The 72,089-nt window shown below is 42.4% G+C and overlaps 1 protein-coding gene and 1 pseudogene across 3 annotated transcripts in view; both read left to right on the top strand.

Moving 5' to 3' along the window:
* LOC110506121 (nucleotide-binding oligomerization domain-containing protein 2-like) overlaps positions 1–5,746 on the top strand; it is a 10,625-nt pseudogene extending 4,879 nt beyond the window's left edge. The window contains exons 4-9 of the transcript XR_016492143.1: positions 3,696–4,454; positions 4,579–4,671; positions 4,801–4,879; positions 5,157–5,237; positions 5,396–5,479; positions 5,674–5,746. The product of XR_016492143.1 is annotated as a nucleotide-binding oligomerization domain-containing protein 2-like (transcript). The remainder of the gene's footprint in view (positions 1–3,695; positions 4,455–4,578; positions 4,672–4,800; positions 4,880–5,156; positions 5,238–5,395; positions 5,480–5,673) is intronic.
* A 5,144-nt stretch (positions 5,747–10,890) lies between these two features.
* Positions 10,891–42,657, top strand: LOC110506735 (ubiquitin carboxyl-terminal hydrolase CYLD). 2 transcript variants are annotated; one of them, XM_021586568.3, is made up of 19 exons: positions 10,891–11,440; positions 14,533–14,909; positions 21,173–21,342; positions 24,034–24,277; positions 25,235–25,543; positions 26,895–27,000; positions 31,104–31,205; positions 32,006–32,122; positions 33,486–33,895; positions 34,161–34,326; positions 34,490–34,631; positions 34,847–34,969; positions 35,138–35,229; positions 35,328–35,394; positions 35,562–35,694; positions 39,221–39,329; positions 39,488–39,606; positions 40,340–40,556; positions 40,837–42,657. In XM_021586568.3, exons 2-19 carry the CDS (start codon positions 14,832–14,834, stop codon positions 41,019–41,021), a joined length of 2,889 nt encoding a protein of 962 aa, XP_021442243.2. In that variant the 5' UTR covers positions 10,891–11,440; positions 14,533–14,831; the 3' UTR covers positions 41,022–42,657. The 2 variants fall into 2 exon arrangements, with proteins under 2 accessions (XP_021442243.2, XP_021442244.2); XM_021586569.3 differs by lacking the exon at positions 32,006–32,122 and having other exon boundaries at positions 11,036–11,440.
* The last annotated feature ends 29,432 nt before the right edge of the window (positions 42,658–72,089 follow it).

Raw genomic sequence — 72,089 nt, forward strand, 5'->3', positions numbered from 1 at the left:
TTAGGTTCCTGAAACAATGATATTATGAAGCAGGCTCAAAGGCAACCAAATTACTAGCATGGAGACTCAGGGAACAACAAGCACAGAATACCATTTTCAAAATAAAAGACCCAAAAACAAAAAAGATCACATCCAAATTCTTAACACAGATTATAAACTATATGCATCAATAATAGCCAAAAGAATGGAGAACAGAATCCCAGAATTGATTGACAGAGATCAAACTGGTTTCATACAAAATAGGCAGACACAGGACAATATAAGGAGAACACTACATGTCACGGACCACATTACTCAGAATAAGATAAGTGCAACATTAATCAGCCTAGATGCAGAAAAAACATTTGATTCAGTGGGATGGGATTACCTATTCCAAGTTATGGAAAGATTTGGTTTCAACAAAGAAGTGATACAGTGCATAAAAACACTATATTCATGTCTGACCGCTAGAATAAAGATAAATGGACATTTGACACGAACGATAAAATTTGAGCGAGGGGCAAGACAAGGCTGTAATCTTTCACCCGCGCTCTTCTCCTTGTACCTCGAACCATTAGCACAGGCAATAAGACAGGACCCAACCTCAGAAGGAATAACAATAAGAGGCAGTGAACATAAGATATGCATGTCTGCTGATGACATTCTTTTATTCCTTGAAGACCCAGGCTCAAGTGTACCTAGATTGATGGATGTTTTACAAACATTTGGAACATATTCAGGGTATGTGCTTAACGTACACAAGCCCTAGTATATAATTATACCCCACAGGAAGAGCTGAAGAGTAGGTATAACTTCACCTGGACCTCCTCATCCATTAAATATCTGGGAGTAAATTTACCAAAAGATACACCCAAACTTTATTGCATGAATTACGATCACATTAACAAGAAAATATATGATGACCTAGACAAGTGGAATTCACTTCCCTTAGATCTTAGTAGTAGAATTGAAACAATCAAAATGAACATCCTGCCAAGGTTACTGTATATGTTCCAGTCACTGCCCATAGAAATCCTGCCTAAACAGTTTAGGGAATAGGATAAACGGATATCAAGGTTTATCTGGAACAGTAAGAGACCAAGAACTAGATATACAACATTACAGTTACCAAAAAACTGTGGGGGTATGGCCTTACCAAACCTAAAAGATGATTATGTGTCAGCCCAATTGAGACCTCAGGGTGTGTTGGTGCAATTCAGAATACGAATCCAAATGGAAAGATTGAGACTACTTTGACAGAGATACCCATACAGTCAGTTTTGGGAAATAAGGACATGGTAAAATAAATATACAATAGACAAAATCAGTGGATTAATATCTTTCTGAAGACATGGTTTAGGGTAGTTAAGGAAAATAATTTAGACAGAGAGATCAAACTGCTGAGTTGGCCCGCATACGACCCCAGCTTCATCCCTGCAACTCAGGACAGCAGGTTTAAACAATGGACGTAGAAAGGCATCATATCATTCAGTACAATTCTAAGGAATGGGAACCTAGATAACTTCCAGGACCTAAGTAAAAAACATGGCTTGGATAAACAAGGGAGATAAAAGTGACTGACCCTCGAGCACCTCCAAAATTAATCCAAGTATTCACTAACGCATACAACTTGGGGAGTAACAAAAAAACTATTTCAAATCTCTACTTGGGTATTCAACCCTCAAAGAAACATTCCACAAACTATATTTAAAAGAAATGGGAGGAGGAATTTAACATTGAAATAACTGATGAAACATGGTTGAACATATTAGAGACTCGAGGTTGACCGATTAATCGGATTGGCCGATTAATTAGGGCCGATTTCAGGTTTTCATAACAATCGGAAATCGGTATTTTTGGGCGCCGATTTGCCGATTTCTTTTTTTTATGTATACTTTTATTTAACTAGGCAAGTCAGTTTAAGAACACATTATTATTTTCAATGATGGCCTAGGAACGGTGGGTTAACTGCCTCTTTCAGATTTACAGATTTTCACCTTGTCAGCTCGGGGGATCCAATCTTGCAACCTTACCTTACTAGTCCAACGCAATAACGACCTGCCTCTCTCTCATTGCACTCCACAAGGAGACTGCCTGTTACGTGAATACAGTAAGCCAAGGTAAATTGCTAGCTAGCATTAAACTTATCTTATAAAAAACAATCAATCATAATCAGTAGTTAACTACACATGGTTGATGATATTACTAGATATTATCTAGTGTGTCCTGCGTTGCATATAATCTGACTGAGCATACAAGCATATAAGTATCTAAGTATCTGACTGAGCGGTGGTAGGCAGAAGCAGGTGCATAAACATTCATTCAAACAGCACTTTCGTGTGTTTTGCCAGCAGCTCTTCGTTGTGCGTCAAGCATTGCGCTGTTTATGACTTCAAGCCTATCAACTCCCGAGGTGAGGCTGGTGTAACCGAAGTGAAATGGCTAGCTAGTTAGCGCGCGCTAATAGCGTTTCAAACGTCACTCGCTCTGAGCATTGGGGTGGTTGTTTCCCTTGCTCTGCATGGGTAACGCTGCTTCGATGGTGGCTGTTGTTGTGGTGTTGCTGGTTCGAGCCCAGGGAGGAGCGAGGAGAAGGGCGGAAGCTATACTGTTACACTGGCAATACTAAAGTGCCTATAAGAACATCCAATAGTCAAAGGTTAATGAAATACAAATGGTATAGAGGGAAATAGTCCTATAATTCCTATAATAACTACAACCTAAAACTTCTTACCTGGGAATATTGATGACTCATGTTAAAAGGAACCACCAGCTTTCATATGTTCTCATGTTCTGAGCAAGGAACTGAAACGTTAGCTTTCTTACATAGCACATATTGCACTTTTACTTTCTTCTCCAACACTTTGTTTTTGCATTATTTAAACCAAATTTAACATGTTTTATTATTTACTTGAGGCTAAATTGATTTTATTGATGTATTATATTAAGTTAAAATAAGTGTTCATTCAGTATTGTTGTAATTGTCATTATTACAAATACATAAATACAAATCGGTATCGGTATCGGCATTGAAAAATAATAATCAGTCGACCTCTATTAGAGACTCAACAAAGCTCCACCAACTCAAGGTCACGGAGAGAATTCTGTTGGAAGAATGTTATACGTTTCTTCATAACACCTAAACTGAAATCAAAACAGACTGGCTCACTACACTCTTGTTGGAGAGAATGCGGTCTATTGAGGGCAGACCACTCTCATATCTTTTGGACGTGCCCCGCAATCGAAAGTTACTGGGGAGAAATAAGATCTAACATTGGAAAAATGATGGGATTTGACATAGAACAAACATTAATTTGTTAATGTTAATTCACCCATTAATTTCACATGGGTAAAATACCTGATAACTTACACAATAGAGAAACGTACCTCTTGAAGGTCCTACTGGCAGCCAGTAAAAAGGCTATCACTAGGAAATGGTTACAAAAAGACCCTCCCACAGTGACACAATGCATAGACATTGTAGAAGAAATACACCACATGGAGCGTATGACCTTTAAGAACTCAACAGGAGAGAGGTCAAGAATACTAGGAGAAATGGGTTTCGTACTTGGAAAAGGTCTAATTCAAAGATGTCAATGTAACTAATATGATGATATGATGATGAATGTATGAAGTGCACTGTAACTGACAGATCTTTTTTTGTTGTTTTTTTATTTGACTTTATTTGTACTTTCTTTGTGTTCCTACAATAAAAACAAAGTATAACAAAAAAAAAGAAGTGTGGGGTGACCGAGGAAGATATCTGCATGGGGTTCCTCGTCCGTAGTAAAGACCTCTCCTCCTCCAGTAACTGCAACCAATTCAAATTCCTGCACATTACCATGCAGTGCTTCTTTGCTGCTCTTTACATTGTCCTGAACAATAACTCGGACCGCTCCACCATCCCTAAGCTCTTTCAGCCCCAGGACAGGCAGCAACAGCCTGGCTTTCACAGAGCGTGTCTGGGGCACTGCTTGACCCAACAAGAAGGGGCCTTGAAGGAGGCCAATACGGCAGCAGAGACCCCAAACCTCCAAATAACAGCTACTTTTGTGTCTGGGCTCTTGTCTCAGCGCCACCATAGCCTCCTGCTCCTCTCCTGCCCTGGGCCCACTCTGGACAGGAAGTCCAAGCAGGTGGTGCCTGTCCAAAGGCATACAGAAGCACTTTAAATCCATCCCTCGGCCCGTGGAGGGGGAGAAGAAGAGCATGCACGCCATGCCGGGCTTCGTGTGGCTCATCAAGTGCATCCATGAGATGCAGGACAGCAGGATCGCCAGAGACACTATGGCTAAGCTAGAGGTGGAACACCTGAAGCTGACCTATTGTAACATAGGCCCTGGGGAGTGTACTGCACTGGCCTACGTGCTCCAGCACCTTAGAAGCCCTGTGGGGCTTCAGCTAGACTACAACTATGTAGGAGACGTTGGGGTGGAGCAGCTGCTGCCTTGCCTGCATGTCTGCCACTCTGTATAGTAAGTGTATTTATCATGGCAATCACTATGGGATTATTTTAGCATTACCTTGTGCCAGTAACATAATACACAGGACACTAAACTAAGGCCTAATAATACGATTTGTTTTATTTCACTCCCTCAGCCTGAGACACAATAACATATCAGATGAGGGAATCTGCAAATTGATTGAAAAAGGCATCCAGTGTGAGCGCTTTCAGAAGATTGCATGAGTATGGCCAAATCTATTTTCCACTGTCAGGAGACCTATAGCTAGGCCATGGTGGCTGTAAATGTTCTAAGTCAAATATGCAGATGTAAAAACTGATGAATAACCTTTATTGATCTTGATTAATATCTCTGAAAGGCTATTCAACAACAAGCTAACGGATGCCTGCACAGAGTGCTTCGCTCCTGAAGATAAAGCAGAATTTTCTCTCTCTAAAGTGAGGATATTTTTCAACTCTCAACATATAAGATACTGTACAATGTTACCTCACATAGCAATAGCTAATACAGATATATTATTACAGCATCGTGATAGGCATAAAAACAACTTTGTCATTCTCAGAGAGATAGGGTAGTCTGCTTCCTATCCCAAGAACTGTAGTGACCGATTGAACCTCAGTCTCTCCCCCAGTAATATGTCCAGACATCCCTGTTATCATTAAAGTACTTCAACATAGGAATAAATCTTACTATCAGATGTATGTTTCATGGCAGCCTGGTAGACAATGGTGTTGGCAGTGCAGGAGCATGTGCTCTTGCCCCACTCATCAAGAACAATACGCTAGAGGAGCTGTGGTGAGTATATTGATAGCACATCCTGAATAGTGAAAAAGACTTTGCAGCCACCCACATTACGTTTAGCCTCAACTGACATTTTGATAGTTGTGGTTGTGCAATAGATTTGTGGTTGTACTAAACACATCTTTCACCCTGCTCTCTCATGCCCTCCACAGGTTAACCAAAAACTGCATCACAAGAACAGGTGTGGAGTGTCTAATACTGGCTCTTGAAAGCAACACTAGTGTGAAGGCAGTGTGGTATGTTAACATAATACTTTGATCATGTCATTTACAAAGTGTCATGTCCTATACATACAGTATAGTATGCTGTAGTCTCCTATGCCTCGCCATACCTCTCAATACATGTGAAGATTGGATCTCAAATCACTTAAGAAGGTCTCTAATCCAAAGACAGTAAATTAGAGTTACGTGAATAATTGTTTTCTTTCTAGGTTGAGAGGTAATGAGCTCAGCCGAGAAGAGGTGGAGGAGATGACACAGCGGGAACCCAGGCTTACATTCTGATGATGCCAAGTAATTTATGTAACTTCTTCAGTAGCATTTCCCTTAAAATGTTATTTATAGGTTATTATATGTTTTTACGTACATTATGGATAATGTTGGATGTGATGTTCTCTATGATGTAAACAGTGTGGGCAAGCTTGTTTGATCCATTCACAATAAGTAGCAACTTCTGACCTGCTCTGCTACTACAGGCAGCTTGTTTTATCCATTCACAATAAGTAGCAACTTCTGACCTGTTCTGCTACTACAGGCAGCTTGTTTTATCTATTCACAATAAGTAGCAACTTCTGACCTGTTCTGCTACTACAGGCAGCTTGTTTTATCCATTCACAATAAGTAGCAACTTCTGACCTGCTCTGCTACTACAGGCAGATTGTTTCATCCATTCACAATAAGTAGCAACTTCTGACCTGCTCTGCTACTACAGGCAGCTTGTTTGATCCATTCACAATAAGTAGCAACTTCTGACCTGCTCTGCTACTACAGGCAGCTTGTTTTATCCATTCACAATAAGTTGCAACTTCTGACCTGCTCTGCTACTACAGGCAGCTTGTTTGATCTATTCACAATAAGTAGCAACTTCTGACCTGCTCTGCTACTACAGGCAGCTTGTTTTATCCATTCACAATAAGTAGCAACTTCTGACCTGCTCTGCTACTACATTCAGCTTGTTTTATACATTCACAATAAGTAGCAACTTCTGACCTGCTCTGCTACTACAGGCAGCTTGTTTTATACGTTCACAATAAGTAGCAACATCTGACCTGCTCTGCTACTACAGGCAGCTTGTTTGATCCATTCACAATAAGTAGCAACTTCTGACCTGCTCTGCTACTACAGGCAGCTTGTTTGATCCATTCACAATAAATAGCAACTTCTGACCTGCTCTGCTGCTACAGGCAGCTTGTTTTATACATTCACAATAAGTAGCAACTTCTGACCTACTCTGCTACTACAGGCAGCTTGTTTCATCCAATCACAATAAGAAGCAACTTCTGACCTGCTCTGCTACTACAGGCGGCTTGTTTCATCCATTCACAATAAGTAGCAACTTCTGACCTGCTCTGCTACTACAGGCGGCTTGTTTCATCCATTCACAATAAGTAGCAACGTCTTACCTGCTCTGCTACTACAGGCAGCTTGTTTTATACATTCACAATAAGTAGCAACTTCTGACCTGCTCTGCTACTACAGGCAGATTGTTTCATCCATTCACAATAAGTAGCAACTTCTGACCTGCTCTGCTACTACAGGCAGATTGTTTCATCCATTCACAATAAGTAGCAACGTCTTACCTGCTCTGCTTCTACAGGCGGCTTGTTTTATCCATTTACAATAAGTAGCAACTTCTGACCTGCTCTGCTACTACAGGCAGCTTGTTTTATCCATTCACAATAAGTAGCAACTTCTGACCTGCTCTGCTACTACAGGCAGCTTGTTTTATACGTTCACAATAAGTAGCAACATCTGACCTGCTCTGCTACTACAGGCAGCTTGTTTGATCCATTCACAATAAGTAGCAACTTCTGACCTGCTCTGCTACTACAGGCAGCTTGTTTGATCCATTCACAATAAGTAGCAACTTCTGACCTGCTCTGCTACTACAGGCAGCTTGTTTGATCCATTCACAATAAATAGCAACTTCTGACCTGCTCTGCTGCTACAGGCAGCTTGTTTTATACATTCACAATAAGTAGCAACTTCTGACCTACTCTGCTACTACAGGCAGCTTGTTTCATCCAATCACAATAAGAAGCAACTTCTGACCTGCTCTGCTACTACAGGCGGCTTGTTTCATCCATTCACAATAAGTAGCAACTTCTGACCTGCTCTGCTACTAGAGGCGGAATGTTTCATCCATTCACAATAAGTAGCAACGTCTTACCTGCTCTGCTACTACAGGCAGCTTGTTTTATACATTCACAATAAGTAGCAACTTCTGACCTGCTCTGCTACTACAGGCAGCTTGTTTCATCCATTTACAATAAGTAGCAACTTCTGACCTGCTCTGCTACTACAGGCAGATTGTTTCATCCATTCACAATAAGTAGCAACGTCTTACCTGCTCTGCTACTACAGGCGGCTTGTTTGATCCATTCACAATATGTAGCAACTTCTGACCTGCTCTGCTTCTACAGGCGGCTTGTTTTATCCATTCACAATAAGTTGCAACTTCTGACCTGCTCTGCTACTACAGGCAGCTTGTTTTATCCATTCACAATAAGTAGCAACCTCTGACCTGCTCTGCTACTACAGGCAGCTTGTTTTATCCATTCACAATAAGTAGCAACTTCTGACCTGCTCTGCTGCTACAGGCAGCTTGTTTTATCCATTCACAATAAGTAGCAACCTCTGACCTGCTCTGCTACTACAGGCAGCTTGTTTGGTAGCATTATTTTCATATTAGTCATTGTGATAAGTGACACCATGCTGTATGCTAAGGAACTGGTCTGACACTTGTTTTATTTAAGCACCATTGTGTGTGACCCTATTTTTTCTGGCTAATTATCAAATAACAGTCAGGTTTTTGAACTGGTACATCAGCATTCTTATGTACCCTACCCTATTGTACACTGACTGGAAGTGCCAGTATGTTTGATAACATGGGTTGATTCAGTGGTAACATGACTCTTATTTTATCAGGGAATCACTAACAGTGATTACATTAGTCCTATTCACATGCTGCTTTTATCAATATTTGCACATCCTTCTGCATTCATAACAAGTCATTTGCATGTCAACACACACACATGCCTGGTTTGAATGACATTAATCTGTGTACACTGTACAAGTCACAGTATAGTGGATCCCAGACCTGTCAACAGCACTGTTAATGTGGGAGGCAATCAATTATGAATATAAACCCTGGACTGCTGATGGTTTGTATTGGCCATTGTATTGGCTTTGAAGCCACTGGTCGGCCATATTGGCACTCCCCAGTAGGAGCAGTCCTCCATAGGAATATGGAATTCTACAGTATTTCAATTAAACCTTTCAAGGATAAAATTGCATATATTTAAGTATTTTGTTGTTGTAGTGGTGACAGTATTATTAGTAATCTCTAGGGTGATACTTTAACAAAAATGTTTTTATATTTGTATTTATTTTTGTGTTTAGCTCACAATATAATTTAAACCTATGTATGAAGGTGATTGTAATAGAATAAATTTGGCAAAAATGGATGTAGATCCCAATTGCGGGGGAGTACCAAGATTAGGTCAAGATTTATTTTATTATTATTTTTTTGCTTGCAGATAAACCAGTATACATACAAGAAGTATACAAACAGACAATGCTAACATATGCTAGGGGGTACAACAAATTACAGATTATACAAAGACTTTAAAAGATGCACACATGTTGATTGTTTTAACAGCTTTTTTATTAGAATTATGTAGAATGGTCTTAATGTACTGCTCGAATTCCTTATAGAAAACATGGAAGAGTGTTTTTTTATTAGTGAATTTACATTTATAAATATGACATTTTGCCATTAGCACAATTAGATTTATGAGATAAAATTGTTTTTCATTATCCTTATTATAGTTAAGGAAACTGAGCAGCATATTCTCCCATAAAAAACAACATCATCAAGAATATTAACAGTTATAAAACTATGAATAACTTTCCATCATTTCTTTACATGTAGACAATGCCAAAATAAATGCAAAACTGTTTCTGGATGCTCAACACAAAAAGTATAGTTCATGTTAATAATGTATTTTTTGAGTTTCTTCAGGTAATGATTCGAAGGGTAATACTTATGGATTATTCTGAAAGAGACCTCTTTGACCTTGTTAACAAGCAGGTATTTGTGTGGTAATAACCAGACTTTTTTCCAACAGATATTATTGACAAATGTATTCCAGTAAATTGTGACAAGGAAGGGATACAATATCCCTTTGAAATAAAGCACGTAGAGATCTGTTGTTCTGAGGGAGTAAGCAGAAACAAATGTTTCCTATTGGAGAGTCAACTGGATTAAGTGAGGGTAGGTCAAGAAGGTGAGGTCTGGTTACACCTCTAAACAACATGATAGTTCCAGAAGGAATAGCATCAAAGACTATGGCGAACTCTAGGTGTAACAGGGATATTGTAACAAGATAAAAATTGAGTAACAATCCTGCATCAAAAAGTTGGCTCACCAGCAGGATATGATTATTAAACCAGTTCTAAAAGAATGAAGACTTGTTTCTATACAAAATATCCTTATTGTTCCAAATGGAATACCTATGAGGGGAAGAAATGTCCTTATTGTTCCAAATGGAATACCTATGAGGGGAAGAAATGTGTTAATATAATAACAACCACGCTAAGAATACTTGTCTATGAAAAGCAGATCATTTTGTAGGAATCTTATCAATGTTCTACTTACAAGGTAACTTAAAATTCAGGCCACCAAAACGGGAAAAGTTATAATGAGGGATGAAATTTCAAATTGAAATTGGATTCTTTAAGAAATGTTTAGCACAATGTATCTTAAAAAGTATTATTCAAAGTAGGAAAATCACCATATTCTTATGTGTTCATAACGACAGATTTCCTAATATAATGTGTATGATTTTTACAGCGGAAGTTGAAAAGCATATGGTCAACAGCTTTAACTATTTTGTTGTCAACATGTAGCGGCTGGGCTGCATAAGTAAGTCTGGAGATGCATTCAGCTTTAGAAAGCAATACTCGACCTATCAGGGATAAATCCCTCTGCAATCAATGGTTCAATTTATTTGAGTTTTTTTTCAATAATAGGTATGAAATTTAATAAACATCTTTCCTGTTGATGCTTATATATAGTACTCCCAAGGTATGTTACTTTTTCCTTGACTGGAATATTGCGTATAGAGGGTATCACTTTAAGATCAGGCCAAGATGGAGGCACAGTGGCTTCAACACAGCGCCCCCTATCAGTAATCTAGTGTGCAGGGTCTGCCAGGGTTATCACTAGTTACCACAGCCACAACGTCAAATGGGCAATTTCGTAAAAATTCACGAAAACAAAAATGTGCCTTTTGGTTTTCATTTTAGGTTAGGCATAAGGTTAGTAGTGTGGTTAAGATTATGGCTAGGTTAATATTAACTTTTTAAGAATAAACATTGTAGAAATATGTGGGCTTTAAGACTTTGTGGCTGTGGTAACTAGGGAAGACCGTCAGCCAGAGAGACGAGTAGCACGGTTTTGAAAATGCTAGTAGAGAACCCCTTATTCGCAGATTCCTCAATACCCGTCAACCAAACTCGTGGGAAAACCCCGGGGGGTGGGACTTAATGACTAACCTGAAGCACAGCCAATTGGCACTTGTCATGGATGCAGATTGGCCAATGGGTTTTTTAAATTGACATAATATCAGGCGACAAACATTTCGGTGTCTATTGGTTCTGTAAATAATATTTATTCCTCTCGCTATAAGGCCTGATTTCGTTTGTCTGTCAGTATTTAATAGTATAGTCAAAGAGTCGTTCAGAAAAATAGTTATCTACATTAAATGCCGTAGATAACAGGCTCTGTGTTGCATGGGGGCAGCTAGCTAGCCATACTAGCTATTTTGGCTAGCTAATTTCGAGGCTGTCATATCAGTTCTCAGCTGGTTTGCTATCAACAAACTAGCCAGTTAATCACAACCTCAGCTACGAAAGGACAGCATTGGAATGAGCAGGTGACATGACACTCCAGCATCGAACTGACGTTTGAATAAGGTAAGAAAACGAGCTAGCTAACGACATTATGTCATAATGATAGCAATATTTCGTCTTTGCTACCCTCGTCATACGTCAGATTATGATATGGATGCACCTGATCAAATATCGCATGGTTTGCTATACTGGCTAGCTAGCCCTACAGCAAAACATGTCCTAGTATATGTGCAGTTTTACACTAATTGACATGTTCCATGGGTGTTTTCTCAATCAGTGTCCTTCCTCAGCCATGATTTAGCAAGGCCTGGCAGTGACACATTCTTCCTTCTTCTCTCACGCGTCATCATCACTCGCTGCTGCTGACTGGCTTTATTCAGTGATGTCACTGATGGAACTGGCAAGACAACTGCAATAATGATACAATTACTCTGCTGTTAATAATATTTTATTTAATCTTTTGGGGCTTTTGAATGTTGTGATTGGAAATGGAAACATGATGGTATGGTGTGTTTAGATAATCAGTGTTGCATCCCAGTAATTTTATATTCAGGATATCAGCACCATCAGTACGTGGCTACATTGTACATCACACATTCACACTGTTAATTTAAAAGGCAAAGCAAACGGGACTAGTGGGCTACTTTCAGAAGTAGTTGTCATGTCAGATAATGCCCAAGTAAGCAGTGCTTCTTACTTGGGCATTATCTGACGTGCAGTAGGGTTGGTATAATTTGTGGAACGTTCCAACAGGAATCTCTTCCAATAACGTTGTTAAGTACAAGGTTGTCAACAAACAACGCATACAAAGTAGCATGATCAATTCACGTAGCTAGCTAACTGGCTGCCGAATAGACATCAACTCACGACGTAGCTGATTCTTAATGTTTGTCCATAAGCTACCAGAGTGAGGAAAGACTTTTTCGGAATAAATGTGGTGAGTGAAAAACTTAATGAAATAGCCCACTCCCTACCCGGTATCTTATTCTGCCGCTATACAACTTTATATGCGTTTGTTGGCAACCTTGATATTTACGAAGTTTTTGGAACAGATTCCAGTTCGAACGTTCCAGAAATTATACCCACCCCATGCAGTAGTGCATGTTGTTGACCAAGGGTCATTCAATTATGTGTATTTTGAAAGGGCAATAGGCCTTTTGCCCTCACTCCTTCCTTATGGTAGACTGCTAGAATAACATCACAACATAGTAAATGTCTGTCATGTTCTTTTGCTCACCCCATGCTCCCTCCTTAAGCTCAAATAGGGACATGGTCAACATTGCATGATAAACAACAAGTCCTCTGTGAAATTTGAACTGTGAAAATTGATGTTAAGCACAGATGCACAGCCTAAGAGGAGTTGCAATGCAAACCAAGGCTACCACAGCGGCACCCTGTCATTGATTTAAGAAAAACAATGTTTTATTTAACCTTTATTTAACTAGGCAAGTCAGTGAAGAACTAATTCTTATTTACAATGACAGTCTACCCCAGCCAAACTCTAACCTGGACGACACTGGGCCAATTGTGCGCAGCCCTATGGGACTCCCAATCATGGCTGGTTGTGATACAGCCTGCAATCGAACCAGGGTCTGTAGTGAAGCCTCTAGCACTGAGATGCAGTGCCTTAGACCGCTGCACCGCTCGAGAGCCTCAAGTTGCTTGATTGATGCACAGACATGAGGTGTGAATAGCCTAGATGTGAGAGTGGCCAGAGAACCATAAAGAGGAGTCATGTCAGAGGTGCTTGGATCCCCCCCTTCATATTGGGTTGGTCAAACAGGTTGACCCTGTATTACAGTGGCGGTGACTCTATTGTTTGTCAGGAAGAGGCGTTTGACTGCTTTAGTCTGTGAATTCCCCCTCACAGCTCCCTTAACACACAGCTAGGGGAAATCCAAAATGGGTTTTGAGTAATATGTTTATAACAGTGTGTGACTAACGCTTGGCTTAGAATCCATTTGTGTTAATATTGACAGTAGGACCAAGGCCTGAGCGGCATCACCCATTTCTCATCTTAAGAGGAGAGTATCAACAGGTTTTGAGCATATTGTCTGCATGCTTCAAAATTGCCTTCAGGGTACAGCCATTTGAATTCAATCAGTTTTTGGACAGCATCCCTGTCAACTTTCTATGCATGTTTGCCCATGGAAGAAGTGTTAAGAAAGTTACTTTTTGTACCTGAATGCCAAAACATTCAGGAGATTAAAGTGCTCAAAGTTGACCCATTTCGCATACCCCACCACACCATGAGACATCCGTGTCTTCATCACTGGAAAAGATAAGTGGTTCAGCTTGATATCATTTAAAAGCTTGTCAAACTATTTTATTATTTCTTGAAAAGAAGCATAATATAATTGCCATTTTCTTTTTCCAGAAACTATTAAATAGTTTGACAACCCTGTTTGTAAGCTTTTTAAATTATAACAATCCCAAACTCTTTATCTTTTTCAGTGATGAAGACATTGATGTTTCATGGTATGGTGGGGTATGCAAAATAAGTCAACTTTGAGCACCTTTATCTCCTGAATGTTTTGGCATTCAGCTACAAAGTCACTTCCTGAGCACTTCTACAATGGGCAAATATGTATGGAAGGTTTTGTTCAAATCAAAAGGGATCTGTCAAAAAGTGAAATAGGTTTGTCAGGAATCAGAATACAGGTAGTATGTTTTTATGTTTTTTTGTTTTTTTTGGCCTATTTGGTTGCAAGATACCGGTAGTACACTAGGTTAGGCCTAATCATGTTTGTGCTCAACTGGTTTTCACCGTCAGTTTTATGAGGTAGAGTAGCAGCCTGTAGCTAATGGTGCAATCAGGCTTCACTCAGATACTAGCCCTACATTCTAATGAGACTACATCCTGTTTGTTTAGATACCAATTTTAATCTTTGAATGCCATTTATTCAGAGCTTATCCCAGATTTGTATTGCCTAAATGTTTTGTTGTTTTCCCGAAAAGGCCAATTTCTAGCAAATCTTTAAAAAACAACTCCATGCTTATTTGGGTTAGCCTAGCCATAGGCCAATTTTTTGGGGGTGAGAAATTGCTCTGGGATTTATGATAAGTCAGTGATTTAATAGAATTAACCTGGAGGCATTCCATGACCTTTTAACAACATAGTCATAATAACACCATGCCTTTCTATTCGTACACAGGTCCTACGACGTACATTGGGGCATGCAGGCAGACAGTTGAGCCCGTTAAGAGGGCACCCCAGGCCAGCAGGAGCCTGTGAGCGACCATAACATCCTCTCTGTCTACTCTCTAACCAGACAACCTTCCCTTCAGGTGGTAGGCCTAGTTTCTCTCTCACCCTTGCTATGCCCTTGTCACTGCTTTGGGGATAGAGGAACGTCCATAAAGGGAAGAGAGAGGGGCTTCTTTTTGGGTTAGTTAGACAGGCGGACCCTGTATTTCCCACTGCTATGCCCCAGCTGCCCCAGCCCCTTCAGCCATGAGCTCTGCCCTGTGGAGCCAGGAGAAGTCCAGTGGGGGCTTCAGGGAGGACTGGCGCTTCTACATGGTGGTCAAGGTAAATATACATATGTTTAAAGAGCCACTGAACATTTCGACTGTCACGTGTGTTTTTCTGTTGCTCATTAGAAAAAAACAGATTTCAGTCTTGTAATGTGGTTGCTCCACTAAAAGTTTTGAGATTATCCTTCGTTACTTAGAGTTAATTTGTGTTTAAGTACGGTATCCTGCATCACAACTTCATTGCTCCAGACCAGCGCAAGGGGGAGTTAGAGCACTGATTGTTTTGGGTCCTACTGTGTCTCTAACTGACAATGAATGGGCGACATAAACCTAAATAGAAACTGATAATTGTGCACGACTTCAGTATTACTTACTAAAACTTTTATTACACAAAGGTTTTCATAATTTTATTTTATTAGGATTATTTTTCTCTTACTGTAGTAGTATAGCCCACTCCTGACCGGGCACATTGCACAGCGTCTGAGTGGCGCAACGGTCTAAGGCAGTGCAAGCTGTGTTGCTACAGGTGCTGGTTCAATACCTGTGCTGGCCTCGACTGGGAGACCCATGAGATGACTGTAGGTTTTTGGTTTCTCTCACTCTAATAACATAAACAAATTATTCTAAATAACAAACTGTCTTTATTTAGAAATTAGTAACAATGTCTCATCCCATGTTCAACAATGGCCTTTTTCGTGCTCATTTCACGTTATTTGAAAACAAAATCATCTCCAAAATATTATTTTTTAAAACAAAGCGATTTTATTATTAATTTAGAATGATATATAAAAAAAAACTTGGATATTCTCACCAATACAGTGAGGGAAAAAAGTATTTGATCCCCTGCTGATTTTGTACGTTTGCCCACTGACAAAGAAATGATCCATCTAATTTTAATGGTAGGTTTATTTGAACAGTGAGAGACAGAGGGAAATAAGTATTTGACCACCCTCTCAATCAGAAAGATTTCTGACTCCCAGGTGTCTTTTATACAGGTAACGAGCTGAGATTAGGAGCACATTCTTGAAGGCAGTGCTCCTAATCTCAGTTTGTTACCTGTATAAAAGACACCTGTCCACAGAAGCAATCAATCAATCATATTCCAAACTCTCCACTATGGCCAAGACCAAATAGCTCTCCAAGGATGTCAGGGACAAGATTGTAGACCGACACAAGGCTGGAATGGGCTACAAGACCATCGCCAAGCAGCTTGGTGAGAAGGTGACAACAGTTGGTGCGATTATTCGCAAATGGAAGAAACACAAAAGAACTGTCAATCTCCCTCGGCCTGGGGCTCCATGCAAGATCTCACCTCGTGGAGTTGCAATGATCATGAGAACGGTGAGGAATCAGCCCAGAACTACACGGGAGGATCTTGTCAATGATCTCAAGGCAGCTGGGCTCATAGTTACCAAGAAAACAATTGGTAACACACTACGCCGTGAAGGACTGAAATCCTGCAGCGCCCGCAAGATCCCCCTGCTAAAGAAAGCACAATAAGTGGGGCAAAAAAGTATTTAGTCAGCCACCAATTGTGCAAGTTCTCCCACTTAAAAAGATGAGGCCTGTAATTTTCATCATAGGTACACTTCAACTATGACAGACAGACAGGAGAAAAAAAATCCAGAAAATCACATTGTAGGATTTTTAAAATTAATTTATTTGCAAATTATGGTGGAAAATAAGTATTTGGTCAATAACAAAAGTTTCTCAATACTTATATTATTATAATATAAGTATAAATGATATACCCTTTGTTGGCAATGACAGAGGTCAAACGTTTTCTGTAAGTCTTCACAATGTTTTCACACACTGTTGCTGGTATTTTGGCCCATTCCTCCATGCAGATCTCTAGAGCAGTGATATTTTGGGGCTGTTGCTGGGCAACACGGACTTTCAACTCCCTCCACAGATTTTCTATTGGGTTGAGATCTGGAGACTGGCTAGGCCACTCCAGGACCTTGAAATGCTTCTTACTCCTTCAACAGTTGAGTTTTTACCAAAAAGTTATATTTTGGTTTCATCTGACCATATGACATTCTCCCAATCTTCTTCTGGATCATCCAAATGCTACCTAGCAAACTTCAGACTGGCCTGGACATGTACTGGCTTAAGCAGGGGGACACGTCTGGCACTGCAGGATTTGAGTCCCTGGTGGCGTAGTGTGTTACTGATGGTAGGCTTTTTTACTTTGGTCCCAGCTCTCTGCAAGTCACTCACTAGGTCCCCCCGTGTGGTTCTGGGATTTTTGCTCACCGTTCTTGTGATCATTTTGACCCCACGGGGTGAGATCTTGTGTGGAACCCCAGATCGAGGGAGATTATCAGTGGTCTTGTATGTCTTCCATTTCCTAATAATTGCTCCCACAGTTGATTTCTTCAAACCAAGCTGCTTACCTATTGCAGATTCAGTCTTCCCAGCCTGGTGCAGGTGTACAATTTTGTTTCTGGTGTCCTTTGACAGCTCTTTGGTCTTGGCCATAGTGGAGTTTGGAGTGTGACTGTTTGAGGTTGTGGACAGGTGTCTTTTATACTGATAACAAGTTCAAACAGGTGCCATTAATACAGGTAACGAGTGGAAGACAGAGGAGCCTCTTAAAGAAGAAGTTACAGGTCTGTGAGAGCCAGAAATCTTGCTTGTTTGTAGGTTACCAAATACTTATTTCCCACCATAATTTGCAAATAAGCTCTTTGGCATCAACTCAACTCGCCATGTTTGGAGGAGGAAGAATGCTGCCTATGACCTCAAGAACGATGTTCCCACCGTCAAACATGGAGGTGGAAACATTATGCTTTGGGGGTGTTTTTCTGCTAAGGGGACAGGACAACTTCTCCGCATCAAAGGGACGATGGACGGGGCCATGTACCGTCAAATCTTGGGTGAGAACCTCCTTCCCTCAGCCAGGGCATTGAAAATGGGTCGTGGATGGGTATTCCAGCATGACAATGACCCAAAACACATGGCCAAGGCAACAAAGGAGTGGCTCAAGAAGAAGCACATTAAGGTCCTGGAGTGGCCTAGCCAGTCTCCAGACCTTAATCCCATAGAAAATCTGTGGAGGGAGCTGAAGGTTCGAGTTGCCAAACGTCTGCCTCAACCTTAATGACTTGGAGAAGATCTGCAAAGAGTAGTGGGACAAAATCCCTCCTGAGATGTGTGCAAACCTGATGGCCAACTATAAGAAACGTCTGACCTCTATGATTACCAACAAGGGTTGTGGCACCAAGTACTAAGTCATGTTTTGCAGAGGGGTCAAATACTTATTTCCCTCATTAAAATGCAAATCAATTTATAACGTATTTGACATGTGTTTTTCTGGATTTGTTTTGTTATTCTGTCTCTCACTGTTCAAATAAACCTACCATTAAAATTATAGACTGATAATTTCTTTGTCAGTGGGCAAACGTACAAAATCAGCAGGTGATCAAATACTTTTTTCCCTCACTGTATATTATTAACCCTGTTATTAGCAGGACAATACAGTTAAAGTCGGAAGTTTACACACACAGTCACACTCCAAACTCCACTATGGCCAAGAGTCATTAAAACTAATTTTTCAACCACTCCACAAATTTCTTGTTAACACACTATAGTTTTGGCAAGTCCGTTAGGACATCTACTTTGTGCATGACACAAGTCATTTTTGCAACAATTGTTTACAGACAGATTTTTTCACTTATATCTTACTGTATCACAATTCCAGTGGGTCAGAAGTTTACATACACTAAGTTGACTGCCTGTAAAATGCTTGGAAAATTCCAGAAAATTATGTCTTGGCTTTAGAAGCTTCTGATAGGCGGATTTACATCATTTGAGTCAATTGGAGGTGTACCTGTGGATATATTTCAAGGCCTACCTACAAACTCAGTGCCTCTTTGCTTGGCATCATGGGAAAATCAAAATAAATCAGCCAAGACCTCAGAAAAAAAGTTGTAGACCTCCACAAGTCTGGTTCATCCCTGGGAGCAAATTGCGCCTGAATGTACCACATTCATCTGTACAAACAATAGTACGCAAGTATAAACACCATGGAACCACGCAGCCATCATACCGCTCAGGAAGGAGACGCATTCTGTCTCCTAGAGATGAATGTACTTTGGTGCGAAAAGTGCAAATCATTCCCAGAACAACAGCAAAGGACCTTGTGAAGATGATGGAGGAAATGGGTACAAAAGTATATATATCCATAGTAAAACGAGTCCTATATCGACATAACCTGAAAAGCTGCTCAGCAAGAAAGAAGCCACTGCTCCAAAACCACCATAAAAAAGCCAGACTAGGGTTGCAACTGCACATGGGGACAAATATCGTACTTTTTGGAGAAATGTCCTCTGGTCTGGTGAAACAAAAATAGAACTGTTTGGCCATAATGACCATTGTTATGTTTTGAGGAAAAAGGGGGAGGCTTGCATGTCGAAGAATATCATCCCAACCATGAAGCACGGGGTTGGCAGCATCATGTTGTGGGGGTGCTTTGCTGCAGGAGGGACTGTTGAACTTCACAAAATATATGACATCATGAGGAAGGAAAATTGTGTGGATATATTGAAGCAACATCTCAAGACATCAATCAGGAAGTTAAAGCTTGGTTGCAAATGGCCCCAGAGTGGTGCACAATGGGATTGCCTTGCAGTTCTCCATCTGTATCCACTCCCCAAGCATACTTCCAAAGTTGTGGCAAAATGGCTTAAGGACAACAAAGTCAAGGTATTGGAGTGGCCATCACAAAGCCCTGACCTCACATTTGTGGTACATTTGTGGGCAGAACTGAAAAAAGCGTCTGCGAGCAAGGAGGCCTACAAACCTGACTCAGTTACACCAGCTCTGTGAGGAGAAAGGGGCCAAAATTCACCCAACTTATTGTGGGAAGCTTGTGGAAGGCTACCCAAAATGTTTGACCCAAGTGAAACAATTTAAAGGCAAAGCTACCAAATACTAATTAAGTGTATGTAAACTTCTGACCCACTGGGAATGAGAGAAATCATTCGCTCTATTACTGTTCTGACATTTCACATTCTTAAAATAAGAGTGGTGATCCTAACTGACCTAAAACAGGGAATTTTTACTAGGATTAAATGTCGGGAATTGTGAAAACTGTGTCTAAATGTACTTGGCTAAGGTGTATGTAAACTTCTGACTTCAACTGTATATACTGGTCATGGCCCCAGAGTGGTGCACAGTGGGATTGCCTTGCAGTTCTCCATCTGTTTCCACTGAAAGCACGTGCGGTTCAAGGCACGAGGGCAGGAGGCATGGGTTTGGGCTGCAGAGCCTCGCACAGAAGAAAGACCTAGTCCATGGGGGAGGGAGGAGGAGGAAGGGTGGTGGTCCCCCTCCCCGCCACACTGGGTAGCACAGAACAACACTTTAAGGGGCATTGCACTAATAATGTCGCTGACTAGGGAAACGTTCCCGTTGTTCTTAGTGCCAGTCTGCGCGTTCTAACTAAAACAATGTAACTAATAATGGCATCTTTATGCTTTTGTTAATAAAATAATGATAAAAATACTCTTTCAAAATGCCGACGTTTGTTTATTTAGTTATGGATCCATAACAAATTACTATGGGAATAAATATCACTGAATTACAGAAATATTGGAACAAAGTTGTCTAAAGTTAAACAAACTGTTGCTTACTGGAAAATACTCTTTCAAACACACGGTCACGTTGTACAGCGCCATTATGGCTATTAGCAGGTAGCTTATTTAAACAGTCTCACTGTCTATGCTATGGGATAGAGAGTAATCACCGCAGCTCTTCACCCCATGTTAGTGGACTAATGGACATCATCAAATCAAAACCCTGTCTTCATTTACCCATTGACGCACAGATGTTCCAAACTCTGTTTTAAACTGACTTTATGAGCAAAATTATCCTATTTACACTTTGTAGTCTGACACTAGAATAACTTTTTCTGGCTCATATGATGCCACATAGGCCATTTTTAAAAGGGATTCGTTGCTTTTTTAAAGCAGTTGCTCTTTAAGAAATTCCTGACTTTTGCTAGGGATTATTCAAGATTTTGTTAATGTTTGTTTGTTTATGTATCAAGGCCTGTGTATCGAAAAGGGTTTATTTTTTGATTTTTCATATTTTGTTGTTTCTGCTATTGTGTGTTTGAGAATCAACTCAGGAAGATAAGTCCTGATGTACTGATGGGTATCTTTTGATTATGTTTTGAATTGGCTCTTTATTCCCTATATAATGCACTACATCAGCCCAATGGGACCTGGTCAAAACCAGTGTGCTAAATAGGGAATAGGGTGTCATTTATAACACAGCCTGAGTCCCTTAATAAGTCAACACAATTCTACTAAGGAGTGTACAGTGGAGAAGCCCCCCCAGAAGACCCTGAGGATCCCCCGGGGCAGCCTGGGACAGGCCTGCCAGGAGAGGAACAGCCTGGGGCGCACGCTGCCCCCCAGCAAGGGCAAGAGGAGCATACGCATCCTGGACCAGACCAACGTGGTGCTGAGCCTGGATGAGCGGTTGGTCTAATTAATGGATAGTGACACTATCATGCTATATTGCAAATTTGAAAAAGACAAGACAAAGTTCGAAAAACAACAATACTCACATTTGACACAGTCGTGACCAAAAGTTTTGAGAATGACACAAATATTAATTTTTACAAAGCCTGCTGCCTCAGTTTGTATGATGGCAATTTGCATATACTCCAGAATGTTATGAAGAGTGATCAGATGAATTGCAATTAATTGCAAAGTCCCTCTTGGCCATGCAAATGAACTGAATCCCCCAAAAACATTTCCACTGCATTTCAGCCCTGCCACAAAAGGACCAGCTGACGTCATGTCAGTGATTCTCTCGTTAACACAGGTGTGAGTATTGACGAGGACAAGGCTGGAGATCACTCTGTCATGCTGAGTGAATTCGAATAACAGACTGGAAGCTTCAAAAGGAGGGTGGTGCTTGGAATCATTGTTCTTCCATGGTTACCTACAGGAAACACATGCAGTCATCATTGCTTTGGACAAAAAGGGCTTCACAGACAAGGATATTGCTGCCAGTAAGATTGCACCTAAATCAACCATTTATCGGATCATCAAGAACTTCAAGGAGAGCGGTTCAATTGTTGTGAAGAAGGCTTAAGGGCGCCCAAGAAAGTCCAGCAAGCGCCAGGACTGTCTCCTAAAGTTGATTCAGCTGCGGGATTGGGGCACCACCAGTACAGAGCTTGCTCAGGAATGGCAGCAGGCAGGTGTGAGTGCATCTGCATGCACAGTGAGGCGCAGACTTTTGGGGGATGGCCTGGAGTCAAGAAGGGCAGCGAAGAAGCCTCTTCTCTCCAGGAAAAACATCAGGAACAGACTGATATTCTGCAAAAGGTACAGGATTTGGACTGCTGAGGACTGGGGTAAAGTCATTTTCTCTGAATCCCCTTTCCGATTGTTTAGGGCATCCTGAAAAAACTTGTCAGACGAAGACAAGGTGACTGCTACCATTAGTCCTGTGTCATGCCAACAGTAAAGCATCCTGAGACCATTCATGTGTGGGGTTGTTTCTCAGCCAAGGGAGTGGGCTCACTCACAATTTTGCCTAAGAACACAGCCATGACTAAAGAATGGTACCAACACATCCTCCAAGAGCAACTTCTCCCAACCATCCAGGAACAGTTTGGTGACGAACAACGCCTTTTCCAGCATGATGGAGCACCTTGCCATAAGGCAAAAGTGGTAACTAAGTGGCTCAGGGAACCAAACATTGATATTTTGGGTCCATGGCCAGGAAACTCCCCAGACCTTAATCCCATTGAGAACGTGTGGTCAATCCTCAAGAGGCGGGTGGACAAACAAAAACCTACAAATTCTGACAAACTCCAACCATTGATTATGCAAGAATGGGCTGCCATCAGTTAGGATGTGGCCCAGAAGTTAATTTACAGCATGCCAGGGTGGATTGCAGAGGTCTTGAAAAAGAAGGGTCAAATGCACTGCAAATATTGACTCTTTGCATCAACTTCATGTAGTTGTCAATAAAAGCCTTTGACACTTATGAAATGCTTGTAATTATACTTCAGTATTCCATAGTAACATCTGACAAATATCTAAAGACACTGAAGAAGCAAAGTTTGTGGAAATTAATATTTGTGTCATTCTCAAAACTTTTGGCCACGACTGTACACTACATGTCTAAAAGTATGTGGACACCTGCTCATCAAACATCTCATTCTAAAATCATGGGCATTAATATGGAGTTGTACCCCCCTTTTGCTTCTATAAAAGCCTCCAATCTTTTGGGAAGAATTTCCACTTGATGTTGGAACATTGCTGGGGGGACTTGCTTCCATTCAGGCACAAAAGCATTAGTGAGGTCGGGCACTGATGTTGGCCAATTAGGCCTGGCTCGCAGTCGGCGTTCCAAATCATCCTAAAGGTGTTTGATGGCGTTGAGGTCAGGACTCTGTACAGGCCGGTCAAGATCTTCCACTCAGAGCTTGACAATCCATTTCTGTAAGGACCTCGCTTTGTGAACTGGGACATTGTCATGTTGAAACACAAAAGGGCCTTCCCCAAACTGTTGCCACAAAGTTGGAAGCACAGAATCATCTAAAATGTAATTGTATGCTGTCCGTTAAGATTTCCCTTCACTGGGACAAAGAGGCCTAGCCCGAACCATGAAAAACAGCCCCTGACCGTTATTCCTCGTTATTCCTTGCTTCCAGAGGCAGTTTGGAACTTGGTAGTGAGTGTTGCAACTGAGAACAGACAATTGTTACGCCCTTCAGTACTCGTGGTCCCATTCTGTGAGCTTGTGGCCTACCACTTCGCAGCTGAGCTGTTGTTGCTCCTAGACATTTCCACTTCACAATAACAGCACTTACAGTTGATTGGGGCAGGGCAGAAATTTGACTAATTGATATGTTGGAAAGGTGGCATCCTTTGACGGTGCCACATCGAAAGTCACTGAGCACTTCAGTAAGGCCATTCTACTGCCAATGTTTGTCTATGAGAAGTATATGGCTCTGTGCTTGATTTTATACACCTGTCAGCAACCGGTTTAGCTGAAATAGCGGCATCCACTAATTTGAAGGGGTGTCCACATACTCTTGTACCTATAGTGTATGACATTGACATGTTTTTGAAACTTTCATATTTTTTGGTGTTTTCCTCTGGAATTCAAATCTTTTTGTTGTGTGTTTTGATTTGCAACCAAATCAGGGACGTCCTGGAGCTGGATGAGAAGCTAGCTGAGCTGCTGTTCCCCATCACCAACTGTGAGGAGCGCTATGCCCTGCTGTGCAACAAGCCCAGGCTGGAGCGGGCCAGAGACATCGACTGTGGCTCCAAGGTGCGCGTGCAGCTGCGTTCGGGGGATGAACCTTTGCCCGGGGTAGTCCGATTTAAAGGATCTCTCCTCCCAGACAGGGCTCTCTCCGGGGTCTGGTTTGGAGTGGAGCTGCTGGTGAGAAATCTCATCTTTACTGTTTTTTTTTAAATGCGCTTTGTAAGCAATTGACCCTCAGTTACGTATATAGAATAACTTTATTTGTCCCAGAGGGAACTTCAGTTATGTGTGATATCGTCTGTAATTTGTTTTTTGTGAAATGTTCCCTGAGGATTTCATAACAGTTAAGCTAGTAAATGGACTCTCTCTCATGCCGTAGCCTATGTTCTGTAAAGATGCAGTAAAATAGCGGGCTACAAAGGCTTGTTTATTGGAGCACAATGTTGTGTGAGTGGGTGAAGGAGCCGGACGAGAGGCTGACCCTTGCTCACTATAAAGGGTTTAGCACATTATTGGGTTTCAGATCAGCGTCTTGATTGAATGCCAGACTTGTATCACGATTGAGAATACTTAGCACACATTTACAGACAACAATGTTTACTTCTTATCTTAATCATACAAACATAAATTGAACGATGCCAATATTGAAAAGCCCTACATGGCACTCAAGAAGAAGTGCAGTGTATAGGATCATGTAACTACACCCTCTAACTGTCCATTATCCCTGTGTAAGAGCAAAGATTATTCAGTTCGGCGCCTGCCGGCTACTTTCTGCAATGAAACATTTTGAGTATGCTGTTATACCCTCCGCACTATCGATCTGAAACCCTCATCATCCCAGATGTATGATGTTCACTTCCCTGTTCCCTCCCCTGCAGAATGCTGAATAGGCAGGTTACTGTAGCTGAGCTCACCTCACTGTAATGACAGCTCATGCCTCTTGTATCAGCTCAGCCCAGTGCTAGGCTTTTCCGGTGATGGTTAGGGAAGAGGTTATGGGTCAGGGAAATTATTTGGCATTACTGTGTGAAGGATTAGGGGAAGGGTTAGTGTGTCTGAGTAAGCCACATGCGACTGGCACTCACAGGTTATCCCACGTTTAACATACTGTATGTAACCTATGCCTCTACCTAGGAGGAGGGCAGAGGCCAGGGCTTCACAGAGGGCTCCTACCAAGGCCGACAGCTGTTCCGCTGTGAGGATGAGTGCGGGGTGTTCGTGGCCCTGGACAAGCTGGAGCTGTGGGATGACGAGGAAGAGGAGCTGGGAGAGCTAGAGGTGGATCACGTCACCCTGGTGGAGGAGGAGATCGATTTCCATCAGCTGGAGATCAACTCCAGGGTCCTGGTCCAGACCAGAGAGGGGCCGGAGAGAGGAACCATCATCTTCTGTGACCTGCTGCCTGGGAACGAGAGCCTGGGGTACTATGTGGGAGTAGACATGGTAAGGCTTGAGACGCTGGTCCCATATTGGGGCCGTACTGATTGGGGCCTCTTCAACCTGCTCCTGTCTGCTGTAGAATGGCAGACTGGCAATGTAAATACTGTCAGAGTGGAGGTTACCTTCTCCTCTGCTGTTAACACTAGGTAAAGGGAAAATGTCCTCCCTACATATTTAATAATGCTGTATTTATAGAACATGGCTAACAATTTGTAAATGACATCTCAAGTTAAGTAAAAGGCTAGTTCAAGTAGCCCCTGTAATGTTGTTTGTATGATTTGATTGTCTATCCAAAAAGCAAATATAAATCATAATGTTTATTTAGCCAGCTGCTGGTGTCGATGTTGCCAATGTAATCAGATGGCATAGCAGTTAAGGAAAGGGAACATGCATAATGACAGAGGCATTTGACTGCCGGTTGTTAGTAGTAGCAGCAGCAGTGAGCCCACTCAGTCTACTCTGGCCTGGGACACACACAAAGGGCAGTAGTCATGCGGGGAGCTGGGGAGTGAGGTAAAGTTGCAGCATGCGTCCCCAATGGCACCCTATTCCCTATGTAGTGAACTACTTTTGACTAGAGCCCAATGGGCCCAAATGTAGTGCACTAAATAGGCAATAGGGTGCCATTGGGGACGCAGCTACAGCACTGGGCTGTATGACCAGTAGCATGGCACATGGCCAGCGGGTTGGCCGGGCAGCCGAGGAAAGGAGAGGAGAGTCCACTGCTCCGTTCACTCTGCTCCAGCCTCGCCCAGCATACAGGGAACATTAACAACACTCTGACACGCCATATACAAAACAGCTTAGTGTTAGGCTATATTTGTATAACGTTTTGTTTATTTGGATCTATTTTGCCAACAATGGGGCCAACCTTCCAATAGTACATAGATTAGTGTGGTGGAGTGGAGCAACCAGTACTGGAGAACTTTGACCCTGCTTCCTGGGGATTGGAATAAGCACCGCTTTGTTTTGAGACGCGGGGAGGTACATTTGAGAAACGTAGAGAGGGAAGGTTAAGAGGGGAGTTCAAGTGCAGACAGAAGACCATTACTGGGTAGAGGAGGTAGTTGACTGGAGAGAGAAGAGCAGACAGAATACCATTACTGGGTAGAGGAGGTAGTTGACTGGAGAGAGAAGAGCAGACAGAAGACCATTACTGGGTAGATGAGGTAGTTGACTGGAGAGAGAAGAGCAGACAGAAGACCATTACTGGGTAGAGGAGGTAGTTGACTGGAGAGAGAAGCGCTGTCATAGTGATGACAGGACTGCTGCTGAGACTGGGACTGTAAGTACAGGTTTTAGGAGATGAGGAACGCCCGCAGCAGTAATCGGTTGCTGTCTCCGGCTCTTCCAGGACAATCCTATTGGGGACTGGGATGGTGTTATCGATGGGAAGCTGCTGTGTAATTTCGCCAGTCTGGAACACACCCGTCTAGTCCCCATCTGTGACGTAATGCCAGGTGAGTCTAGTGGTCCGGTAGTCTCTCCCTTTTTCCCTCACATCAAATGTATATAGTTATTTCAACTTATTACAATTTCATCAAGTGCAAATCTATATATTTTTTTTAAATATTCTCTCCCTTATTTGGATCCTATAAATGATAACTGAAGAAGCTTCAGGTATTGCCTATTAGCCATATAGTCAGTCAGGCAGTTATGAGTGTAGTATTTGTGGCGGGTGTGAGTGAACACTGGAGTGTTGTGTGTTAGTGTTTTACTGGCAGCGGTAACAGCAGCAGCAACAGAGGCTCTTTTGTTTGATGGTTCTGCTTGTTTTTGAAAGTCAAGTGAGATGCTGCTCCTCTCAGCCTCTTGTTCTAGCCATTGGTTTTATTGATTTGTTTGTATGTGTTGTCTGACTCTGAACCCCAACAATGTTTCAGATGCTTTGACGTTCTTGGTCTTCTTGGACATACTTGAAGCGTGTGTGTGTGTTGTGGGGGGAAGGGGGCGTATATTTTGTTAATGCATTTTCTCTTTGAAAAGCTTTTTGCTCTCTGAAACCTAAGACTCATTATGTTCACTTGTACTTAAAGTCTATGGTATTGAGTGAAAGTATGCTTTTCACTTTGCATCAGTCTTTGTGATTAACTGAGTAAATATCGGTATTTTGCACAATTATAAAGCCCTTCCCACTGCTTTACCAGGCTCCACAGCCACCAATCATTATTAGGCCTATACTTTGTAATGGTGTTATGATGGGGGATATATATATACATACATACACACACACACACACACACACACACACACACACACACACACAGTGGGGCAAAAAAGTATTTAGTCAGCCACCAATTGTGCAAGTTCTCCCACTTAAAAAGATGAGAGGTCTGTAATTTTCATCATAGGTACACTTCAACTATGACAGACAAAATGAGAAAAAAATAATTATTTTGTCACCTACAAACAAGCAAGATTTCTGTCTCTCACAGACCTGTAACTTCTTCTTTAAGAGGCTCCTCTGTCATCCACTCGTTATCTGTATTAATGGCACCTGTTTGAACTTGTTATCAGTATAAAAGACACATGTCCACAACCTCAAACAGTCACACTCCAAACTCCACTATGGCCAAGACCAAAGAGCTGTCAAAGGACACCAGAAACAAAATTGTACACCTGCACCAGGCTGGGAAGACTGAATCTGCAATAGGTAAGCAGCTTGGTTTGAAGAAATCAACTGTGGGAGCAATTATTAGGAAATGGAAGACATACAAGACCACTGATAATCTCCCTCGATCTGGGACCCCACGCAAGATCTCACCCCGTGGGGTCAAAATGATCACAAGAACGGTGAGCAAAAATCCCAGAACCACACGGGGGGACCTAGGGAATGACCTGCAGAGAGCTGGGACCAAAGTAACAAAGCCTACCACCAGTAACACACTACGCCGCCAGGGACTCAAATCCTGCAGTGCCAGACGTGTCCCCCTGCTTAAGCCAGTACATGTCCAGGCCCGTCTGAAGTTTGCTAGAGAGCTTTTGGATGATCCAGAAGAAGATTGGGAGAATGAGAACTTCTTGGTAAAAACTCAACTCGTCGTGTTTGGAGGACAAAGAATGCTGAGTTGCATCCAAAGAACACCATACCTACTGTGAAGCATGGGGGTGGAAACATCATTCTTTGGGGCTGTTTTTCTGCAAAGGGACCAGGACGACTGAACCGTGTAAAGGAAAGAATGAATGAGGCCATGTATCGTGAGATTTTGAGTGAAAACCTTCCATCAGCAAGGGCATTGAAGATGAAACGTGGCTGGGTCTTTCAGCATGACAATGATCCCAAACACACCGCCCGGGCTGACGAAGGAGTGGCTTCGTAAGAAGCATTTCAAGGTCCTGGAGTGGCCTAGCCAGTCTCCAGATCTCAACCCCATAGAGAATCTTTGGAGGGAGTTGAAAGTCCGTGTTGCCCAGCAACAGCCCCAAAATATCACTGCTCTAGAGATCTGCATGGAGGAATGGGCCAAAATACCAGCAACAGTGTGTGAAAACCTTGTGAAGACTTACAGAAAACGTTTGACCTCTGTCATTGCCAACAAAGGGTATATAACAAAGTATTGAGAAACTTTTGTTATTGACCAAATAGTTATTTTCCACCATAATTTGCAAATAAATTCATTAAAAGTCCTACAATGTGATTATCAGAATTTTTTTTCTAATTTTGTCTGTCATAGTTGAAGTGTACCTATGATGAAAATTACAGGCCTCTCATCTTTTTAAGTGAGAGAACTTGCACAATTGGTGGCTGACTAAATACTTATTTTGCCCCACTGTGTATGTGTGTATATATATATATATATATATATATATATATATGAAAAAAAAAAAAAATTGATCCCCTGCTGATTTTGTACGTTTGCCCACTGACAAAGATATGCTCAATCTATAATTTTAATGGTAGGTTTATTTGAATAGTGAGAGACAGAATAGCAACAAAAACATCTAGAAAAACGCATGTCAAAAATGTTATAAATTGATTTGCATTTTAATGAGGGAAATAAGTATTTTACCCCTCTGCAAAACATGACTTAGTACTTGGTGGCACAACCCTTGTTGGCAATCAGAGGTCAGACGTTTCTTGTAGTTGGCCACCAGGTTTGCACATATCTCAGGAGGGATTTTGTCCCACTCCTCTTTGCAGATCTTCTCTAAATCATTAATGTTTCGAGGCTGATGTTTGGCAACTCGAACCTTCAGCTCCCTCCACAGATTTCCTATGGGATTAAGGTCTGGAGACTGGCTAGGCCACTCCAGGACCTTAATGTGCTTCTTCTTGAGCCACTCCTTTGTTGCCTTGGCCGTGTGTTTTGGGTCATTGTCATGCTGGAATACCCATCCACGACCCATTTTCAATGCCCTGGCTGAGGGAAGGAGGTTCTCGAGGTTCTCACCCAAGATTTGACGGTACATGGCCCCGTCCATCGTCCCTTTGATGCGGAGAAGTTGTCCTGTCCCCTTAGCAGAAAAACACCCCCAAAGCATAATGTTTCCACCTCCATATTTGACGGTGGGGACAGTGTTCTTGGGGTCATAGGCAGCATTCCTCCTCCTCCAAACGCGAGTTGAGTTGATGCCAAAGAGCTTCATTTTGGTCTCATCTGACTACAACACTTTCGCCCAGTTGTCCTCTGAATCATTCAGTTGTTCATTGGCAAACTTCATACGGGCATGTGCTTTCTTGAGCAGGGGGACCTTGCAGGCGCTGCAGGATTTCAGTCCTTCACGGCGTAGTGTTACTAATTGTTTTCTAGGTGACTATGATCCCAGCTGCATTGAGATCATTGACAAGATCCTCCCGTGTAGTTCTGGGCTGATTCCTCATGATCATTGCAACTCCACGAGGTGAGACCTTGCATGGAGCCCCAGGCCGAGGGAGATTGACAGTTCTTTTGTGTTTCTTCCATTTGCGAATAATCGCACCAACTGTTGTCACCTTCTCACCAAGCTGCTTGGCGATGGTCTTGTAGCCCATTCCAGCCTTGTGTCGGTCTTCAATCTTGTCCCTGACATCCTTGGAGAGCTATTTGGTCTTGGCCATAGTGGAGAGTTTGAAATCTGATTGATTCATTGCTTCTGTGGACAGGTGTCTTTTATACAGGTAACAAATTGAGATTATGAGCAATCCCTTTTAAGAGTGTGCTCCTAATCTCAGCTCGTTACCTGTATAAAAGACACCTGGGAGCCAGAAATCTTTCTGATTGAGAGGGGGTCAAATACTTATTTCCCTCATTAAAATGCAAATCAATTTATAACATATTTCATGTTTTTTTCTGGATTTTCGTTTGTTGTTATAGACTGATAATTTCTTTGTCAGTGGGCAAACGTACAAAATCAGCAGGGGATCAAATACTTTTTTCCCCTCACTGTGTCTGTATATATAGTTATTTATTTATTTATTTATTTATTTATATATTTATATATATATATATATATATATATATCATCTCTCTCTGCCAGTACCTGCAACAAGACACACGGCTGTGCACTGTAGGGTTTTCGCACGGGGGGATGGGTATATCAGTGTTGTTCCACACTGTTGTTATACTGAACTGTTTGTTTGCAGAGTACTCCATGCAGGACCAGAGGTTGCAGAAGCACAGTTTTACCCCCAGAGGCAGCAGCAGTGACAAGTCATCCTCTGGCCAAAGCAAACCAAAGAGCAAAGGTACTGCTGCTGGCTTCAAGTGCATGTACTAGCTAACACTTTAACATGGTGTTAGTGTGCTGATGTGATATTGGTTGAGGTTTCTGTCATTGGAATGTTGTGAGGGAAATCATATCTGGAATGTTGAGGGAAATCATATCTGGAATGTTGTGAGGGAAATCATATCTGGAATGTTGTGAGGGAAATCATATCTGGAATGTTGTGAGTGAAATCATATCTGGAATGTTGTGAGGGAAATCATATCTGGAATGTTGTGAGGGAAATCATATCTGGAATGTTGTGAGGGAAATCATATCTGGAATGTTGTGAGGGAAATCATATCTGGAATGTTGTGAGGGAAATCATATCTGGAATGGTGAGGGAAATCATATCAATCAGACATGATGACTCAATTTTGGAAAATTGAAGTTTTGCCATATTCCATTTGCGTGAATGGTCCATTTGGATTCCAGAGCTGATGTGAATGGTGTGGAGTGGTGAGAGTTACTGAACCATCGTTCCTTGCATGGCTACTGACCTGCTCAGTGTGCTGACGATCTGCCTCCCGTTCCCCCTCTCTATCCCTTTCTCTCTCCTTCCTCTCCCCACCTATCCTGCTGTCATTAAAGAATGCCTCATAATAATGGCTGCATTGGAGCAAATGGAATGGAATGGTATGAAAAACATGGTTTTCTTGGGTTTGATACCATTCCATTTACTCCATTCCAGCTGTTATTATGAGCCGTTCTCCCCCCAGCAGCCTCCACTGCAGCAAACACATACCTGCTTTCTGTTTCTCTGTTGACTTGTGTTATCTCCAGGCTTAGGTCTTCAGTGTGGGAGTAGAAGCAAGTCAGAGTTGTATTATACTTTAAATGGCAGCTCTGTTGACCACCCAGTCCAGGCCAAATCCAAAAGCACATGGTACATTGATGAAGGTAAAGCCCCAGCAAGATACAGTAGTGAGACTCCCATCTGTCTTGATAGCAGATACTGTTAATGCATGGTTGTTCTACAGTATTCATTTACCAATCAGTGAACAAATAAAGAATGCGTTTGATCTTTAACTTGATTAAAAAAGCTTGCTATCAAGACTAGGGCTGATACCAGTATCTAGATATTTTTTCCATGGCAAAAATAAAAACCGGTGGCAGATCAAACTCTTTTGGTCCTTTTTAAAATACCTGCTGTATGTAAAATAGTGTGTTCTATAGCTTGGAAAATAAATACATGTGACTGGATGACAACATAATGAGTATTGTTTTTCTAAAGAAGTTAAATCTGCTTTGTGTTTTGTTTCCTTGCCACGAGTATCGTGATACTGGTATTGTCCCGGCCCTGATCAACACCCTTCACTGATAGTCCTCTATCTACTCATTCCCATTAACTGTGCGGTCCAACTGCATGGTGTAATTGTTGTGGCATGGTCTTTATCAAATCATAAAAAGGCTTTTAATAATGTCTTGCATTTTTTTCTCCCTCAGAATAATTTAAATTAGGTAAAGTACTGTACTTTATTCTTGATAGTTTCCTGTAAGCCTTCAGTACTTGGTTTAAGTGAGGTCATGTGGATATGTTTCATTGGCGATAGTGTGGGGTAGTTTAGGTAGGTAGTTTACATGGGGTCAAAGATCATGTTCCTTACAGCATGGTGGTGATGAATGGATAATTACACAAGTGAAACCAAGGGATTGAAAATGATTGAGTCATGTAAAGCCTGTGTGTAAAGTTATGGAGCTATCAGTGGACTCTAGGGTGAGGAAGACCCAGTGGAGATGACAGTCACAGCTGTTCTGTTTCATCACCTCTGTTTTGTTTTTCATCACTGCCTTCTTACCCATATGTTCAGGTCCATCATATTCATATTTGATGGTGTATTGTATTTTCCATTGGTGACGTGATGATCTTATGACTCACCCATCTCTTCTGGATTATTATGTGGCTGTCTCCATGTGGGGGCATTTAGATTTTCTCAACACACTCTCACAGTGACACAAATATTAACGTGTTTCAACTCCCATGGGAGGTAAATAAAGTCCTTGTCACACAAGGTACATTTTGTGGTTGTGTTTACAGTGAATGTAAAAATGTGTATCCACTTTATAATGAAAGTGTTTATAAGCCAACGTTACATTTGGTTTGCTAATGCTGATATGAAGCTGTGACCCCACCTGCACACTCCCTATTCACAACGTTGGCTAAAAAGTCTAATAAATATCTGATGAGTCCACAATGCTAGATGCTCTCTGTCAGTGTAATGTCTGCTGCAGTGAAAATTGATTATGTTGTTTTCCTCTGCAGTCGGGGAGGACCCTGCCAAGTCCCTCACAGACACGCCCCCTGACTTCAATGAAGCCACACCTCCTACCAGGGCCCCGCCCTCTGCTTCCTTGTCCAATGACAACAAGTTCCATTCCCTGCCCTTCAGCCTGAGCCGTAAGACGGGGCCCAATGGCAGCATGAGCCATGGACCCCTCTCCCTCTCCGTGCAGTCAGTGATGGGAGAGCAGATGCAGATGCCAGAGCCCCCGTCCCCTACCCCTCCCTCTCCGCAGCCCCCCTCACCTCCCAGCTCTCGCGGGGGTGGGGGTGTGCCTGGTCTGGAGGTGGGGTCCCTGGTGGAGGTGAAGGAGAACCCGCCCCTGTGTGGGGTCATCCGCTGGGTGGGGCTGCCCCCGGGACTACCAGAGCCACTGGCTGGCCTGGAGCTGGTGAGAGATCATTACACTGACTGGAAGGATTGTCACTTTGTCGCCTCTGAGACCTGGCTGTTTTGTCTTATGTTTTTCCCAATAACATTGTCACAACAAGTGAACTAAGAATTTAAGGAAAACTTCAGAGAAACCAACATTTGGTAAATTGAATGGTAGAATCATCCAAATCCAGTATCATTACTAGCTATATGTTTGGTGTAATAGCATACAGGTAACTGCACTCATAACATCATGATGGCCTTGTCTGGTTCTGCTCTCACAGGAGGAAGAGTGTGTTGGCTGTACAGACGGCACCTTTCAAGGTACCCGCTACTTCAGCTGCGCGCCCAAGAAGGCCCTGTTTGTGAAGCTGAAATGCTGCCGGCCCGACTCCCGTTTCCCCTCCCTACACCACTCCTCCAACCCCATAGAGAGATGCAACTCTATCGGTGAGTCACTGGTGTCACCTGTCAGTCCTGCGCTGAATTACAAATGGACCCCTAGGTACTCCCTAGGATTGGACGGGTAAAGGCTATACAGGGACATTTCCACCCAGCTAAGCAGTCCTGCCCAGGATTGTCAACTTAAACTTCACTGTTTGTGTCTGTCCAGCTTTCGGGGGTTATCTGAGTGAGGTGGTGCATGAGAACACTCCTCCACGCACTGAGAATGACGGTCTAGACATCATGGTGGGCAAGAAGAAAGGTATCCAGGGACACTACAACTCCTGCTACCTGGACTCCACACTCTTCTGGTGAGAACATAGAAGAGAGAGATCTGAGTTTTCACTTCTTCCTTGCGTGTATTATTATAGTTCTTAACCTCCTCTTTCCTATGTCACTGTAGTTAAAGGCCCAGTGTAGGCAAAAATGTGAAACATGAGAGCTTTTTAGTCTCTCAACAGGGAAAATAAATGTATATTTTTGGCATCATGTTCTTTTTCCTCATTCCCTGCTTTCCCCTCTTTAGCCTGTTTTCCTTTAGCTCAGTCCTGGACACAGTTCTGCTGAGGCCGAGGTCCAAGACTGACGTAGAGTATTACCGAGAGACACAGGAGCTGCTACGCACAGAGATAGTCAACCCCCTGCGCATGTAAGTAGGAAACTGCTCTTTGTGTTTTGTTCAGACACATTCATTCAGTGTAATGTCATGTGGCAAACCAATGCTTAACATGTCATTTATAAGCACTTCAATTTGTTTTCTAGACCCAGCCAATTATCATAACTGAGATTTGTCTTGTCTATTTGATTTGTCTTGTAGACATGGCTATGTGTGTGCCACTAAAGTGATGAAGCTCAGAAGGATACTGGAGAAGGTAGAAGCTGCCTCAGGGTTCACGTCTGAAGAAAAAGGTGTCTAATGCCTTTATCAAAATATTAAAGTGTTGGGGTTTTGTTATACATATCATGAACTTGTTCGAAGTGTTATAAACGCAATGTTCACCTCACAGATCCTGAGGAGTTCCTCAATATTCTGTTCCATCACATATTGAGGGTGGACCCCTTACTCAAGCTGAGGTCAGTCTACATTAAACATACTCCTCAACATATCCTCTTGATATTGCTTTTCTAAACTCTTTCTGCTAATAGTATATACATTTGAGAATATTTAGACATACATCTAATCTGAGCTCAAATGAGTATGATTTCTAATGTATTACACATGATATCCTGTTTGTATCTAGGTCGGCAGGTCAGAAGGTTCAGGACTGCTACTTCTACCAGATCTTCATGGATAAGAAGGACAAAGTGGGCGTGCCAACCAGCCAGCAGCTCATAGAGTGGTCCTTCATCAACAGTGACCTCAAGTTTGCTGAGGTGACCTGTCTGTATGTCTTTCTGGCCGGCTGACTGTCTGTCAGTGGTTGTGTTGCTCAGGGGTGAATCATTTGCTGATTGCAATCAAGAAGCAATTCACTCTAGGAGCATGAAGGGAGAGTCAACTTGACTATCAATTCTAATGATTAGCTGAGTTAATCAATGAAAGGCTGAGCTACTATGGGAAATTGGCAGGATTAGTAGCTTGTAGAAAACACACAGTTCTCTTTTGTGGAATTTAAGTTGGATGTTGTTTGCTCTGCTGTCACCAGTCAAGTGCTTTATATTCAGGATTTGTTTGTTATGTAACGGCTGTTCCTCAGTAAGGTAAGATGGTGCTGACAGATATGGCAGCTCTGCTCCTAGCTCCAAAGCACCTTTGCAGTATTTTGTTTTTTTTTGTCTGTTATTTATTATGTTATTAGCCCAGAATTTTGGGGGGGTGTTTTTACATACAGCCATAATAACTTTTGGATATCGGAACGGTGGTAACTCGCCAGCATTATGGCCAGGAATAGGACTTTCCCGAATTGGATCTTTTGTTCAAATCAAATCAAATTTTATTTGTCACATACACATGGTTAGCAGATGTTAATGCGAGTGTAGCGAAATGCTTGTGCTTCTAGTTCCGACAATGCAGTAATAACAAGTAATCTAACTAACAATTCCAAAACTACTGTCTTGTACACAGTGTAAGGGGATAAAGAATATGAACATAAGGATATATGAATGAGTGATGGTACAGAGCAGCATAGGCAAGATACAGTAGATGGTATCGAGTACAGTATGTACAAATGAGATGAGTATGTAAACAAAGTGGCATAGTTTAAAGTGGCTAGTGATACATGTATTACATAAGGATACAGTCGATGATATAGAGTACAGTATATACGTATGCATATGAGATGAATAATGTAGAGTAAGTAACATTATATAAGGTAGCATTGTTTAAAGTGGCTAGTGATATATTTACATCATTTCCCATCAATTCCCATTATTAAAGTGGCTGGAGTTGAGTCAGTGTCAGTGTGTTGGCAGCAGCCACTCAGTGTTAGTGGTGGCTGTTTGACAGTCTGATGGCCTTGAGATAGAAACTGTTTTTCAGTCTCTCGGTCCCAGCTTTGATGCACCTGTACTGACCTCGCCTTCTGGATGATAGCGGGGTGAACAGGCAGTGGCTCGGGTGGTTGATGTCCTTGATGATCTTTATGGCCTTCCTGTGACATCGGGTTCGTACCCCCCAGGGCAATTTAACTGATTCCAGAGCCTGTTCCAAATCACCGCCGGCGGAGAAGAGGACTTCTAGTCCGACTCAGGAGGCGTGCACACCATCCACCGCTTATATTACTCGCTAATGTTCAGTCTCTGGATAATAAAGTAGATGAGCTCAGGGCAAAAATGAAAGCGCGAACCACCGCATTTAACCAGGGTAAAGTGACTTGGAATATGGCCGAATACAAACAGTGTAGTTATTCCCTCCATAAGGCAATCAAACAGGCAAAATGTCAGTACAGAGACAGTGGAGTCGCAATTCAACGGCTCAGACACAAGATGTGTGTTGCAGGGTCTACAGACAATAACAGACTACACTGTCTTGCTTCCGGACAAGCTAAACACCTTCTTCGCCTGCTTTGAGGATAACACAGTGCCACCGATGTGGCCCGCTACCAAGGACTGTGGGCTCTTGTTCTTTGTGGCCGACATGAATAAGACATTTAAGGGTGTTAACCCTCGCAAGGCTGCCCAGACGGCATCCCAAGCCGCGTCCTCAGAGCATGCGCAGACCAGTTTGCTGGAGTGTTTACGGACATTCAATCTCTACCTATCCCAGTCTGCTGTCCCCACATGCTTGAAGATGTCCACCATTGTTCCTGTACCCAAGAAAGCAAAGGTAACTGAACTAAATGCCTGTCATCATGAAGTGCTTCGAGAGGCTAGTTAAGGATCATATCACCTCTACCCTACCTGTCACCCTGGACCCACTTCAATTTGCTTACCGCTCCAATAGATCCACAGAAAATGCAATCGCCATCACACTGCACACTGCCCTATCCCATCGAGACAAGCGGAATACCTACGTTAGAATGCTGTTCATTGACTATAGCTCAGCATTCAAAACCATAGTACCATCCAAGCTCATCATCTCGCTCGGGGCCCTGGGTCTGAACCCCACCCTGTGCAAATGGGTCCTGGACTTCCTGACGCACTGCCCCAGGTGGTGAAGGTAGGAAACAACACCTTCACTTCGCTGATCCTCAACACAGAGGCCCCAAAGGGTGCATGCTAAGCCCCTTCCTTTACTCCCTGTTCACCCACTCTTCCAACTCAATCATCAAGTTTTCAGACGACACAACAGTAGGCCTGATTACCAACAATGACGAGACGGCTTACAGGGAGGAGGTGAGGGCCCTGAGAGAGTGGTGCCAGGAAAATAGCCTCACCTCAAAAAAAAAGAGCTGATCGTGGACTTCAGGAAACAGCAGAGGGCGCACGCTCCTATCCACATCGTCGGGACCGCAGTGGAGAAGGTGGAAAGCTTCAAGTTCCTCGGCGTACACATCACCGACGATCTGAAATGGTCCTCCCACAGACAGTGTTAAGAAGGCACAATAGCTCCTCTTCAACCTCAGGAGGCTGAAGAAATTTGGCTTGGCCCCTAAAACCCTCACAAAATCATTGCCTGGTACTGCAACTGCACCGCCCTCAACCGCAAGGCTCTCCAAAGGGTGGTGCGGTCTGCCCAACTCCTCACCGGGGGCAAACTACCTGCCCTCCAAGACACCTACAGCACCCGATATCACAGGAAGACCAAAAATATCATCAAGGACATCAACCACCTGTTCACACGGCTATCATCCGGAAGGTGAGGTCAGTACAGGTGCATCAATGCTGGGACCGAGAGACTGAAAAACAACTTCTATCTCAAGGCCATCAGTCTTACACCTGGTTACTCAACCCTGCACCTTAGAGGCTCCTAAGAGGCACAGTGGTCTAAGGCATCTCAGTGCTAGAAGTTTCCCTTTGATCCTGGTTTGATTCCAGGCTGTATCACAACCGGCCGTGATTCGGAGTCCCATAGGGCGGCGCACAATTGGCCCAGTGCCGTTAGGGTTTGACCGGGGTAGGCCGTCGTTGTAAATAAGAATTTCTTCTTAACTGACTTGCCTAGTTAAATAAATACAAATGAAAGAGGCTGCTGCCCTATATACTGTACATAGACTTGGAATCACTGGCCACTTCAATAATGGAACACTAGTCAATTTAATAATGTTTACATACTGCTTTACTCATCTCATATGTAAATACTGTATTCTATTCTACTGTATTTTAGTCAATGCCAATCCGACATTGCTCAATCTGATATTTCTTAATTCCATTCTTTTACTTTTAGATTGTTGTGAATTGTTAGATACTACCGCACTGTTGGAGCGCACAAGCATTTTGAGACACCCGCAATAATATCTGCTAAATATATGTGACCAATAAAATTTGATTTGGTGACTTCATGCGTCTTATCTCTGTTCAGGCTCCTTCCTGCCTTATCATCCAGATGCCTCGCTTTGGGAAGGACTTCAAGATGTTCAACAAGATCTTCCCCTCACTGGAGTTAGACATCACAGACTTACTTGAAGACAGTGCGTAAAACATTATTTTATTTGAATATGGTTGTAGTTGGATTATCATTATTGAATGTGATAACTGTTTTCCATATCTGAAATCTACTGTTCTCCATCGACATATGGTTGTGTGTGGGTGTGTATAGTCAACCCTCAACCCTGTGCTTCTCTCTCAGCTCCCAGGGAGTGTCGAATCTGCGGGGGTCTGGCTCTGTATGAATGCAGGGAGTGCTACGAGGACGGTGACATCACTGCCGGGAAGATAAAACAGTTCTGTGAAAAGTGCAATACACAGGTAACAGACAGAGGGTGCCATTTCACCAACATAGAAACTAAGGGGATCTCATCAGGGACTTGCAGTAGTTGTAAAGCAGTGTAGTTCCAGTACAATCCACTTGGGGGAGACAAGTCCTAAGGAATGACTGAGTTTCATGTAAGGAATGACTGAGTTAATAAGTTGTATTATATACTGGGTGGTTTGAGCCCTGATTGGCTGACAGCCGTGGTATATCAGACCGTATACCACGAGTATGACAAAACATTTATTTTTGATGCTCTAATTACCTTGGTAATCAGATTATAATAGCAATAAGGCACCTCGTGGTTTGTGATATATGACCAAAATACCATGGGCTGTATCTAGCCACTCCGTGTTGCGTCGTGCATAAGAACAGCCATTAGCCGTGGTATATAGGCCATATACAACACCCTCTCGTGCCTTATTGCTTAAATAACTTATAGATGAAGACAAAATATTTACCTTGAACTTTGAGGCACATTTTGTGAATATTTTTGCCAAACTCTCAGTGAATATATGTGTAATAGATTTTTTTTTAAACGAATGAATTGTGAAACTTGTCATTCTCCAGTTTATTCTTTACTCTGTAGTTGCCATCGATCTGTGAGAACTATTATTAGACCGATTTTATAACTAGTGCTTAGAAATACTGACAAAATCCCCAAGAAATAGGTAAATACTTATTTCCAACCATTATGTGTATGTGTCATACGTGTATGTGTTCCCTCAGGTTCACCTCCACCCGAGGAGGAAGGCCCATCGCCACGGCAAGTTGTCCGTCCCCAAGGAACTGCAGGAGGCTGTGTGGCGGCAGGGTAGCTACCCTCGCCAGCGGATGGAGCTGTTCGCCGTGCTCTGCATAGAGACCAGTCACTACGTGGCGTTCGTCAAGTACGGCCACCAAGACTCTGCATGGCTCTTCTTCGACAGTATGGCCGACCGCGACGGTATGGAGAGAGAAAGTTATTGGATAGTTTGTTGTTGTTGTGGGGGAAGCAATATTTTGAATCATTTACAAAGTTATTATGAACTGTCAAAGCAACTCTTATTCTGAAATTGGCCGTTTGTCTCACTGTTCATAATTATGAATAGATATTCAGCTCCATAGTAAATATTTTGGATTAATTCACACACAGAAATTATATTACATAGAAATATAACTAGAACACTTGCCATTGCTTTAATACCACAGATCTGAGTGCTCTGTCTGTGTTTGTTGTTCCACAGGAGGGCAGAATGGCTTCAACATCCCCCAGGTATCTCCATGTCCGGAGGTGGGGGCCTATCTGAAGATGACCCCTGAGGAGCTGCACGCCCTGGACCCCAAGAGCATCCAGGGCCAGGCCCGCCGCCTGCTGTGTGACGCCTACATGTGCATGTACCAGAGCCCCACCATGAGCCTGTACAAGTAGAGCCCCTGGGGCAGGAGACTCCCAGACAGACGGGAGAGCTACAGTCCAGGGCTCTCTCCCTCTGTCCCCACCACCTCCTCAATGCCTGCCCCTGTCTCCTCCGTCTACTCTGCCCAAAGTGAAGAGAATATAAAAGAGAAAAGGAAAAAGCTTATTTGCACTGTGTATTTGTTGAAGTGTTGTTCTTCTTGTTTTCCCTCTGTGGTGAACAACAAAACAAGCTGATCTTGACGTCAGTAGCTTCCCTGTGCCTCGTAGCTGAGTGGTGGGGGACGGCGGTCAATGGAGACACGAGAAGCCCGCTGAATATTGTTCTCTTCCTGTGGAGAGGAAGAGGAGAGAGAGAGGGGGACGGCATGCTCGCCTCGGCTGACCAAACATGCGAAACAAAAACAAGCCATGTTAACGGAAGGACAGAGGCCACCTCATTTACCTAAAGCAGGGGGAGTCCTGCTTTTCTTAATCAGTGTAAGAGATGGGAGCGCTCCATAATTCAACTCATAGTGGAAATAATGCCATGTTCAAAACCCTCAACCAACTATGTATACGGTTTAAACAGCTTGTCTTAAGACCTCCTTAGTACCATGATCCATTATGTCAGATGTGTACCATCACCAACAGTATATTTGTGTCAACCGAATATAGCATTAGGCTCAACCAGAATACTTTGGGTGGCATATTTCCCTATTATACCTTGTAGATTTCATGAAAGTGTGTGTGTTCCAAATGGATATATGGTAAAGGCGGCTGTATGACAGTTCTCCATGCAGTCAGAGGACAGGTCAGGTACTCTAAAGCCTGGCAGGTGTTTTTGAATTAACAGTTTGTGGAAAAATTCAACTGAAATTTTACATTTAGATTTTTCTGTTTTGTAAGTCTCAAGGTGTTATGTGTCAGAAAACAAAATGATTTCATGTCTAAACTTTTAACTGCACTCAAGACATAGCAAACCCCTGCTTGGCATTTGTCATTCTCAATACTTATCTATCTGATGAGACAAACAGTATATGCCTTTTGTGTCTTTTTCATACATTTGTGACAGTCAACTCCCCAACCGTGGCTCAAAATCAAGTAACTTTAAAATACAGTATATTCCTAATTATATTTTAATCTGAATATATTTACATTCTCGTATTTACATTTTTTGAAGAAAATAAAAAAAAATATATTAAATATAAGCTAACTGGAACTCCTCCTCCCATCTCTCACCAGATATTGAAGTGAGTTCTTGTGATTCATGCCGTCCCATTAATACTACTGAATGTTACCACCAGTGGCATGCTGGGTAGTGTAGTTTAATGTCATGATGTAGGCCTGATTGGGAGGTTCAATGCTGGTTTCCAGATGATTACAACCTCCACAAAGCCCCATTGTGATTGTTTTCCCAGGGACCCTCAAAGGGGACATTATTACTGTGTGTTCTTGTTTCTGCACTGCTGAAGTTTAATGCTCGTCACAGACAGACAGGAGGACTTTCTTTACTCCACGGGAGCCTGTGAGTCTCTGATATGGATATCTATGAATATTGACTTGTGCATCTATCTGTAAAGTATAAAACGTATATAACGGATGGAAATTAATGTCAGTGCTGTTCTCGTAAATGTTAACTAAATTAAAACCACTGTTTTGAAAGGTATGAAAAGTGTTTATTTGTGTGTTGGAGATGTTTCCCATGTGCCTGGCAGTTTGCTTTGTTTTGTGCATCTTAGTGTGAGTGCATTGGGGTACGCTTGTCGTGTAGCTTAATGACGACTCTGGTGTGTGTCCGTGTCCTCACCTGTCACAGAGGTGCAGGTCTCATTAGCATGGTGTCTCTCTGCAGGGGCTCAGCACAGCGGGGATTCTGCTCTGGTCGATGCGTTTGTCAGAGAGACGGGGTGCAGATGGGACTAACCTCCCCGTGGGCAGAGACACAGCAGCTGGACACTGGTCCGACAGGGAGCTCGAGGCCCAGACAGCACATTAACACAAGGTTCTATTTTCTTCTCTTTATCACCTCAAACTACAGTTTACTGGAAAAGGCAGAAATACTTTACATGTTTTAAACATATCTCTGATCAATAATTGTTAAAATGGGGAAAATAAAATGCTTTTTGAGTTAGTCATAACTCACGGGGCACAGACATCAATTCAATGTTTATTCCACGTGGTCAAATGGTATTTTATTGAAAGGGTGTGGAAACAACGTTGATTCAACCAGTGTGTGCCCAGCGGGTGCATGGCTACATTTCTAGCTTAGTGAGTGACTTGCAGTGCCTGTCTGTGAGGGCTGCAGCATTTCAAGCTCTTGAGAAAAGTCTCTCATTGGTGTTTGAGCAGTTGACAATGTGTGAGCAAGTGGGTTTATGCCTTTAGGATTATTACAATATGGGCCCCAGTCTAGGCCTCTTCAAAACCACAGTCAATCATCTGCTGTCCAGGAAATAAATACAAATTGGGTGCAATATTCTTAACAATAAAGAATGACAGATCAGTTTTAAGATGGCAGTTTGTTTGACCAATTGTGTGACTGGCTTTTTATTGTTATTATCCCCGTGGCCTGTATGTTGGGATTAAGTTCCATATACCCTATGACCCAATTCCCCAGACACTTAGCAACAAAGAGAAATCCGCCTGTATTATACATGCATTTCCCCCACAGGAACCCTCTTACACACCTTACACCCATTTAGTTTTTAGTCAAACTTGAAACCAGCTTAGCAAGCTGACTTCAGAAGTGCCAGATAAGTATTTGTCAACACAACAGCTGGCGCCACAATGCCCTCTTGTATCTTAATGCCACAGCATATGCCAGCCGCTCGTAGCGTGTGATAATTTAGCCGGGACTGGTACTTCAGGAGCAGATGGGCTCAAGTATTGTTATTCTCACTCCAGCTCAGAGGCCCTGGGGGAGAATGCTAAATAAAATCAAAGCAGATGGACCTTGCTGGGCTGTTTATGATAAACAGCCAATGGCCCTCCAACACCGCTGGGTTAGGGCTGCTGGGAAAGGGGCAGGGTCTACCACCTATAGTCTCCACTGGACAGGAGCAAATATTACACTGGTGGATTGGGCCTCTGGAAAGACCTTGAACTTACTTAGCCTGGAAAACACACAGAATATGGCTTTTACTACTGTCCTGTTTTAGTGAAGTGAAACAAAGCGATATTCATTGCGTATCCCAGGCTATATTCTTCTTCAACCCCTGTCTACTTATGGTATGGTCACACACAACAGAAGCCCAGACAGACACTCTCAGGATCACTTTCTCACTTTTATTTTTGGTGTTGTGTTTGAAGCATTTTTTTTATGGCTGAATTTCCTGTTCTTTCTCACTCATAATAGTCAGTTCCGAGTTAAAATATAGGACTATTTTTTTTAAATATTTTTTTTTATACTTTCCAAAGACTGCCTGATGTTGTTCTTGGTATTTTCACATCTACTCCATGCACGGGACCTTGAAAAAGACATGGGCGGTATGGTTTTTATTGTAAACAGCCTCCCATCACATCAGGTAGTGATTCTGCTGCCTGTCTACTATACATAGGAATGCAGAATGGTTGGTTCACACTCAGCATTGCACTTGAAATCCAGTCTCATTCCCATGGGAAAGACGGCCAGTAAACAAAGAAATCCTATCAGAGCCTGGAGAGAGAAGGTAAATGTAAAAGCCCATTCAGACAACAGGAAAACAGTGATTTCCGACACTAAAGATGAAAAGGGAGCTGAGAGAGAACAATTTCAAGCCAATCAGTCCTAACTCAATATACCACTTAGGTGCTGTTTTAACTCTATTGTGATAAGGGGTTTTATTTAGTGGCTTTAAAGGTCACAGTCTGATGAAGTCAAAGCAGTGCAATCAAACTAATGTTTAGAACTGAAACTATTAACTCTGCAGTTCTTCAATCACTTTGAGACATTTTAAATATGTGTTGTAAGGTAGTTTCCATTCATTCGCAATCCTGTTCAAATGGGCAGCTGCAGAAGCAGTTATTTTTCATACTTAAATTAAATGACATGTTTTTGTCACAGAGAAACTACTCCAACTCTAATCTGATTCAAATACTATTCCCTGCCAAAATGAGTTTGTAATCATACCTCAACGTTTTGATGTAGGAATGACGCATGCCTCTTGTAACGGAAAACATTGTTCTATTGGATGCAACATGAGGGTCAAGTTCTACACCTCCCTTCTGCTCTCCACAGATTAACTCGCTTACGTATGTATCTCTTCACATACCTGTGTTGCTTACACAACATCTCCCCCCTCTGAAATGATGTTCAGTAGGAGGATGCTAGTGACGGATGAAGAATTAATTGCCTCTAAAGCGACCGTTGCCAGATGTTGTTCCTCCTAACAGCCAGGTGTGGGCAAATTGCATATGCAGGATGTGCGTAAAATATTTAAAGTCGTATCTTTCGCTTAAGGTGTGAAGTGTTTTTATTGCCCATCACTGCTCTGAGTGTGTGTGTGTGTGTGTACGGGGGGGGGGGGCCTGGCTGGGCCCCCCACTGGGGTCTGTGTGGCGCTAGGCCGGTGGCCCCCACTGGGGGTCTGTATGGGGCCTGCAATGATAAGAGGGCTGGGAGTGACGGCAAGACGTGGCAGCAATGGCAGTGGGATGGGACTGGTGGTGTCTGTGTGTGTGCGTGCGTGTAGGCCCACACACCTGTGTACTGCCTATTCCCCTCCTGCTGCTACCTTTAACACTGCATTGTTTACAGGTGCTAACTGGATTGGCACGCAAGCTGTTTTCCAGATTAAATATGAGTGAGTGTTTCAAGTTTTAATGTCACATGCACAAGTACAGTGAAAGGCCCAACAATGCAGTAATCAATAACAATGTAATAATAAAAATAACAAGGTAGAACAAAAACACACAAGATATGAAATAAGAAGAACACGGTTCCAGTAGCATATTTACAATGTGAAGGGATACTGGATCATTAGGGGTAGATATGTATATGGGTAAGTTGACTAGGCATCAGGATATAGAGTCAGTGTAAAAGTATGCATATGATGGGAGTGAGTGTTTTGTGTGTTGGGAGTATCAGTGTGCATAGAGTGTAGGGCCCTGTGAGTGCACAGAGACGGAGCAAAAAATAAGAATAAAATACAAAGGTCAGCTCCGATAGTCCTTATAGCCACACCATTATGTGTGTATGTTTTAGCCCTCAGCCACCCACTTTCTCAGTCTTGTCTTACTGTTCCTGGAAGAAGTTTGCACCAATACCATCTGTCCGCTGTATGGGGTATAATGCATGTTGGATAGGAGAAACTCAGAGTTTCTATACCATTTCTAATATAGCACAGTTGCCCTGAACAGTGCCGCCTCATGTCAAATTCACTTTCCATTCCAAATAACATTGGTCATGATCAATCATTATAAACTGGGTGGTTCGAGCGCCGAATGCTGATTGGCTGAAAGCCGTGGTATATCAGACCGTATACCATGGGTATGAAAAAAAACATTTACTGCTCTAATTATGTTGGTAACCAGTTTATAATAGCAATTTGGCATCTCGGGGGTTTGTGATATATGGCCAGTATACCACGGCTAAGGGCTGTGTCCTAGCACTCAGTATTGCGTTGTGCATAACAACAGGTCTTAGCCGTGGTATACTGGCCAAATCCCACACCTGCTTGGGCCTTATTGCTTAAATATACTGAGGGTCATGCAAAGGTTAATAATTAAAAACCAAGCAATGATCAAATTGCCTGTCTGGATGTTTACCAATAACAGTCTCCGAGAACCCAGGAGAACTCAGCCCTGCTCTCAGAGAGGTGTAAAGAAGAGAAATCAGTGTGATCATTTCAGAAAAGAGAAAAGCCCTTTTTTCAGTATTAAGATCAGTGTCCCCTCCGCGGAACGGTGGAGCTAACATGCGCTAATGTGATTAGCATGATGTTGTAAGTAACAAGAACATTTCCCAGGACATAGACATGTCTTAAATGGGCAGAAAGCTTAAATTCTTGTTAATCTAACTGCACTGTCCAATTTACAGTAGATATTACAGTGAAAGAATACCATGCTATTGTTGGAGGAGAGTGCACAGTTATGTACTTGAAAATGTATCAATACACCAATTAGGCACATTTGGGCAGACTTGAACATTTTGAACAGTAATGCAATAGTTCATTGAATCAGTCTAAAACTTTGCACATATACTGCTGTCATCTCTTGGCCAAAATAAAAATTGTGCCTAGACTCCTAAATCATATAATGGCATTTTTCTTGCATTTCAAAGATGATGGGACAAAAAAATAGAAAACACATGTTTTTTCTTTGTATTATCTTTTGCCAGATCTGATGTGTTATATTCTCCTACATGAATTTCACATTTCCACAAACTTCAAAGTGTTTCCTATGCATATCCTTGCTTCAGGTCCTGAGCTGCAGGCAATTAGATGTGGGTATGTCATTTTAGGTGAACAATAAAAAAAATAACAACAAAGGAGAATTATGGGGAGAATTTACGTTGCAGGTTAGGGGAACAAACTACAAAGGTTAGGAGAACTAAAAAAAACAAAAGTTAGGGGAATTGGCTTAAGGGCAGTGGCAACATTAGGCCTGGGGTTCTGGGCTTCAACCCCAGATGTTTATGGTCTAGCCCTGAACCTTTTGATGGTAAAAAAAATGTTATTTTATAATTTTTTTACATTTCAGTTTGAGTTGCCAAAACCACACATCATGCTAGCGCTAGAGTTCAGCATCCTTAATCTATTGAGTGTCAGTCAGTTATTTAACAGTATATTCAGTGAATGGGCAAGCTAAGGAGAGTTGATATAAGTAAAAAAGTGAGGGAAAGTGTTTATTTCCAGCGAGTGTATTCAATGGGTTTTGTTTCTGTAGCTAGATTCTACAACTTGATTGGAGTCCTCCTGTGGTAAATTCAATTGATTGGACATTTATTTGAAAAGGCACACACCTGTCTAGGTAAGGTCCCACAGTTGAAAGTGCTTGTCAGTGGAAAACCCAAGCCATGAGGTCAAAGAAATTGTTCGTAGAACTCCAAGACAGGATTGTTTCGAGGCACAGATCTGGGGAGGGTACCAAAAAATGTATGCAGCATTGAAGGTCCCCAAGAACACAGTGGCCTCCGTCATTATTCAATGTAAGAAGTTTGGAACCACCAAGACTCTTCCTAAAGCTGTTCGCCTCGCCAAACTGAGCAATTGGGGGAATAGGGACATGGTCAGGGAGGTAACTAAGAACCCGATGGTCACTCTGACAGAGCTCTAGAGTTCTAGGTGAAATTTCCAGAAGGACAACTATCTCTGCAGCACTCCACCAACAGGCCTTTATGGTAGAGTGGCCAGTCCTCAGTAAAAGGTGCATGACAGCCCGCTTGGAATCGGCCAAAAGGCACCTAAAGACTCTCAGACCATGAGAAACAAGATTCTCTGCTCTAATGAAACCAAGATTGAACTTTTTGGCCTGAATGCCTGGAGGAAACCTGGCACCATCCCTACGGTGAAGCATGGTAGTGGCAGCATCATGCTGTGGGGATGTTTTTCAGCGGCAGGGACTGGCTGGGACTGGGATCTCTCTGCAAAGTATAGAAAGATCCTTGACGAAAACCTGCTCCAGAGCACTCAGGACCTCAGACTGGGGTGACGGTTCACCTTCCAACAGGACAACTACCCCAAGCACACAGCCAAGACAACACAGGAGTGGCTTCAGGACAAGTCGCTGAATGTCCTTGAGAGGCCCAGCCAGAGCCCGGAATTGAACCTGATCAAACATCTCTGGAGAGACCTGAAAATAGCTGTGCAGCGACGCTCCCCATACAACCATCCAGCTTTGTCATTATGGGCTATTGTGTGTAGATTGATGAGGGGGGAAAACTATTTCATAGATTTTAAAATAAGGCTTTAACATATCAAAATGTGGGAAAAAAAGTGGTCTGAATACTTTCCTAAGGCACTGCATCTTCTGACAGTCCCCCCCTGTGGACTGAAGCAGAACTTTACTACAACATTATAGTTAACCCTGTTTAAATTAGCAATGTTGAGGTGGTAGAACTGACAAAAGGAAACGAATTATAGAGGTCTTATAACCTGTCCATTCTACTGGTAAACATTCTTGTATCATGTATCTTATGCTCCCGAGTGGCGCAGCGGTCTAAGGCACTGCATCTCAGTGCTAGGGGCGTCACTAAAAACCCTGGTTTGATCCCGTGCTGTATCACAACCGACCGGGATCGGGAGTCCCACATGGTGGCACACAATTGGCCCAGCATCATCCGGGTAGGGGAGGGTGTGGCCGGGGTTTGCCGTCATTTTAAAATAAGAATGTTTTTATCTGACTTGCCTAGTTAAATAAAAAATAAAGAAATGTCTTATTTCCATTTAGGCTATGTAACTATTTATAAAAAGGTATTAAATTGGTGAAATTATTTAATTTATTTTTTATTACTCTTTCTATTCACTTAGCTATTTACTTTTTCTATTGTTGCATTAATGCGAGGTTAACCTGCAAGTAAGCATTTCATTGCATGGCTCAGATGGTAGAGCATGGGGCTTGCAACGCCAGGATTGTGAATTCAATCCCGATGTAAAATGGATGCATCTATGACTAAATCTCTTTGGATAAAAGCATCTGCAAAATGGCATAAATTCTATACTGAAAAAAAATATAAACGCAACAATTTCAACAGTTTTACTGAGTTACAGTTTGTACAAGGAAATCAGTCAATTTAATTAAATTCATTAGGCCCTAATCTATGGGTTTCACATGACTGGGCAGGGGCACAGCCATGGGCCTTCATCTACGGATTTCACATGACTGGGCAGGGGCGCAGTCTGTCTCGTCCAAAACTGAGTTTTGTAAGAGTTGTGGTTGTGACTGCATCACAACTTAAATTAAGGTTGGGTTTGTTTCAGTCCTGTCCACAGCTGGCAGCACACAAGTAATCGTCAATTAGGAGTGCAGCTGCACAGGACACGATCATAATGCCTGTAATATATTTGGGTTGACTTTGGATATCCCTATGGGGCTAATTAGGGACCATAGGTAAATTACACAATGTACATGGGACAATATGTTAAGATTCCAATAGCTCCAAATTTCAATGACTGAAAAACCTAAAACTAACTATAAATTGTAGACAATAATATACAAATATTAAAAGCTTTTAGTGATTAAACTAAAAGGTGTGCAACATGAAAATATTGTTTCATTTAATTGTGTAATTTATTGACAGCCCCTAACTAGCCCTTGGATAGCTAGGCTATCCAAAGTCAAGAGACACACCAGACAAGACACAGAGACAGCAACAGAAGAGTAGGTGATGGAGAGAGACACTAGACAAGATACAGAGAACGCAACAGAAGTGTAGGATATGATGGAGAGAGACACCAGACAAGATGCAGACAGCAACAGAAGAGTAGGATATGATGGAGAGAGACACCAGAAGAACAGAACAGGCAATAACAGAAGAAGATGGACAAAGGAGATGGTAACAAACAAGAACCTGAGACAGCAACAGACAAGACACAGACAAAGTGACAGAAGAGGGCAGATGGAGAGAGAACAGAGGTGGGTTGAGCACACAGTAGACTGTATCACTTCAAGCTGCTCTATAGAGAGAACAGAGGTAGGTTGAGCACACAGTAGACTGTATCACGTCAAGCTGCTCTATAGAGAGAACAGAGGTGGGTTGAGCACACAGACTGTATCACGTCAAGCTGCTCTATAGATTCTAATTAATCGTATTTATTTGCACAAATTATAACAGGTGAAATACAGACAGTGAAGAAGTAAAACACGGAATTGCAATTGAGGTGAAAAAGCCTGTGAAATTAATATTAAAACAAATGTTTGCTTTTAAACTTTTTACAACCAGGACGAGTGAGGGTAGACAAGAGACGGCAACATTGAATACTAAGAGACAGCAACAGAAAAGTGCAGACAAGCGACAGCAACAGACAACACAGAGTAAGTGATTGAGAGATGCAGACAGTAGACTTTCTCTCTCTCTCTAGCAGCTTGAGAGAGAGAGAGAGAGAGAGAGAGAGAGAGAGAGAGAGAGAGAGAGAGAGAGAGAGAGAGAGAGAGAGAGAGAGTGTGTGTGTATTTGGCTACTGTGGGATTCTTTAATCAGTTTGGCTCATTGGACAGATCAGAGTCAAAACTATGAAATAACACTACCTTGTCACAACACTGATTGGCTCATTAACACTGATTGGCGCATTCATTTCACAAATTCACTTTTTACAAGGCACACGTGTTATTGGAAATGTATTCCTGGTTGAGAGAATGCCACGAGTGTGCAAATCTGTCATCAAAGGGTGGCTACTTTGAAGAATCTCAAATAAACAAATCAAAATATATTTTATAACACTTTATTTCATAGTTTTGATGCCTTCACCATTTTTCTACAATGTAGAAAATAGTAAAAAATAAAGAAAAACCCTGGAATGAGTAGGTGTTTCCAAACTTTTGACTGGTACTGTATGTGTTCCAGAGTAGAGAGTACCCACAGTAGCCACTGTAATTGAGTAGTGGAGTGTCTGCTGTGGCAGGTGGTAAGGTGAAGTTACCTGAAAAAGATCTAATCTCTCAATATTCTTTTCTCTCAATGTTAATCTCAAAGTGCACTAAATTCATGCATTTAGCTGTTTAAATTATTATATTTTTTTTTGCGTAAAGCTGAAGCATTACAGATTCTGCGATTTAAAAGTGTAAAGGTAATTTCCGATTGAGCCGACATAATGCAGCGTTTACCTTGAATGCAGTCTCCTTTAAAGCGGGAACATTGCCATTAAATTTCAATCACGCTTAATTCTGCAAAGAGGATTGAATAGAGAGAAATAGTGCCTACAAAAAGACACCATTACTAACTCCCATGAGCCCAAAGCCCATGAGGAAAACTTATAAACTAACATCTCTTTTTGTGAATTTTGAAGAATTTATGTAGTAATAAAAAACATAAATCACACAAAGGCTTCATAGTTCATAAAGGTCATGTTAACTGACTGCTATTATCTCATAGAACAAAACGTATATAAATCTCCTAAGCCTCGGACCTTATTTTCAGCGTTAATTTCAAAACCCTATTCTTTCCCCATTCATTCTCATATGGATGGCTGAACGAACAAGAGGTAACTTATTTCAGGGTTCTAGGCTACAAGCTGTCAAGCTCTATAGAGCCTTAACTTTGGAATAAGAGTTGGGGAAGGGTTAGCTTTGACACCTTTGGATTGCTAGACTGTCACGAATTACGCCAACCCTTCCTGCCTGACTAACCTACCTACTTTTGTTTCTGTCTGAAGTAACTAGATCATTAGTAGGTCTCATACGTCTTGGAGGTGCTCAGAAATACATGAAGTATATTTCGTAAGGCTCTGAGGCCAGGCTGAAGTACTACACCACCCAAACGCACAGCCAACGCATAAACACTGCTTGTACCCACACAAAGGCATCAAGCAGGCATTTCATCAGGCCTTTGTGTGATATGGCAGGCCGGCTACTGTGAATGTATTTATTAGTTTGCGATACATCCCTTTTCCTGTTGTTCCCGGGTCAGTGGATAATGCTGGTTTTGTTCGACGCCCAGTATGTGCAGCGCTCCGCCTGCCAGCTGTCAGAGCCGATACCGTCTCATTTGGATTCCCAGCGCTGCCTGTCTGAATGGTTAATTACGTTGCCATTTCCAATCCGCTGATTGCCATACATAATAGGACAAAGGAGCTGACAGCGTGTAGCGTTCAACTATAACTGTAACAATTAATAATGGTATTAATTAACATGTGTCTTTGGCACCATTGATTATGACATTACCTGCCTAACGGATGACCTGCCCATGCCATTTCATTAAGGAGCACAGATATAGATTGATATTAATAAACTGCTTTGTCCCGGTCGAAACAGGGTTATTAATTACACAAATTAGCGGGTGCAAAGGGGTAATCAAGTTAAACCTGTTCAGTTTGCAATAATTGATCAAATTTTTACTGACAATTCCTGTTGGGTCTTGTCTGACGCACTTCCAGGAAGAGAAATCACCTCATTAGCTGAAAGTTTAATCCTAATCATAGTTCTTAGATCGCCTCGTTTTAAGGTCATATCTGAATGTCAGAACCATTTCAAATTGATTGGTGTTAAATTGAATCAATGTAATGTTTAGGGAAAACAATAACAGTAATGGATGAGGTTGAGCCAGACCGAAAACAAACATGTTTATTGAGGGGTGAGAGGAAGGAGGATGAGTGGGGGACGACAACGACTGCTCAGTCACTTTCATAATTCATTATGTCCATAATAAGAGACATGTTAGTGTCTGGTCTGGGCAATTAGCTGCAGCAGGGACCTGTTGGCTCAAGGGCCCAGGGGGAGAGCTGGGTGCCAGATAGACAGAGAGGCAGGGCAAAGGCTGGGAGCAGAGCAGAGAGAGAGGCAGGGCAGGGATAGAGCTGTGTACCATAGAGACCAAGAGAGGCAGGGCAGCAGAGCAGAGACAGACAGAAAGAAAGACAGAGGCAGGGTAGGGGAAGGCGGGGCAGGGGGAGAGCTGTGTGCCAGAGAGACCAAGAGAGGCAGGGCAGCAGCCAGCAACATACCACCCTGCATCCCACTGCTGGCTTGCTTCTGAAGCTGAGCAGGGTTGCTCCTGTTTGGTCCCTAGATGGGAGACCAGATGCTGCTGGAAGTGGTGTTGGAGGTCCAGTAGGAGACATGCACCCTACACAGGGACATTGCCCTGTGTAGGGTGCCATCATTCAGATGGGATGTTAAACAGGGGTCCTGACTTTCTGTGTACACTAAAGATCTCATAGCACTTATCGTAAGAGTAGGGGTGTTCATTTGGCCCTCATACCATCACTGTCACTTAATCATCCCAAGCTTACAATTTGCTCATTCAACCCCCTCCTCTCCCCTGTAACTATTCCCCAGGTTGTTGCTATAAATGAGAACTTACCTGGTAAAATAAGGGTTAAATAGAAATAAATAAAAAGCCTAGCAGAGACAGAAAGAAAGACAGAGGCAGGGACGAGAGCTGTGTGCCAGAGAGACAGAGAGAGAGATAGGCAGGGTGGGGACAACAGAACAGACAACTCCAACAGGGTTAGGGTTGTGGCTGAGGGTTAGGGTTAGGGTTGTGGCTGAGGGTTAGGGTTAGGGTTGTGGCTGAGGGTTAGGGTTAGGGTTGTGGCTGAGGGTTAGGGCTGAGGGTTAGGGTTAGGGTTAGGGTTGTAGTTGAGGGCCAGGGTTAGGGTTGTGGTTGAGGGTTAGGGTTTGGGTTGTGGTTGAGGGTTAGGGTTCGGGTTGTGGTTGAGGGCCAGGGTTAGGGTTGTGGCTGTGGGTTGTGGCTGAGGGTTAGGGTTGTAGTTGAGGGCCAGGGTTAGGGTTGTGGTTGAGGTTTAGGGTTGTGGTTTAGGGTTAGGGTTCGGGTTGTGGTTGAGGGCCAGGGTTAGGGTTGTGGTTGAGGGTTAGGGTTAGGGTTGTAGTTGAGGGCCAGGGTTAGGGTTGTGGTTGAGGGTTAGGGTTGTGGCTGAGGGTTAGGGTTATAGTTTAGGGCCAGGGTTAGGGTTGTGGTTGAGGGTTAGGGTTAGGGTTGTGGTTGAGGGCCAGGGTTAGGGTTGTGGTTGAAGGCCAGGGTTAGGGTTGTGGCTGAGGGTTAGAGTTGAACCGGGATGTGGACATGAAGCTAGGGTTAGAGTTGAACCAGGATGTAGACATGAAGCTAGGGTTGGGGTTAGTTTTACACTTTCACATCTTCTTCAAGTGACTACAAGGAACTGTCTTTTAGTGGGATTTGTATTGGTTAGGGGACAGTTTAAGAGCTTTTCTGAAATCCAAAGGTCCCTTTCCCTCCCATTTTCTCCTTTGTCTCAGGTGACTGGAAGGTTGCCAGCGGAAACAAATCCTCTTGATCCTTACAAATCTGTGAAACACAGAGAAAAAGGCTAGTCTTTATCATTCTGATGACCCACTGTGGAGCCTACTCAATGAATGAGCATCTGGAGGGGCTCTTCTCTCTCTCTCGCTCTCTCTCCCTCCTTCCCCCTATAAAGTAGACTATAGAACACATTGCATTTCCTCTCTCTAAACCTGTGTACATACAGTACATGCGTTAGATTTCCGCCGCTCCATCTAAGCCCACCTGGAAAAACAGCAGCCATTTTCATCCGGTCTAGGTAGTGTGTGAAATTTCACACTTGTTTTTCACAACACATTTTTTAATATGCACTGTGCCTTTTTCTTCCTCCCTTTTTCTTCCTCCCCCCTTCATGTCTGCCAACAACCAAAAACACCAAACACACTGCCAATCATCCCAGAGTGACGGCAGTTACAATTTTCCTTAGAACAATTTGCTCCCTTAAGAGGAAAATTGCTTTTGATATAACCTATCTTCTGAAAGACAACAACAATAATAATAAAAAACACCTACACCTGTAGTCATACCATTCCCTCTGTCAGCACTTAGCCAGGACAGGCGTATATACTAGGAGAAATGTATGACTGTGAGATCAAGTGTTTTTTTAACAAAGTCGCTCCTCTGTAATATCAACACCTGTGAGAGAATGAGACAGGCCCGGCAAATGAAACCCACTCTGAACATAACAGGCTGGCATTGTGTTGAAAATGACTGCTATGAGCAGTAGGTGTCAGATATGCTCTGGCCATTGTGATGGTGAATTGTCATTTATTATATGTTGTGCCTTCATCTGTCAAGGTGTTGTTGACTGTGTGTGTATTGATTTGCGAAGCGTGGAGAACAGGGACAAAGGTCACTTTGATCAACACTCTGCGACACGGGGGGGAACCGGCAGAGAGTTGACATTTCATTACTAGAGAAAACAGGCCTCAAAATAAAGTGGAATATGTTAAGGGACAGCAGACTTCAATAGGGCGATATGACTATAATTAACAGAAGAGACGACTGGCTGCTGATGTTGAACAGAATGGATTCTTTCTGCCTTTCTGCTCCAAGGGACTATTGTTCACCTGATGTTCCCCTGATATTATTATTTCTGCTCCAAGGGACTATTGTTCACATGATGTTCCCCTGATATTATTATTTCTGCTCCAAGGGACTATTGTTCACATGATGTTCCCCTGATATTATTATTTCTGCTCCAAGGGACTATTGTTCACCTGATGTTCCCCTGATATTATTCTTTCTGCTCCAAGGGATTATTGTTCACATGATGTTCCCCTGATATTATTATTTCTGCTCCAAGGGACTATTGTTCACATGATGTTCCCCTGATATTATTCTTTCTCCTCCAAGGGACTATTGTTCACCTGATGTTCCCCTGATTGTCCACCTGTAGCACGCGCTCTAGCAGGAATATTTCACAAATTCCTCGTTTGGTCGCCTTTCCTTCCAGTTTTCTGCTGCCAATGACTGGAACAAACTGCAAAAATCACTGAAGCTGGAGACTCATATTTCTCTCACTAACTTTAAGCACCAGATGTCAGAGCAGCTCACAGATCATTGCACCTGTACAAAGCCCATCTGTAAATAGCCCATCCAATTACCTCATCCCCTTACTGTTATTTCTTTCTTTCTTTTTCTCCTTTGCACCCCAGTATCTCTACTTGCACATTCATAATCTGCACATGTATTACTCCAGTATTTAATTGCTATATTGTAATTACTTCGCCACTATGGCCTATTTATTGCCTTACCTCCCTTATCTTACGTAATTTGCACGAACTGTATATAGACTTTTTTCTATTGTATTATTGACTGTATGTTTGTTTATTCCATGTGTTGTTGTTTGTGTTGCACTGCTTTGCTTTATATTCGCCAGGTTGCAGTTGTAAATGAGAACGTGTTCTCAGCTGGTCTACCTGGTTAAATAATGGTGAAATAATAAAAAAAATACATTATTTCTGCTCCAGGGGACTATTGTTCACCTGATATTATTATGTCTGCCTTTCTGCTCCAGGGGACTATTGTTCACCTGATATTATTATGTCTGCCTTTCTGCTCCAGGGGACTATTGTTCACCTGATATTATTATGTCTGCCTTTCTGCTCCAGGGGACTATTGTTCACCTGATATTATTATGTCTGCCTTTCTGCTCCAGGGGACTATTGTTCACCTGATATTATTATGTCTGCCTTTCTGCTCCAGGGGATTATTGTTCCCCTGATATTATTATGTCTGCCTTTCTGCTCCAGGGGACTATTGTTCCCCTGATATTATTATGTCTGCCTTTCTGCTCCAGGGGACTATTGTTCCCCTGATATTATTATGTCTGCCTTTCTGCTCCAGGGGATTATTGTTCCCCTGATATTATTATGTCTGCCTTTCTGCTCCAGGGGACTATTGTTCCCCTGATATTATTATGTTTGCATTTCTGCTCCAGGGGACTATTGTTCCTCTGATATTATTATGTCTGCCTTTCTGCTCCAGGGGACTATTGTTCCCCTGATATTATTATGTCTGCCTTTCTGCTCCAGGGGACTATTGTTCCCCTGATATTATTATGTCTGCCTTTCTGCTCCAGGGGATTATTGTTCACCTGATATTATTATGTCTGCCTTTCTGCTCCAGGGGACTATTGTTCACCTGATATTATTATGTCTGCCTTTCTGCTCCAGGGTATTATTGTTCACCTGATATTATTATGTCTGCCTTTCTGCTCCAGGGGATTATTGTTCACCTGATATTATTATGTCTGCCTTTCTGCTCCAGGGGACTATTGTTCCCCTGATATTATTATGTCTGCCTTTCTGCTCCAGTGGATTATTGTTCCCCTGATATTATTATGTCTGCCTTTCTGCTCCAGGGGACTATTGTTCACCTGATATTATTATGTCTGCCTTTCTGCTCCAGGGGATTGTTGTTCCCCTGATATTATTATGTCTGCCTTTCTGGTCCAGGGGACTATTGTTCCCCTGATATTATTATGTCTGCCTTTCTGCTCCAGGGGACTATTGTTCCCCTGATATTATTATGTCTGCCTTTCTGCTCCAGGGGACTATTGTTCCCCTGATATTATTATGTCTGCCTTTCTGCTCCAGGGGACTATTGTTCCCCTGATATTATTATGTCTGCCTTTCTGCTCCAGGGGACTATTGTTCCCCTGATATTATTATGTCTGCCTTTCTGCTCCAGGGGATTATTGTTCACCTGATATTATTATGTCTGCCTTTCTGCTCCAGGGGACTATTGTTCACCTGATATTATTATGTCTGCCTTTCTGCTCCAGGGTATTATTGTTCACCTGATATTATTATGTCTGCCTTTCTGCTCCAGGGGATTATTGTTCACCTGATATTATTATGTCTGCCTTTCTGCTCCAGGGGACTATTGTTCCCCTGATATTATTATGTCTGCCTTTCTGCTCCAGTGGACTATTGTTCCCCTGATATTATTATGTCTGCCTTTCTGCTCCAGGGGACTATTGTTCACCTGATATTATTATGTCTGCCTTTCTGCTCCAGGGGATTGTTGTTCCCCTGATATTATTATGTCTGCCTTTCTGGTCCAGGGGACTATTGTTCCCCTGATATTATTATGTCTGCCTTTCTGCTCCAGGGGACTATTGTTCCCCTGATATTATTATGTCTGCCTTTCTGCTCCAGGGGACTATTGTTCACCTGATATTATTATGTCTGCCTTTCTGCTCCAGGGGACTATTGTTCCCCTGATATTATTATGTCTGCCTTTCTGCTCCAGGGGACTATTGTTCCCCTGATATTATTATGTCTGCCTTTCTGCTCCAGGGGACTATTGTTCCCCTGATATTATTATGTCTGCCTTTCTGCTCCAGGGGACTATTGTTCCCCTGATATTATTATGTCTGCCTTTCTGCTCCAGGGGACTATTGTTCCCCTGATATTATTATGTCTGCCTTTCTGCTCCAGGGGACTATTGTTCCCCTGATATTATTATGCCTGCCTTTCTGCTCCAGGGGACTATTGTTCCCCTGATATTATTATGCCTGCCTTTCTGCTCCAGGGGACTATTGTTCACCTGATATTATTATGTCTGCCTTTCTGCTCCAGGGGACTATTGTTCCCCTGATATTATTATGTCTGCCTTTCTGCTCCAGGGGACTATTGTTCCCCTGATATTATTATGTCTGCCTTTCTGCTCCAGGGGACTATTGTTCCCCTGATATTATTATGTCTGCCTTTCTGCTCCAGGGGATTATTGTTCCCCTGATATTATTATGTCTGCCTTTCTGCTCCAGGGGACTATTGTTCCCCTGATATTATTATGTCTGCCTTTCTGCTCCAGGGGACTATTGTTCCCCTGATATTATTATGCCTGCCTTTCTGCTCCAGGGGACTATTGTTCCCCTGATATTATTATGTCTGCCTTTCTGCTCCAGGGGATTATTGTTCCCCTGATATTACATGCTTGATCTTTTTGCTTTCCCACTCTCCTTGCTTATCACATTTTCACCACTTCTTGAAAAATCTAATTCTGTCCTTTCCAGTGCTTAAAAGTCACCAGCAGTCCTAAGCTGTAATTGGATGCATAGGTCCAAATACACCTGTTTTCATTAATGATTTATACAGTATGTACTTCATTGTGAGGATGCCTAGAAAGTTATCTATGAACCCAGAGAAACAGTAACAATGTTTCAAAATGTAAGGCTAAATCATCTCAAAACAAGTTCAAGTTACAGTGCCTTGCGAAAGTATTCGGCCCCCTTGAACTTTGCGACCTTTTGCCACATTTCAGGCTTCAAACATAAAGATATAAAACTGTATTTTTTTGTGAAGAATCAACAACAAGTGGGACACAATCATGAAGTGGAACGACATTTATTGGATATTTCAAACTTTTTTAACAATTGGGCGTGCAAAATTATTCAGCCCCTTTACTTTCCGTGCAGCAAACTCTCTCCAGAAGTTCAGTGAGGATCTCTGAATGATCCAATGTTGACCTAAATGACTAATGATGATAAATACAATCCACCTGTGTGTAATCAAGTCTCCGTATAAATGCACCTGCACTGTGATAGTCTCAGAGGTCCGTTAAAAGCGCAGAGAGCATCATGAAGAACAAGGAACACACCAGGCAGGTCTGAGATACTGTTGTGAAGAAGTTTAAAGCCGGATTTGGATACAAAAAGATTTCCCAAGCTTTAAACATCCCAAGGAGCACTGTGCAAGCGATAATATTGAAATGGAAGGAGTATCAGACCACTGCAAATCTACCAAGACCTGGCCGTCCCTCTAAACTTTCAGCTCATACAAGGAGAATACTGATCAGAGATGCAGCCAAGAGGCCCATGATCACTCTGGATGAACTGCAGAGATCTACAGCTGAGGTGGGAGACTCTGTCCATAGGACAACAATCAGTTGTATATTGCACAAATCTGGCCTTTATGGAAGAGTGGCAAGAAGAAAGCCATTTCTTAAAGATATCCATAAAAAGCGTTGTTTAAAGTTTGCCACAAGCCACCTGGGAGACACACCAAACATGTGGAAGAAGGTGCTCTGGTCAGATAAAACCAAAATTGAACTTTTTGGCAACAATGCCAAACGTTATGTTTGGCGTAAAAGCAACACAGCTCATCACCCTGAACACACCATCCCCACTGTCAAACATGGTGGTGGCAGCATCATGGTTTGGGCCTGCTTTTCTTCAGCAGGGACAGGGAAGATGGTTAAAATTGATGGGAAGATGGATGGAGCCAAATACAGGACCATTCTGGAAGAAAACCTGATGGAGTCTGCAAAAGACCTGAGACTGGGACGGAGATTTGTCTTCCAACAAGACAATGATCCAAAACATAAAGCAAAATCTACAATGGAATGGTTCAAAAATAAACATATCCAGGTGTTAGAATGGCCAAGTCAAAGTCCAGACCTGAATCCAATCGAGAATCTGTGGAAAGAACTGAAAACTGCTGTTCACAAATGCTCTCCATCCAACCTCACTGAGCTCGAGCTGTTTTGCAAGGAGGAATGGGAAAAAATGTCAGTCTCTCAATGTGCAAAACTGATAGAGACATACCCCAAGCGACTTACAGCTGTAATCGCAGCAAAAGGTGGCGCTACAAAGTATTAACTTAAGGGCGCTGAATAATTTTGCACGCCCAATTTTTCAGTTTTTGATTTGTTAAAAAAGTTTGAAATATCCAATAAATGTCGTTCCACTTCATGATTGTGTCCCACTTGTTGTTGATTCTTCACAAAAAAATACAGTTTTATATCTTTGTTTGAAGCCTGAAATGTGGCAAAAGGTCGCAAAGTTCAAGGGGGCCGAATACTTTCGCAAGGCACTGTACATAGCAAAATATATTTCTATTTTTAAGGTGAACATGTTCATTGATGATACGTCTTAACATTAATGTATGTTATAGATTTAGAGCATTTTAAAGTATGTCGAAATTCTGTTTGTGATTTCTGAAAAGAGAGTCACTACTCTTTTGTGAAACATGAGCTTATTGATAAAAACAAGGGTCTGCTGGTAATTGCGAGCATTACCAGAGGTGGTGTTTGCTTTGATCATGCTGTCACAGTAAAAACCACAGGGTGTGTTATTGCATGTGCCGGCTCGGCGCTGTCTGTCATGTCTGTCAAAGTCATGAGAGGATCACTTTATCATCGTTTGTCTGTGGATGACACTTTGTAGTGACACTTTGTAGTGTGGGCGTGGCCCCCCGGGGGTGGCTTCTGTATTTGCTGTGTATGTACCTCTTTTAATTTAGTGTTTTCATCAGGATTCAGACTCCATGTAGTTTGCCAATTGTTCTGTGAGCAAAAAATGTTGGTTTGTCACACTCCTCAGAAACGGGTGCCTGGCCTGATGTGGTATGACATAGTATGACGCTCTGCAATGTATTCAGTGCGACTAATACAAGGGGGCTCTGTGTGGACGAGTGCCATGCCTGAGAGAGTGTGATATCCCAGGAGACTGAGACACAGATGGACACACATGGATGGAATCCATCTCACCACTTATAACAAACATTAATGAGGCCAAGGCCTGTCTGAGTCATTCTGCGTACCACTGCATGGTGTGTGTGTGTGTGTGTGTGTGTGTGTGTTTGCAGTAACTCTGCTAGCAAACATGGTACAATGTTTAAGCTCATTAGAGTTCTCTTATAATGCCGTGTTGGACAGTAAACGGCATTAAGGCATAAGCACGATTCAGATAAAGGAAATCTCCTTACACATAGCAGTATAGTAGTATTTTATTCAGCTATGAAATGTATGAATAGGCAATTTCCTGTAACTTAATAATGATGTTGCAGTCCAGTGGACTAGTTGTGACTGGTGTTAGCAAACTATCAGAATAACGAAATCTGTTGAAACAGTCTGCCAACTGGGCAGAAACTGGTTGAATCAACGTTGTTTCCACATCTTTTCAACAAAAATATTCAATGTGATGACGTTGAATCAACGTGGAAAACTGATTGGTTTTGCAAAAAGTCATCAACATAAGAGATTTTTGTATTTTTTTCATCCAACTTTTAACCTAAATCCAATCACTTGGTAATGTTTTGTTGTTGATTTCACGTTCAATTCACGTTTGTTGATAACTCAACCAAGTTTAAGTCAAAACTAAACGTTGAACTGACGTCTGTGCCCAGTAGGTGGTATGACTCAGGCCAGTTCGTATTACTGTAAAGTCTTAAATACTGTATGACTCGAACAGGTCTGAAAAGGCCTTGATTATAAGGAGTCACTGAGTAAACACACACTGCCAGTAAACTACCAACATGCCAGCTGGCTTTTCAACTCATCCTTGAAGTCATAATCCCAGTTGCTATGATGAATTTATTTTATGATTATTACTCTACAATATCTCCATAATGAGCAATAGGACTGAGTGAGTCTACTTCCTATGACTGATCATAGGATAAGAGAGAGAAGCATGAAGTCCTAGCTGTTAGCCCCAGATCAGGGAAGGACAACTGTGCTCTCACGTGATAAGGAGGCTTACGCCTTCGTCTGCTCCTGATGAATGTTCATCCACTCCTTAATTATCTTCATAAGTTTGAACAGAGAAGTACGTGAAGATCCATCCAGACAGAGAAACAGCCACACTATCGCCCATTACGCACAGCTTGGGGGCAATTCACGACACAAAATTGATTAATATTTGCTTTCAAAATGACACGGCATGATGCATGGGCACTCTCCAGATGCAAATGAACACTTAAAAAGAGATGAATGGCCTCAACTGAAAGATTGTAAAGTTCAAGCAGGGAGATTTGCATATATTACAAGTTACTGATAATAAGCAAGGCAGCGAGGAGTAAATGCAATCCGTTTGTCAATGTAAGCCTCCTACATTACAAAAGTATACCTTATTAACTTCTGTGAACTGATATGTTCAATTATTTGCCACAATAGCAGCTTTGAAGATGTATTGTGCTGCATTTTGACTGTAAAGCACAAGATAGAACGAGGAGAAGATATGGTCCAATTGATGATACACCTAGAAGGATACAAGAGCTGTATTATGAAGGGAAATACCTCAGAGCCAAACACTCCATTATTTCAGCCTGACGATGTCATTAAAGGAAATAGGCATTGGTGGAATGTTCAAACAATAAAGATTATAGAAAATAACAGCTTTCTATCAGAAGCATACAATTGTCATTATACCTTCATTTTTTTTACATTTGGGATTTATGCAATTTATGCTTTACTAAACCATTATTGTATACCAGTGTTGCCTAATTTGGCACAAGTTCCCTCTCTCTGACATCACTATGTTTGTGAGGGATGTCGTCGACTCTACCCATACTGAACTTCCTGGTCCTGAGGAGGGGTTTAAAAGCTGACCACTGTTGAGTGGAAACCACAGTCATGCTCAAGCAGACCCAGGAGGACAGGAAAGGAAATGGGACCAGTAGTAGTATCCTATCCACATGAGACATTGCAGCAGTATATCTCTGGAGGAGAATGTTGTCCTTTCCCCTTTCTCTTTCACTTCACTTCGTTGGCTCAGAGCTCTCTGTATTCTTCAATACTGCTGTTGTCCCTTATCACAGCTTTACACAACTGCAGCAAACAGCGGAGTGCAGCAATGCACAAAATGCCTTATTTTGAGCAAACACAGTGATAGCAGAGTACTCATTGTAAGAGGCAGAAAACAGTTAAGTTAAGATCCGTGCTTTTTCCAAGCCTTGTCTCTAAAATACTTCAAGGCTATACTACACTATAATGCATGCTATCAAATGTCTCACAAGTTTACCACCATACGTGATATGAGAAATTGGAAAACATATGTGGCATGCACTCTGTGACAAAGATGATACACAAAACAATCTTATACCACATATGAGTAATGCTTAGACCACATGTTATACAAGGTATAGGTCCTCTTCTCAATTGCTTAAATTTACAAATAAATCAGGTATCAAAACAAACATATGACTGAGAGCCCATTGAATTACTGGTTATAGCTTAACTGCACAATAACCCTAACCAGGGCCTCTTCTAAATGGCCCATTTTTGTGTTCGCCGACACTCGATATCTCTTTTTTTTGTCAGGTGAATTGCCCATATTGAGCCCCCTTTAACAATTCATTATGCTGCAGCACTCAGAGACAGCCCAGCCAGGACTCCAGGTGTTAAAACGCATTTGGCAGCAGGGGACCAGGACCAGGCCAGCCAACCCTCCCCTCCCTCCCCAGCACGCCCCTCTCCTCCTTGGGCCTATGTGAGAGAGAGATGGTCTAGGTCTACCCCCCCACCATCAACACTATACCAACCAGCTCACTGCCTCACAGCAAAATCTGAATCTGTGTCACCCTATGGGAGAGGGGGACCAAAAACTTGTTGATAGGGTTTGCTAAAGAACAACATTCTATTTTGTGTGGGTATAAATTGTGGTCTGTGCTCGATACGTAACACACTATTCTGTGATAATTATCATATTTTTTGCTAGTGATCTAACAATTAATGGAACAGTAAGCTCTCATAGATTACATTTTGATTTACTGTAGTTTAATTTCTGTGAAAACAAGGGTTACATGAAAACATGGATAGTTTATTTAGGAAGCTGAAGAACTGAGGAGACAGGCGACGAGACTCAGGCCTTGTGGTTTCTCAGTCATAAATCTAGATCATTTTAACAAGAAGAGACAGGAACCAATTTGTGGGATTAATGTTTCTTCTCTGAAATATGAATGAAGAACAGACATATCTGTGCTACAGTGATGATAACACTAAATCTAATCAAAGAGTGGAAAATTGATTTTAAAGGGCTTGTCTACAATTGAAAGCTTCTAAGAAGCTATTTCTGCCTGCCACGTTAATTTAATTCTCCATAGACATGATCCCTGGAGACCGCAGAGAGAAACTCTAACTTCTGAAACATAAAGAGGTCCTTTTAAGGGCTATGGCATTTTAACATCCTATGTTTGACAAGGAGAGTTATATACTGTGAGGGTATAATAAACAATGCTTCAATTGCATTATGGTTATCCAGAGTAATTGGATTATAGAAAAAATGCAGGCCACATCATAATAACACATACAGAAATGGATTGAGAGCGGGATGCTGGTCATTGACCGGGGACAGGAAGAGCTGTGTTGAAAAGTGGTTCAACTCTCTGGCTGTCCCACTCTCTCCGCGCTGCCTCACACACAATGGTGGTCTCACGTTTAAGAAAGCTCATGCACACAGAAATGTACACGAACACGCAGAAGTACACACGGAGAGAAGCACACACACACATGGACACACACACACATGGACACGATGCATGCCCTCAAATGAAGTGCATCAGAAAAAGACCTACAAACAGACATGCACACAAATAAACTGTGCATACTGAAACTAAGCTACCCTCACATTTTCTGGGTCAAGATAAAAGCGTAGAACAAAATGTGGTTAGCATAATCCACAGAATATTCTGGTTCTTTGATGGCGGTGTCTGAAAATGGTATTACAGATGAAAGAGAAGGCTGTGAACTTTGAGGAGGATGAACATGTATCCCTCATGTAGAAGAGAAGAAGAAACAACACAGAGACGTGGGGGGAAGGGGAACTTGTGGCCAAATTCAATCTCTTTCAATTAATTATGGGGAAATTAAACAATATCTTATCTTGAGTGAACAACAGCGGAGGCTGCTGAGTGGAACGGCTCATAATAATGGCCGGAACGGTGCAAATGGAATGGCACCAAACACATAGAAACAATGTCTTTGATGTATTTGATAACATTCCACTGATTCTGCTCCAGCCATTACCACGAGCCCATCCTCCCCAATTAAGGTGCCACCATTGCAGTGTGAATGCATTGAGCTGGCTCTAAATATGAACTGCAGTGTGAATGCATTGAGCTGGCTCTAAATATGAACTGCAGTGTGAATGAATTGAGCTGGCTCTAAATATGAATTGCAGTGTGAATGCATTGAGCTGGTTCTAAATATGAATTGCAGTGTGAATGCATTGAGCTGGTTCTAAATATGAATTGCAGTGTGAATGCATTGAGCTGGCTCTAAATATGAACTGCAGTGTGATTGCATTGAGCTGGCTCTAAATATGAATTGCAGTGTGAATGCATTGAGCTGGCTCTAAATATGAACTGCAGTGTGAATGCATTGAGCTGGCTCTAAATATGAACTGCAGTGTGAATGCATTGAGCTGGTTCTAAATATGAATTGCAGTGTGAATGCATTGAGCTGGCTCTAAATATGAACTGCAGTGTGAATGCATTGAGCTGGCTCTAAATATGAACTGCAGTGTGAATGCATTGAGCTGGTTCTAAATATGAATTGCAGTGTGAATGCATTGAGCTGGTTCTAAATATGAACTGCAGTGTGAATGCATTGAGCTGGCTCTAAATATGAATTGCAGTATGTTTGTACTGAGCTGGCTCTAAATATGAACTGCAGTGTGAATGCATTGAGCTGGCTCTAAATATGAATTGCAGTGTGAATGCATTGAGCTGGCTCTAAATATGAACTGCAGTGTGAATGTATTGAGCTGGCTCTAAATATGAATTGCAGTATGTTTGTACTGAGCTGGTTCTAAATATGAACTGCAGTGTGAATGCATTGAGCTGGCTCTAAATATGAACTGCAGTGTGAATGCATTGAGCTGGCACTAAATATGAACTGCAGTGTGAATGTATTGAGCTGGCTCTAAATATGAACTGCAGTGTGAATGTATTGAGCTGGTTCTAAATATGAATTGCAGTGTGAATGCATTGAGCTGGCTCTAAATATGAATTGCAGTGTGTTTGTACTGAGCTGGCTCTAAATATGAATTGCAGTATGTTTGTACTGAACTGGCTCTAAATATGAATTGTAGTGTGTTTGTACTGAACTGGCTCTAAATATGAATTGCAGTATGTTTGTACTGAACTGGCTCTAAATATGAATTGTAGTGTGTTTGTACTGAGCTGGCTCTAAATATGAATTGCAGTATGTTTGTACTGAACTGGCTCTAAATATGAATTGTAGTGTGTTTGTACTGAACTGGCTCTAAATATGAATTGCAGTGTGTTTGTACTGAGCTGGCTCTACATTTGAATTGCAGTGTGTTTGTACTGAGCTGGCTCTAAATATGAATTGCAGTGTGTTTGTACTGAGCTGGCTCTACATTTGAATTGCAGTGTGTTTGTACTGAGCTGGCTCTAAATATGAATTGCAGTGTGTTTGTACTGAGCTGGCTCTAATTATGAATTGCAGTGTGTATGTATTGAGCTGGCATATAAATATGAATTGCAGTGTGTTTGTAGTGAGCTGGCTCTAAATATGAATTGCAGTGTGTTTGTACTGAGCTGGCTCTACATATGAATTGCAGTGTGTTTGTACTGAGTTGGCTCTAAATATGAATTGCAGTGTTTTTGTAGTGAGCTGGCTCTAAATATGAATTGCAGTGTGTTTGTACTGAGCTGGCTCTAAATATGAATTGCAGTGTGTTTGTATTGAGCTGGCGTATAAATATGAATTGCAGTGTGTTTGTACTGAGCTGGCTCTAAATATGAATTGCAGTGTGTTTGTACTGAGCTGGCATATAAATATGAATTGCAGTGTGTTTGTACTGAGCTGGCTCTAAATATGAATTGCAGTGTGTTTGTACTGAGCTGGCTCTAAATATGAATTGCTCGATCCTGTCACAACACCAGAGGATTCATACAAATCTTAGTGAAATAAATCAATAAAGGAAAACACAGAGAACAGAGATCCAAACAGAAGCTATTCAATTACTCAGTTGGATATTAAGTCAAGCCGTGTCAGCTGCCAATACATTTTTACACCTCTGGAGTAGCAGCATGGTGATGCAGATTGGTGCTGATAACTTGAACTTTTATACATATTAAAGTATTCAGAATGGTTAAGTGCAGTGTGTGTGTGTGTGTGTGTGTGTGTGTGTGTGTGTGTGTGTGTGTGTGTGTGTGTGTGTGTGTGTGCGTGCGTGCGTGCGTGCGTGCGTGTGTGTGTGTGAGTGAGTGCAGCAGCCAAACCCTTCAGAGTGAGAGGAGGTGAAGTCTCTTAGATGTGTTACACCACAGGAGGTGAACAGAGAGAGTGTTGAGCAAAACACTGGGAAGTGTTGGTTAGAACATTCTGCCATATCAGGGCTCCAGATAAGAGAGGTCCTGTTATGGATGTTCTTGAATTGACTGGTAATCTAGTGTCCCTGAGCTAAAAGCTGGTTGGGGTTTACAGTGGTAGTATCTTAGCACTTCACGTATGCACATACACACACACACACACAGGCACGCATGCACACACACACAAACACACGCTTACACAATCCACACACACTACGCTCCTGTTTCTCCCCACTATGGTAGGATGAGAAAGGCATCAAGACGGACATACAGAGAGAGTGATTACCTCAGCATGATCGTCCAGACAGTCAGGCAGAGCAGTCAGTCAGCAAGTCTGCCATGTTGTTCGTGCGTGGCGTAATCTGATAATATCAATCATAATTGTGTTAGATGTAATCCATCTGACTTTCAGTGTGCTGGGGTCAGGGAAGGAAGCAAGGCCCCACTTGCCATCAATTACCAGTCATAAGAGAGTAGTGGATGGAGCGCTCCCCTCTCTTCTAGAAATAATAGCAAGAGGTCCCGGCGCTAGCAATCGATGCGGTACAGTTCCACTGTCATGGCTTTAATGGCAGCTGGCTTTCTTGGCGGAGGGGATCAATACCGTGTCTCCTCGGGGTTCAGTCTGGTGCCCCGCGTGGTCGTTCCTGGTGACAAGGGGTGTAAATGACACCTCTGTTGTAATTGGGAGATCGCAGACCTTTTGGGTTATTTACTCAGACTACAGTACCACCCCTGGGCACTGTCTCCTCAGGCCTCTCAGAGGGCCAAGAGAACACTTGTCAGGGTTAGGGGGACATAACCGCCACATCAGCTCAGCTGCAACTGGTTGGGAGGCAAACATACAGTACAAAGGCATGTTTTCCCCAAAACTCCTCTGTCGGCATCCTCCCCTCCACCCCCTACATTGGGTTAACTCACAGGGAGGTAGAGAGTAGGCGCTGCTGGGTAAAACCAGTGAAGAGGATTTGAACCACAGCAGGTTACACCTTTTGCATTAACCTCAATATAACAATTCTGTCCTCAAAGAATATTGCAGATTATTTCAATTCAAACTGTCTGTAGATTCCATTATAGTCACTGAAATGTGATGGTGAAACATTCTAAATGAATGTACTATAATCAAACAACTCTGTAAGCGTGCTGACATGAGGACTGTAAATTGATATTTATAGTAAGAGGACCTTTGTAGATGTTCATCCAACTGAATCACAAACATGACACTATTTCCACATTATTATATTGTTATTCTTCAAATATAAAAGGGTTACACATAGCAGGGTTGGCTTGCAGTGCAGCTAAACAATGGAATAATGCCCTTTAATTTCGAGCCAGGGATGGTTGAAGTGACGTCTAATTGAAAAACATGAAGCCCCGGAACGTGGCCGTGTCAGAATTTCAATGGAGGCAGAAATGAGAGATGGAACAGCACAGCCCCTTCCTGACATAGGCTGCTTCTTACTGACAACACACAACAGCCAGACCAATAAACATATGCAGATACAGATACACAGATAGATACTGTTGGTATAAGGTAGACGTACTACACAGACAAACATACAGACAGGTAGGTAGGTAATCAATTGCACATACAGATGTAGGAACTTAATTTGAGCCAGTTTCCTACAGCTGGAAATTAATCCTACAGCATTAATAAATGTGAATTCACTTGTGGATTACCATAAATTGCCATTTTTGTAGGGGTTGATACATTTTTTGTTTGGGAAAATCTAGTCTGAAATGACACACTTTAGAAGCTTTAGAAACTCCAATACACTCCATTTAAAATGTCCTGCAACAGGGTGATCAAATTAAGATCCCACATCTGTAGACAAACATGCAGTACATACAGACAGCAGGAGGACAGACAAACAAATAGTAGTTAGAAGAAAATGTATTATTATTGTGCAAAATAACATTTTTTTTCAAAAAGGCTCAAAACAAAACCTGAGAAAACTATGAATAGAAAGAACAGAGAAAAATATATTGAATCAAAATTACATTCAATATGTCTAGCAAGTCTTTCCATCTGTCCAGCATGTCCACCATGATCCCTAGTCATTAATACTGTTGAGATAAGGAGGATACGAAGCTCTTCAGGACATGTTGAGTCGTTTCTCTAAAGCAGGAAAGACCATACATCTGACATGGATCTAGTCTCATTTGAAGTGTTCCTGCAGCGGAAGCCGTCTCGCCGCAGGCACTGGGAGTGTATGAAAGATAAACCACGTATGTAATTAATAGAGATATGGGTCAGTGGGCAACAGAGACCAAAAGGGTCTAGCTGTTTTTGTTGTCCCTCCACCCTCCTCTACTCTGTTATTTTAGGAGAGAGAAAGAGATTATATATATATATATATATATAGAGAGAGAGAGAGAGAGAGAGAGAGAGAGAGAGAGAGAGAGAGAGAGAGAGAGCGAGAGAGAGAGAGAGAGAGAGAGAGAGAGAGAGAGAGAGACCGGAACAAGGTTACCTCCTTGACCACACATGGAAGAGGCGACTGAAGCTCTCTCATTTCAGTTAAGTGTCTAACCCTAACTAAAGAAACACCCTGCATGAATTAATCAACCACAAGCCTGGCGCTTGAGGAGCACCACAGTCACAGAGACATGGCTGACTTTGATGTAAACACATGTTCCCTCTCCTTCAGGCACGCTGTGCTTTGCAGGACAGTGTTTCTCTGGTCTGCTCAGACAAAACAGCATTAGTGGTGCGTTTCTTAAAACATTACACAGTTCTGCTGCTGCCACTGGTCCCTGTGAATTCCCAGAATATCTCTCTAATTGGTTGGAAATCTACGAAGTACATTTGAAATGGAACTTTGTTTCTAATGTTACCTTTAGGAGGTCGAGCCTAGCTGTCACCTTACACTGCTTTTTCACACAGTAAGACATTGAATGGAGCAGCAGTCAGTGTTGAACTTGACGTGTACGTAGATCATAAAGGAGAACTTGAGACGTGCCAATTATTGTAATGTTTATGACCCGACCCAAGTGAATCAGAGTTCTTTGTTCTTTGTTCATTGTCCTGAGACCTCTGGTCCTGAGCTCCTAATTTAGGTTACGGTGAGGAGGGTTCCTGGAAGGGAGGAAGGGAGTGAGGGAAGGAGAGTGAGATAGAAATGGAGGAGAGAGAGGGGGTAGGAGAGAGTGAGAGGAACAGAGCAAGAGATGAGGAGAGGGAGGGAGGGAGGGAGGGGGAGAGAGAGAGAGAGGGAGAGAGAGAGAGAGAGAGAGAGAGAGAGAGAGAGAGAGAGAGAGAGAGAGAGAGAGAGCTCTGGGTGTTTCTGCTCGGCTGCAGTTGACTGTGGGCCACAGAGGGCCTTTCCCTGGAACTAATGGAGCTTCCTCTGGCTCGTTTTTCCCCTCAGATTGGCACAGCTGGGGGAGTTCCGCCACCCAGCACTGGGTTACACCCCCCCCCCCCCCCCACACACACACACTCCTCACATCTCCGCTAACACCCTAGGCCAGGGGGAGGGGTCTGCCGGGCCCCCTGTCCCACAGCTCCAGGCCAGACGAGTATGGACCACCACGGTGAGTACAGTCAGCCTCATATCTGCTCCTCAGAGTTGGGGGAGAAGGGGGTCCATGGAAGAGGAGGGAGGGGTCCTACTGGAGCTGCTGACGTTTATG

Source organism: Oncorhynchus mykiss, chromosome 26 (assembly GCF_057628025.1).
Source record: "Oncorhynchus mykiss isolate SJ-2025 chromosome 26, ASM5762802v1, whole genome shotgun sequence".
NCBI lineage: Eukaryota > Metazoa > Chordata > Actinopteri > Salmoniformes > Salmonidae > Oncorhynchus > Oncorhynchus mykiss.

What these genes read in the sequence shown, in the direction of transcription:
- LOC110506735 (XM_021586568.3), top strand. Translation starts at nt 14,832, where the DNA reads ATGAGCTCTGCCCTGTGGAGCCAGGAGAAGTCCAGTGGGGGCTTCAGG. An exon ending in CATCTGTGACGTAATGCCAG is followed by an intron (nt 27,001 to 31,103) that starts GTGAGTCTAGTG and finishes GTTTGTTTGCAG; the next exon opens with AGTACTCCATGCAGGACCAG. An exon ending in CACAGACTTACTTGAAGACA is followed by an intron (nt 39,330 to 39,487) that starts GTGCGTAAAACA and finishes CTTCTCTCTCAG; the next exon opens with CTCCCAGGGAGTGTCGAATC.